The sequence below is a fragment of the Molossus molossus genome, unplaced genomic scaffold (assembly GCF_014108415.1).
Source record: "Molossus molossus isolate mMolMol1 unplaced genomic scaffold, mMolMol1.p scaffold_m16_p_51, whole genome shotgun sequence".
Taxonomy (NCBI): domain Eukaryota; kingdom Metazoa; phylum Chordata; class Mammalia; order Chiroptera; family Molossidae; genus Molossus; species Molossus molossus.
In genome coordinates, this window is record NW_023425390.1 from 19,046 (window position 1) to 91,134 (window position 72,089).

Sequence of the window (72,089 nt, forward strand, 5' to 3'; positions counted from 1 at the left end):
CACCGATGGCTGTTTCAGCTGCTCGTCTCTACCCAGCCCAGGCACGGGGAGACAAACAGCAGGGTGGGCGAGGCAAGAAATGGGGATCCCACGTTTAGACACAGTAAGTGTGGGGGCCTGTGAACACTGGCTGGAACTGACCTTTGGCAGCTGAGCTACCAGCCTGAACCTCAGTAGCAGTCAGGGCTGGAGGGAGGGGCATCAGCTCAAACTCTGGCTCTGCCACTTGGACAAATTAGGTTGCCCCCGTTTCCCTGCTTGTCAATTGAGGGTGAAGTATCCTCTCACTAGACCCGAGATGAAGTGAGATACTGATAAGGGGAGGCACAGCGCAGGCACAGGGGTGTGTTCCTCAAGCGGTTCCTGGGGCTATCGCGGGTCCAGGGGTGCACGTGGAGCCCAGACATGAACTGACAGGCTCCCCTTCTCAGCAGCAGGAGCCGGGAACCTCTCCCTGGACCTCGAGAAAAAGCTTGGGGCATGGAGCTGTCACGTCTCTGCAGGCCAGCTATGGTTGGCACCAGAAGTGTCCAAACATTTGACACCGACGCACGACCAGCTCACTGTTGGAACATGACCCTCCAGAAGCCGTGAGCTCCAGTGTCTGCCATCCACCTGCCACCCATCCCACAGCTTTCCTGTCTGCGGTGCGCACACCCGTCTGTCTCTCCCTGGAGGACAGAGGAAATGCCGTCTTTATTTTCTTTGTATCCTCACATCCTGCAGGTGTCCAGTACATAAAGGGGAGGGAAAGTGCTGGGTGGATTTTCCTTTTAAAGAGGAAAAGACAGTCCTCCTGAGCCTGGTTAGGACTCAATCTGGCCAGCAGAGGGCACAAGAGCCTTGGAGGATGCAGATGGGGTGAGGTATCTAATAAGCAAGATTTCCTGGAAACACTTTTAGCAAGTAACACATTTATAACAGCGATTTTTCTGTCATATTCTTTCCCTTTGCTTATTCCTTGCAAGAATTGTCACTTGGCAGCTGCAAGGCCTGCAGAGACTCAGAGCTTGGGAAACTCCCAGAAAATCAAGGCCATGGCCCCTGGTCCATCCACATCTCACAGCTGGAGAGGATTCAGATGGAATGGAGAGGGAAGGACTGGCCCAGAAGTCCACACATCCACAGCCACCTCGTCCCCTCCCCCCGGCTGGTAGCCAGGTCACTGGGCTATCAGCAGCCCTCAGAGTCTACTAGGGCTGCCTTTGAAGGGAGTGAGCACTCTGTCACCTGGGGTGTGCAAGGAACTGGAAACTGGGGTGAACCATCTCTACCCCAAAGAATACTGTGGAATTAAATGAGCTGATGACTATAAAGCATCCAGCCCAGTGTCCAGATATATTAGTATCAGGAAGATATTAAATAGTTGAGAATTCAGACATGGGAGTAGAAAATGTACCAGATGAGTCATGTTTCTAAGGCCCTAATACAGTGAAAAAAAATTTAATTCTAACATTTTTAGATAAGTTAACTCTTCTGATAAGGAAGTGCATACATTTATGCAATAAAATAAGTAAATCTGGACCAGGAGTTAGCCAACTATGGCCCACTGCCTGCACACTGAGAATGGTTTTTACATTTTTAAAAGGTTGTAATAATCAAAATAACAATGTTTCATGATGTGAAAATTACAGGAAATTTGTTATAGTCAACATAAGTGAAGTTTGATGGAAACACAGCCACACTCATCATTCACATGTTACCTACGGCCGCCTTCACCCCACCCGCAGAGTGGAGCTGCTGCAACAGAAAGGTGTGGCTGACAGAGCCTAAAATGTTTACTTATCTGTCCCTTTACAGAAAAAGTTTTATGGCCCCAATCCATTCTGTTAATATTGGGAAGGAAGAGTCATGCGGTCCACCTTCTGTTGTCCTTTCACGTAGGGAGACGGAGGCTTGGTGAGGGAATGGTTTGCTCAAGACGAATGGCACAAAAGAACCCGAAGTCAAATGTCCTGGGCTTAGTGTGGGGGTCCCCTGGGTGCTCTGCATAGCATCTGGCACTGGTGAGCCCGGTCTGAGCCAGCTCTGGCACCCGGGCACCAAGATCAAGTACTGAGGTGCCGAGAGCACAGGTGTTTGGGGAGCGGTGGCACAGGAAAGCCCAGGAACTCTGGGGGGAACACCAGGTTCATGGCTCATTCCTCTTGCTCAGACCAGCAGGAGGGGGGAGGGCTGGCCTGGAGCCCAGGAGCCAGAGGCTGGTCCCTGCCTGGCTGAGGGATAGGGCAGCTGTGTGGCCTCTCTCTGTTTCCTGTAGACCCTCCTCCCCCCAATTCTCAGTTGGAGAAGGAACTTCTGTGTCAGGGAGGAGAGGGCAGTGTGAGTCCCTGCTTGAACAGGCAATGCAATCTGGCCTCCCACCTGATTCTGGAAGACATCCTGGAGGAGGTGTGGCGGCCTCCCCCTTCACCTGGCTGGGAGGAAGTCCTGGTCCCAGTAAACAGATCTGCATCTGGGGGGGATGGTGACAGTGAGCATGAGGCCCAAGGCTCGCCCGTGTGGTATTAGGGGCCAGGCTGTGGCTTGGCCAACCTTCTGACAGAAGGAAACAGGGAAAGGGAGAGAAAGGGGAGCAGAGGGAAGAAGAGTGAGAGCAACAGAGGGCCCTGCAGGCAGGTAAAGCCAGTTAATAAAAGAAGCAGGAGAGGGGGACTTCTGGTCAAGATGGCGGCGTAGGGAAACACAGTATCGCGTCCTCCCACAACCACATCCAAGTTACAACAAAACTACAGAACAACCATCATCCAAAACTGCCTGAAATCAAGCTGAATGGAAGTCCTACAACTACGGAATTAAAAAAAAAAAAAAAAAAGCAGCTACATCCAGACCGGTAGGAGGGGCAGCAGCGCGAGGGGTGGCGGCGGGCTGGTCCCACACCCAAGTGTGGTGGATAAAAATCAGGAGGCTCCCGAGGCTGGGAAGGTCCTTCCTGAGGACTGAGGGGTCCCCGTCCCACACCAGGTGCCCCGCTCAGGGTTCCAGTGCCAGGAAGAGAATCCCCATAAATTCTGGCTGGAAAAACCAGCGGAAACTGAGGCTCAGGGAGGCTGAGGTGGCTGGAGCCCCAGGCAGCTCCTTAAAGGGCCCGCGCACGGACTTATCGGACTCTCTCCCTCTAAGCTCGGAGGGGAGGCAGCTCGAGGGGCACCAGAGACACACAGGGAAGAACTGAGCTGTTTGGCACTGAAGCGAGGGCTGGAGAGGGGGCTTCCTCGGGGACACACGTGCTGTAAGAGGCCTTTGTTCCTTTGGTGAGCCCTTCCCTGGGGCAGCCAACAGTCGCCATATCTGGGACTCCAGCAACCTGGCTCACACTGGTAGCCCCGCCCTGCTGACTCCCTGAGGCCCCGCCCCACCCCACCCAACTTTCAGGCCCACCCAAGCTGTTGCCAGTTGCTTAATCATAGGATTGGCCTGTCTTGGATCCTGCTTCAGGTTTTTCCTAAATTCTTTCAAACGAGCAGCATCGGGTCTCAGCGAGCCCTATACCTCTCATTAAGTAATACACAGAAACAAACACAGGGAGGCAGCCAAAATGAGAATACAAAGAAACAGGTCCCAAATGAAAGAACAGAACAAAACCCCAAGAAAAGAACTAAGCGAAATGGAGATAAGCAACCTAACAGATGCTGAGTTCAAAATACTGCTTATAAGGATGCTCAATGAACTCAGTGAGGGCCTCAAGAGCATAAAAAAGGACCAGTCAGAAATGATCGCTGCACAGTTAGAAACGAAGGAGGCTTTAACTGAAATAAAGAATAATTTACATAGCTTCAATAATAGAGTACGTAAATCCAAGGAGCAAACCATCGATTTGGAATATAAGGAAGCAAAAAACACCCAATCAGAACAGCAAGAAGAAAAAAGAATCCAAAAAAATGAGGATAGTGTAAGGAGCCTCTGGGGCAACTTCAAGCGTGCCAACATTCGCATCTTGGGTGTGCCGGAAGGAGAACAGAGTGAACAAGAAATCGAAAACCTGTTTGAAACAATAATGGCAGAAAAGTTTCCTAACTTGGTGAAGGAAACAGACATACAAGTCCAGGAAGCACAGAGAGTCCCAAACAAGATGAACCCCAAGAGGCACACACCAAGACACATCATCATTAAAATGCAAAAGGTTCAAGACAAAGAGAGAATCTTAAAAGCAGCAAGAGAAAGGCAGCTAGTTACCTATAAGGGAGTTCCCATTAGGCTGTCAGCTGATTTCTCAAAAGAAACTTTGCAGGCCAGAAGGGAGTGGCAAGAAATATTCAGAGTGATGAAAACCAAGAACCTACAACCAAAATTACTCTATCCTGCAAAGCTGTCATTTAGAATCGATGGACATATAAAAACTTTCCCAGACAAGAAAAAGTTAAAGGAGTTCATCACTACTAACCCGTAATTATATGAAATGATGAAGGGTCTTTTTAAAGAAAAAGATAAAATGTATGAACAAACAAAATGGCAATGAATACATATCGATCAACAATGGAATCTACAAACAAAATGAACAGGTAGAACAGAAACATTCTCATAGATACAGAGAACATTTTGTTGGTTGCCAGTTGGGAAGGGGGTTGGGGGAATGGGTGAAAAAGGTGAAGGGATTAAGCACAAATTCATTGCTAGACTGACAAACCTCAAAGGGAAAGGTGTTGGGGGTGGGGTGGGAAGAGATAAACCAAAGAACTTATATGCATAACCAATGGACACGGACAGTAGTTAGGGAAAAGGTGGGAGGGGGGCGGGAGTGGGGAGGAGGGGGTCAATGGGGGAAAAATGTGCAACATCTGTAATACATTTTACATCCAACAATAAAGATGTGAAAATAAAAAAGAAAAAGAAAAAAAAAGAAAAGGAAAAAAAAATCAGAAAAAAAAAAGAAGCAGGAGAGTTCACGGAGGGGGGTTGGGAGAGGGAGAGCAAAGAAGGAAGGAGAACAGGAGAGGAAAAGCTCCAGCCCTTTTAACACCCGTCTCGCCTTTCGGTCTGTAGAGACCCGGCCTGGGTCAAGGGTCTGTCCTCCGTGCACAGCGGAGGCAGCTCCGCATCTTCAGATTCGCATGGACCAGGGGCGAGCTGGCCATGGAGACCGGCACCTGCCTGGATGGAGTCGCCAACAGGATCCTGCTCTTCCGAGAAGGTCGAAGCGCTCAGAGGTCCAGGCGGGAGTCTGACCCAGCGTCCCAGCCTTGGCTCCCTCATGTCTGGCCCACAGCGCCCACAGCGCCCACAGCGCCCACAGCGCCCACAGCGCCCACAGCTCGCAGCTCGGGCGGCACATTCTGGAAGGGTCTGCGGGCCCTGAGGAGGAACCCACACTGAGCCGCCTGAGGCCACGATGTCCTTGACTTCCTTGTCCCCGGTGTGGGCTCCAGGACTCAGATCCAGTGTCGCAATGAGAGCAGAGGGGCCCCCTGAGGTGTGGGCTAGAAACAGAGGCGGAACCGCCCAGGGAGAGGCTGGGGGGGGGGGGGGGGGGGGCTGCGCTGCATCCAGCAGAATCGCCTTGGGTCCCCGGGACACCAAGAACCGGTTTCCTATGGGTCAAAGCAGTTATTGCCTCCCTATGATCTTTTAAAACGCACACTTCTAAATAAAATCACACATTTAAAGAGTAGTTACAAAAGGAAGTCACCAATTCCAAAGGAAAAAACTTGTAAATTACTTGAAGGGGGAAACTTTCAACCGGAAAAGGAGGACTGTGTCTTAAAACGCTGCCCCAAACGCGACTGGAGCCCCACGTTCACAGGGTTTGAAATGGTCCAAAGGGAAAGTCCACCCGTGACTGGAAAGGCTCACACAGGCGGCGTCGCAGAGACCGGCTTTCCCAGCAGGGAGGGTCCAGTGCGGTCGGGGAGCTGTGGCTGAGAACGTGAGGACCGGTCGGTCGTCTATAACCCCACAATTCCTGTTGGGAAGGCGGGACATGGGTCGCCCATCTCTGATCCGGGCACTGGAGCAAGAACGGGGTGCGCACCACGGGCTAGACGACTTTCTCCCGGCGGGTCCCGGTGTCCTCCGCCCCGCACTCTCAGGGAGACTGAGCTGCAGGGGCCCTGGAGCCGGCGCCACCGTGGCCTGCCCGGGGAAGGCCCCAGAACGAGGGTGACGGAAAGAAGGCGAAGGAGGACGAGCTCCACTCCGGGCGCAGGTGCCCTGCGGGGCGCGGGACCGCAGCGGAACCTGGCCCGCGGGGCGTTCAGGGCCCGGCTTCTCGGTTCATCCACTGGGGTTAAGGGCTCCCCGCGGTCAGCTGTGGGGCAGTTGCAACCCGAGGTGAGCCCACCAATCCAGAAGAGACCGCCCACCCCTTCCCGCCCCGGCCACCACTACGTTTTGCCGAGTAAAACACAAGCCTGCGGCAGCGGGGGGAGGAGACGCAGGAAACGGGCGAGGGTCTGGTGGGGACTGGAGGGAGCAGGGGCCTGAGACCGAGCAGAAGTCCCCAGACCCAGGCCCCCACCTTGCCTCTGCCTGCCCCTTTCTGGATTCAGGGTCCCCATCCCTACAGGGGCCCTGTCCCCCCCCCCCCCCATAGGCTACAGAACCCTGGCGGAGGCGCCGGTGAAGGAGGAGGGCTGCGCTGGAAGAGGGGGGTCTGGAACCTGCGCCCCTGACAGAGGGGTTCGATTAGGGAGGGAGGCTCCCCTTCTCCCGTGTCACTGTCTCCTCGAGGCTCTGGGCGCCAGAGGCTGAGAAGCGGGGGGAAGGGAGCCGGACGCCCTGCTGCCCCAGCCCCTTGTAGCCAGCGCGGGAGAGGGCGGCTGGCCTGGGGCGCTGAGGTCACCTTTTCCACTGCGCCCGCCGGGGCGGACGGTTTCCGGGATTTTTGCAGCGGCTGCGGGAGGCCCAGAGGGTCCCAGGCGTGGGGTGAGGTGGCTTCCTCTGTGGAATAGATCTGCTGGGCTGGGTTCGCATGGGGGTCCGGAGGCCACGCTGCCCAGGGTTTCCCTTCTCTAGACCTCCATTCCAGGCGGAATAGACCCCACTCTTTGGGAAAACCCTTCGCCTGCGCAACTCGGCTATTGTGAGCACTCTTTCCCTAAAAGGGGTTTCTCTGTGAGTAGCCTGCTCTGGGATGGCGCTGACGGGACACCGCTTCCAGAGGATCTGCCGCCCAGCGGAAATGTGTGTGGGGCGCACGGGTAGAGGCCGGGCTCTTCCAGCCCTTGGACCCGCCGAGGCCGGCTGGGCATTCCCTCACAGAACCTGGGGGCCTCGTTCCCAGCCCTGGCGCTCAAGCTCAGGGCTCTCCTGGCTACCAGGGAAAGTCCAGGCCAGAGTTCAAGGGGTGGGGTGGGGTGGTGGGGACACTCAGCAGTCTCAGGGCCTGTGAAATGGGGGTGGGGCTGGACTGCACTAGTCCTCTGACTCTCCCAAATCTAGAGGTGAGGCCTGGATTCTGAAAATGATCTCCTACCCCAGGGGCAAAATAGTTTTGGCTAGGGCTGATCAATATGATCCCCAAGTCCTCTGATCTGAGACCCAAGCTCCCTCTATGGGATCTGAGTCCCTGCATGGGCTCAGAGATGGTGAAAGCTGGAGGCCTCAGTCAGGGGCCCAAACAGGAGGTGAAGGGATGCAGTGGGGTGGCTGGGACTGACCCCCAATGAAGCTACTATCCTGGCTTTTCCTCTGGAAAATATGGGAGCAAGAAGAGGAGGAGACAGCAGGTGGGCCCTACTGGGGTAGGGGGGATTGAGAGAAAATGAGCCCCATACTATATTTACAGGGAGCAAGAGAAAACCAACCCTACTCACTGTGGTCCTTACTGTGGTCCTTGAGCCAGTGCCTTCCTCCTGCTGGGCCTCAGTTTCCCCATCGGAGAGAGTAGGTGGTTGTAGTAGGTGACACCCCAGAACTCATCTAGGGAGGGGTTCTCTGCACCTACATGTGTGGAGGGGTCCCAGCTGGGCTGCCTTGGACTCCAGGAGACACTGGCTTTTCTCTTGCCTGGTGGCTTCTGGGCCAACCAAGGAGGCAGGGCCCTACCGACTGTCTCTCCACCTCTCACTGGGAGGGAGGCCTGCCCTGTGTGGGATACCATCACTCTTAGTGGGTCCCACACCATCCCCTTTTGAAGAGCCCTGTGACTCTCAGAACCACCCAAGGGTGGAGCACCTGGAGGCCATCTTTCTGTCCCAATGATGGCTGTGAGGTTCAGGGAGGGGCAGCACCAGCAGAAGTCACTTAACCATCTGGGGACAGAGGCAGCTGGGCTCTTAGGGTCCTAGTCCTATCAGAGCCTCTGGTAAGACATTCTCTTGGTCCCTAAGGACAAGGAATCTTCACCATTCCCTAATTCACACAAAATCCCTGGCATGTGCTGGGGCCTCAAGGCCTCACTGCCAGCAGCTGGAGCTACAGAAACTGCACCACCTTGAGGCAGGGCAGGGCCCTGGGGATAGTAGGCTCTATTTCCTGAAGTGCCCACTGAGACCCCCGGGCAAGCTCACATAAGAAGGAGAAGTGGCCCAGGACCCCAGGTGGGGGACTCCTGAGGGGCAGCAGGCACCCTCCCTTAGCTTCTTGGGGACACCCATCCCCATCTACCTTCACCTGACCCCTCCTTGCCCTAATGCAAAAACTCTCCAACAGACCCTCTGGGGCCAGCGGGTGCAGGACCCCCATTCAGTCCTCACAGCCTGACAATAGCCAAGTGCTGGCATCTCCCTGGGACCAGTCAGGACACTGAGGCCCAGAATCGGGCAGTGCCTGATCTTGGAGTGGCAGAGGCAGAGAGAAGCTCAGAGGAGAGATGAGGTTTGGGATTGTTTCCCCCATGGCTAGAGTTTACATTCCTTCAATGGTGAGAAGAAGCTAGAGAGGACTAAGGCCTTCCTCAATCACACTGGGGACTTTCAGGCTCAGAGATGAGACACAGCAATTCAGAGTTTGTCCCCAAACTCAAATGGCATCCCACATCCCTCACCCAGCTCCGCCCAGTGCTGGTTTTTCCGAGGTTCCAAAGCTGGAAAAAGGAAAAGTGTAGCCTTTCCTCCTCCTCTCATCCATCCCTTCCTCTACCTAGGATATGACCCACCCACAGTTCCCTGGGATTGCCAAGGAGGCACCCACAGTTCCCTGGGGTTGCCAAGGAGGATGTGTCCACGTACCGCTTGGCAATAAAGTAGATTGCGGCTGGAACAAATTTTCCTCTCAGGGTAGTTTGGTGGGGAAACATGAGGCCATGCCTGGTAAACTGAGGCGGGAGTGCATGGGTGCAGCCTCTGCTCTAGGAGTCGCCTTCCTGCCCACTGCAGCACCGCTGCGGGGTGGCCACCATGCTTCCTGGCCGGGAGCTGCGCACCAACACCCCTTTCCCAGCCAAACCGCGTGGCCTTGGCCTCTCTTTCCGACCTCTCCCGGTCTCCTTAACTCGTACCCAGGCTGCTGCCCTTCCTAGCTGTCCCCTCTCTTTCTTTACTGCCTGACTCTGAGCCCGCCGGCACGTCACTGCCCCGTTGGCTCCCGCGCCTCTGTTGGTCTCTGTCTGCGCAGGGCTAGGGGTCCCTGGCACCTTCACCTCTCTGTCTGGCATCTTGGGTGGCCCTTGCTGTCTTGCTTTGGCCCCTCTCTCACCTCTCTGGATCCCTCTGCTCACTTCTCTGGGGGTCTCCTCTCCCGATCTCTCCAGTTCTCTCCTTCCTGGGCGTGCGCTCCTCTGGGTCTCCCTCGGTCTGGGTACGCCGGCCCTTCTCGAGGCCCCCCTCTCTCCCGCCTTCCTCCCTTCTTTGGCCCTCCCTCGGGCTCAGCCTGGGGTGGAGTGGGGGGCGGCCGGCGGCGCTGGGCGGGGCGGCCGGGCGGGGCGGCCGGGCGGGGCGGGGCGGTGACGCGGAGCCCGCCGTGCTAGAGGCGAGGCGGCGCGGGGCGGGGGCGCAGTCCCGGGTCCGACCGGCCGAGCCCCGCGCGCCCCGCCCGCGCCCTGCTCCTCCGCCCTGCCGGCCGGCGGGGGAGGGGGCCTGAGCCGGCGCCCGCGCGCCGCCGGGAGCTGCGGCCCGGCCTAGAGCCCCGCGCGGGCCCTGCGCCCAAGCCACCGCTGCCGCTGAGCTGTGGGCGCTGTGATGCAGCGGCAGGCGCGCTTCGGGCCGCCCGAAGGCTGCGTCGACCACAGGCCGCACCGCTACCGCAGCTTCATGATCGAGGAGATCCTCACTGAGCCGCCAGGGCCCAAGGGCGCCGCGCCCGCCGCCGCCGCTGCAGCCGCCGCGGGCGAGCTGCTCAAGTTCGGCGTGCAAGCGCTGCTGGCCGCGCGGCCCTTCACAGCCACCTGGGTACGTGCGGGGCTTGGGCGCCGGCGCCTAGGAGGGAGGGTGAGCCGCGCCGTCGCGGGCACGCAGCTCTCAGCGCTGGGCCTTGGTCCGTTCCTTCGCCCCGGCCTGGAAGTGGAGGGACAATCGCCTGGCAGTTCAGGAATCAGGCTCGTGCCCGGGGCCGGGCCGGTGCTGAGGGTGTTCGCTCTCTCCTTCACTGCTGCGCTTCGGCCTCCACCAGGAGACCGAACCCGTGTTCCTATTGCGGGCGCAGGTTCATACTGCTAACCTCAGGCTGCGGGTCAAAGCGACCTGAGTTTGCGGGCGCCTGGGCCTTCGCCGCAAAGGACCTGCCGAGGGTGGCCGGGACTGCCCTAGGCGGGGAAGCCGGGCCTTGGGGAAGACGCCTGCGGCTCCCGGTGCTGTGCCGGGGGCTGATGCAGGCCCAAGCCCTCCCGAAGCCTCCGGGAGCCCGTGGTCTCAGGCGGGCGACAAACTGGCCTCTGCTGCCGCATCGATACCCCCCAGCTTTGCCTGGGGACAAGAGGCCAGACTGTGAGCCACTGCACGATTGGCCCTTCCGCTTCCAGGTCTACTGCGCCTCCGTGGAACTTGAACTTCCCACTGGGCCTTTTCTGTCCCTCTGGGGTTTTTCCTTCCCTGGCAGGGCCTGCTTTGCCCAGCCACTGCCCTCTCCACCGCACCCCTTGTTCTTCTGGCTATTCCCCCGTTTTCTTCACCCAACGTTGGCATCTCTTGGATATTTTCGATCGGGTGGCCTGTCTTCCCTCTCCCACCTTCCCCCAAGTTTCCTTCTTTCTGGCCTTCTTCTCACACCCCAATCTTGGCCAGACCCCGCTCACTCCGTGGGACAGCACCTGCCCACAGTGAGATGCCTGTGGGGAAGGAAGGCCTCCCCCCATGTTCTAGTGGGACCCCAGCCCTGCCAGCGATCGCCCTGGGTCCTGGTGACCCTCCAGCCAGTGCTCTGTCCTCCCACGGGGCAGCTGGGCCAGTTAGTTCGTTTTAAGTCCAACTTCGATGCAGCCTCACCGCTGCGCATTGCCTCCGCCGCACTGTGGCTAATAGTTCGTTTGAAGCGGGCAAAAGAAATTATTTATGGCTAATGAAATGGAAACATCTTCACCGGGAAGAGTTTTAACAGAGAAAACAGGAAGAACAATTTCGGGATTTGTGGAGTGTTTTGAAACTTTCGGAAAGGGCTCAAACCTACCCCTGCTGCCAACCCACTGCCTGCAGCCTGGCTGTTGTGCCCACACAGAGGAGTAGACCTGCTCACTCCAATGATATTCTTTCCCCGCAACGCAGCAATGCCGATTTGGTTGGGCCAACGCTCAGCTTCCTGTCCCGCCTGCTATCTTTTCTTCTTGGTTTCTCCTTTCGATGACACACGCTCTGTGCACCTTGGGGCTTCGAACTAGTTTATTGAGAATCTCGAAATCTCAAAGGCGGCATAAGCCTAAGGAACACAAAGGCAGAGTTCAGGGTGAGGGGGGGGGGTTCCTATTCCCGGACTGGGGGACACTGGCGTTGGAGCAGGTCACCCCAGGTGTGGCTTAAATCTCGTGCTTCGCAGGGCAGGAGGATTTCGTGCTGGGTGGCACTGGCCAGGCGCTAGCCCTCCACCTGTGGCCCGGGATGTGGAGGGTGTCTCCCGGAGGAGCAGGGCCTGAGCTCATCAGACCCCCGTTTTCTTCCCGCAGCCGTTTTGAAGGCTGAGCAGGCGGCGGTGTTTAAGTTCCCGCTGGCGCCGCTGAGCTGTTCCGGGCTGGGCTCAGCGCTGTTGGCGGCAGGGCCTGGGCTGCCCAGCGTTACAGGCACCCCGCACCTGCCCCTGGAGCTGCAGCTCCGCGGGAAACTGGAGGCCCCCGGCAGCGGGGAGCCGGGCACCAAGGCCAAGAAGGGGCGTCGGAGCCGCACCGTGTTCACCGAGCTGCAGTTGATGGGTCTAGAGAAACGCTTGGAGAAGCAGAAGTACCTCTCCACGCCAGACAGGTAGCTGGGGGCCGGGCCTACTCAGCTGGCAGTTGGGAGGGGGAGGGGGGTTGTTTGCCCTGCTGAGGGTGCACTCCACTCTTTCCAGAATAGATCTCGCTGAGTCCCTGAGCCAGTTACAGGTGAAGACTTGCTACCAGAATCGGAGGATGAAGTGGAAGAAAATAGTGAGTGTGAGGTTGCTTCTGAGGCCTGGGTTGCTGCCAGGCCCCTGGGCTCCTCAGGAGCTTCTCCCCCACCTCCACCCCCTCACCCCCCGCCTAGGTGCCTGGTATCCAAAGGGACCCTTTCTGCTCTCTCTGGTGCCCTCGCCCAGCCCACATTTCTTCCTGCCCCGCTGCATCCTCTGGCTTCCTAGAAGCCTTGGACCACTGGCGGCCTCTGGTCGCTTTTCCGCAGGCGAGCTCACATTGCCGCCATTTCCCCGGGGCTAGGCTTGGCCTCAGATGGCCTGTTGGGCCCTTCTGGGCCTCCTGAGCACAGGGCATGGGGTACTCACTCCCAGCTCACCCAAACTTGCATTTGACTCCTCCCTCAAATGCAGAACCTGGAGTGAAGTCCCCAAGGCATCTTTAGCCCCCACCCCAGGCAGAGCCCAGGACCCCACACAGCTGCCTCCTTACCCCCACCCCCCCTGCAGTCTGACACCTGAAGGACTTTCTGTGGTTTCCATACCCAAGTTCTCTGATCTCAGAAGTGTGTTCTTTTTAGTCTGGGCCTCCTGGGCTGCCGTTTACATTCAAAATAAATCTTTTGTTTGCACCCAACTGTCCCCAGGTATGCTGACATAGAGAGGCTCTCTAAGTACATGGTTACTTGAAAAATTTCCTGGGGAAGGTAGGTAGGCAAGAGAGGAGGGTGCCATAAAGCATCCATTTATAAGAACCAGCAGAGAGGCATTGGTTCAGAGTGCACCAAACTCTACACCAGGATTCACCTCGAGAACTTCACGTTTCAGTGGGCAGTTTCCAGGACATGGAAGACCACATCTGGGGCACAACACATGCTGTATTCACTCAGAAGACATTAGAAAGAGTTTTTTGTTTTGTTTTGTTTTGTTTTGTTTTTCCTGGTGATGCTACTTAGGTGTAATTACCTAGATTCTTAATTAATGGCAGAAAAAAGTATTACCTGGGTTCCTCCACTCAGGTATTATTCCCAAGCATCTCACTAGATAGCAGCAAAGAAGAGCTTTTCTGGTGTTATTTGCAAAATGCACTCTAACTAGATGGCAACAGAGAGGTCCTTTTCCCCCTGATCTTTACTCATGTTATTACTAAGATGCACAATAGATGGCAGCAGGGGGAAGCACTTTTTGGAACCTTCACTCATGATTTTTCAGAGGAGCGCACACTAGAAATAGCAGAAGTGATTCCTCTTGACTTCCACTTACGTGTTATTTCCAAGATGAACTACATGACAGTAGACAGGAGTGTGTCTGTACCTTAAGGGCTCTAATCACACAAAATTAAAAGGTAATGAGAATCCAGACCCCAGTACTAAGCTCACATTGAGATACATCCAGCTTTAGGCCCTTCATGTCTTGTTCTACCTCCTGTTCTCATTAGCCGGTGAGGCAGGGACAATTGTCTCCATTTTACAGGTATTTAAATGGAACAGTGATGCTAACACAGTTCTGAGTCCTGTACTCAGGCCTAGATGGTCCAAGATGAGCCAGAAGCCCACGCACAGAGCTCCGGACATAGAGCTGTGCAGATAGTCCCTGCAGCTTTGGGCTGAATCTTGGTCCTTCTGTTTGAATAAAATCTGCATGTAACCAAATGTTTAGCTTGCCATGCACTCACCCAAGCTCTTTTGGGGGCTAAGACTTGGGGTTGGGGAGAGGTGGGGAGGGAGGAGCTAGCCTCGCCTTTTAAAGGTGTAGGACCAGTATCAGACACCTGTAACACTAACTTCTACCTTCCACACCTTCACTGTTCCCAGCCTTTTACACTCTGTTCTCCTTCATTCAAGAGCACTAAGAGAGGGGATATTGGTAATCAAATAGTAAAAATCTACTGCATCAAACGAGAAACCTAGAGGAAACAGGTAATATCTTAGTAAAAATAAACATTCATAAAATGAACCTTAAAATGAAGAAAATACAGACAAACTAATTAGCTATCCGAACACCTCTTTTCACCCCTTGCTGTCCTCTCATTGTTCTGGGATTTTCCTGTCGCTGAAGAGGAAAAAAAGTAGGGATGAAGCTGTTCAACATCTTCCCTAATATCTGACCTCACCCAGTGTCTTCATTTCCCCCAGCTGTGACCCATCCAGTGAGGGCACCTTGGAGATTGTTTCAGGGGAATTGATTTTGATGTGTTGGCCAGGACTCTTCAATTGCAATGTACTTGACACACTTACTGAGGTAAAATAAATTAAAAATTTTAAAGTAGAAACAAATGAATACTTGCAAGAGGCGAGCTTAAGAGTGGGCTTGGACCTGGCTTATCCAGGAGCACATACTCTCGCAGTGGGACCCAGTCCCTCTCGTGTCCTCCATCCTACTAAGTGCTTTTGGGTGGCCCCATTCACAGGCACAGTCTCTCTTACTTCAGTTGCCTCCAGCAATCCCAGACTGATAGCTCTCACCACCCAACCAGGAAGGGTTTCACCTTCCACTGGGTTCTATTAAAAGTCACAGCTTTAAATGCTCTTGTCCTAACTTTGGTACATTCTCAAAGTTGAACCCAGCAGAACATCCAGAAGATGAGCCCTGGAGGACCGGTTGGCAGTGGGAACAGCCCTCTTCCACTGTTTGCATTGGAAGCAGATGAGGAGCAGTTCCCAAAGGAGAGCTGAGGTGCGGGTCTTCAGCATCAGAACAGAAAAAATGCAGATTCCATGTCACTAAAGGCCCCTGCTCAGGGGTGGAAGCTGAAGCCCAGAAAGGCAGGACTTTCCTTTGATGGAGGGGCTGCAGACACCCGCCCAGTGCTCTTGCTGGTCTCCTGCATATGCAACAGGCAATTCCACAGGCTGAAGAAAAGAGTTGATATTGGGGGTCAAATGTCTTCTTCCTTGAACGTGGGGTCCTTGCAGCAAAGAGACTGGGCCAGATTCACTCATGTGCCCTTAGATGGCACACAGACCTCATCTGTGTCCCTGGAAGGTGGGAGCCAAGAGTCACATCTGCCCCTGGTCTCCTTAGTCAGCCATCTCCAAAGAACAAAGTGAGTAATTTTTCTGTCTCTTTCTCTTCTTTACAAAGAGCAGAGACCACAAGTGAGGGGGGTAAGAACGTTTTTGCCTGAGGAAGTAGTGGGGGGCTCAAGGGTGATTCCATAGCACAGAATCCACACTTGGCCCACGTCCTGAGACTGAAGGGGTTGGACCATGGACAGATGTGGCTCTGAGTCCATGCGGCCTCAGTGAGAAACAGCCTGTCGGGAGATGCAGTCGCTCCCATAGCTTCGATTCTCAATGAGCAAAAATGGCAAAGGCTTGTTCCAATGGGAAGGCCCAGGGATTGCAGGGCCAGTCTGCTGAATGGTTATGGGTGCAGGGCTATTGCCTTTTGGCAGGTTAAGAGGCTGTGAGAGAGGTGGTTCTTGTTTCATCCACATGGATGTTGAAAACTGAGAAATGAGTAGGCTGTCGACAGTGCTCAGGCAGTGGTTCAATTGCCCGGCAGCATGGTCAGCTCAGTTACTGGCCAGGGGGGTTGACTGGTCCAGGCTGGCCTGAACAGAAGGACCGCAGATGCCTGCCTAGAGGGTAGGAGCCAAGGGCTGTCCTGTATGAACCCTGACTGTGTACTGCTGCCCTCTGGGATGGGACAAAGGATCCTGCCATTCCCAGCAAGGCCCTTTAACCCATAGAAAGTGCACCGGGGACATGGCAGGTCATTGTGCTGTGTCCTGAACAAATCCACAGCGTCTCCTGAGTGCCTGGCGTGTCAGGGCTGTTGGAATCCGGGCTGCCCAGACGCACTGGGGCTAACACCACCTTTCCCAGGTGGGAGGACAGGAGAAAACCCTGTATGATCTCTGAGGTCTTCCACACCCTTCACTGTGCTGGAGTTGCATTTGAAAGGAGGACCAGAGTCAAAATTTTATTCTTTTTTATCCTTACCTGAGGACATTTTTCCATTTTTTGTTCAGATAGAGTGGGAGGGAGAGAGAGAAACATTGACATGAAAGGGCCATATTGAGTGGTTGCCACCCGCACGACCCAACCAGGGCTGGGGACAAACGGCAACTGAGGTACGTGCCCTTAGTGGGAACCGAACCCGGGTCTCTCTGGACCACAGGTCGGCGCTCTAACCGCTGAGCCAAATTGACCAGGGCCAAAATTTTATTTTTTACTATCGAAGTCTGGACTGAGCCACAGACAACCAATAGTCCAGCTCTACCTCTGACTCACATTTGACCCTGGGGAAACCCTGTCCATCCGAAAGGCCTCAGATAGATGGAGAAGGAGAGGGGAAGTGTGTCAGTGAGGTGACTCCAAGACCCTCAACACTGACCCCTAAGCTCTAAACACTGCCCCTCACCCTGACCACAGCACTCATTCTTACCCCAACACCAAGCCCCTAACCATGGCCTTGCCCTCACTGTACCCTAACACTGACCCCAGCTCTGACCCTCACCCTAATCAAAAGAAAGAGAAGACTGACTGATATGTGACCATTGCTGCAAATGTGGTCCCTTCTGGATGTCTGCCAGAGCAGCTTTGAGAAGCAGACGCCCGAAGGCGCAGTAAGTAGTTGCCCCTGCGCTGCGCCACCAGGCACAGGGGTCACTCCACGTCGCTGGACGCAGCACTGCTTCTCAGGAGCGCCACAGCCCGCGGTGGAAATCCTTCGGCACGCTTGTTTCCCACGGTCCTCATTAGCCCTGGAACCTGACATGTCTCTTTCTTGTTGGAGGTTTTGTCTTCCCTGTCTTTCCTCTAGCAAACCCTAATCCTGGAAGGCTGTGCCATGTCAGGAAAAGCAGGGGATGTCAGGCATCGGGATCATACTCAGCTCCGGGATGCACAGAGTAGGTCTCCCTGGCAGAGGCCAGCCTGCTGTGTTGTGACACGTGCAGTCCTCAGATAGAGGGGGATCACTCTAACCTGCCGAGCAATTCATCCGATCTCGCCCTTCCAGGTGTTTCCAGCGGACCAGGTTCAAAACACCCAGTGGTATCCCTTTAGCTCTTGATCATGGAGTGGGTGCCCGGGGTGAGCTCAGAGCAGAGTTGATTTCCAGCCAGGCTGGGAGCATTTTTGTGTTAACAGTAGGTAAGACTGGATCCATGCATGCCCTGGATCATCTGTTTGGTGGCATTCCACTGAGGGGCATCCCTGCACTGCCCTCTCATGTCTCCCATCAAAGCTGTTAATGGGACGACACAGCCCCCGTGACATAACCACAACATGACTGTGGAAAAAAACACAGCCACACCAGGGGACTAGAAACTCTGTGGGCTCGGGCCCCACTACCAGTTTAGGACCTGTCAGTAACAACATGCATGAGTGTGTAAACTGGTGATGATCTGAGACCATCTCGGCAGCACACGGCCCAGAATTTACCTTCACCAGCAGGGCGTTTTTCTTGGCCAAGAGTATGGATGCATCCTGTCAAATGAGAACTGATCCCTGATCAATCAGGTCCCAGCAAGGAGGAGTGGCCACGATGTACCTTGAGGCCTCTAGGCACTTTCTGCCTTGAGGAGAATGGTACAAGGAAGGGCAGGGCAGCTGACTCTCCCAGTGCACGGGTATCACAGGTGTTTATGGAACGAGAGCAAGCTGTAGCCCTCAGAGCTGCCTCACAGATTGGTTCCGTGGATGAGAAACATGCAGGAAAAGGAATTGGGAGGTCATGGACAAGTATCTCAGGGGACTTAAATTTAGGTAAAAGGTGAACATGGAGACCCTAGACCAGTGGTTCTCAACCTTCCTAATGCCGCGACCCTTTAATACAGTTCATGTTGTGGTGACCCCCAACCATAAAATTAGTTTTGTTGCTACTTCATACCTGTAATTTTGCTACTGTTATGTCTTAGGTGATGCCTGTGAAAGGGTCGTTTGACCCCCAAAGGGGTCGCGACCCACAAGTTGATCACCGCTGCCTTAGATGGTGTTTCAGGATAAAAAGTCCTGCCTCCCAATGGGCCGTATGTAATTTTCTCCCCTTTCTTTGTCTCTTCCACATGCACAGTGGGGTCACTATACATGTTTTCCTGACTTTGTGCTGAAATAATTCTAGAGAACAAACGAAAACTTCAAGTTCCTATTATTTGGTCAAAAGAAACTTGGCAAGAAATGCAGAAAATGTTTTCTTTTCCTCAAACATTAGAAAAGTAGCCACTGTCATGGTGTAGAAAGTATCTTTTTATTCTTAAATTGCTGGAATTAAACTTGACATTCAATACTATATTAGTTTCAGGTGCACAGCATAGTGATTAGACATTTATATAGTTTACATAGTGATCCTCTTGATAGTTCTCATACCCACCTGACACCCTAAAAGTTGTTACAATAGTGTTGACTGTGTTGCATAGACAGGACTGGACATCCCCATGGCTGTTTTGTAACATCCAGGTTGTATTTTTAAACCCTCCTCCTTCCTCAGCCAGCCCTGCACCCTCCTCTCCACCTGGAAACCATCTGTTTGTTCTGTTTCTATAAGTTTGTTTCAGTTTTGTTTGTTCATTTATTTTGTTTTTCATATGCCACTTGTAACTGAAATAATATATAGTATTTGTCTTTCTGTGTCTGACCTATTTCACTTAGCATAGTACCCTCTATGTCAGCAATTTCCAACCTGTGTGAAGCAAGATGCTGTGATGCAAGAATTTTTAAAACATGCAGTACCTTACTATTGAGTCAGGGGCACTGACCTCTCTTCTCTTAGGATGTCAAATAAAAAATGGCAAAAGCCTACACAACAATAGCCATCTGGTGTGCATGAACCAAATTAAACCTATTTTTTTATCCAGTTGGCACAAAAATATAACATTTTTTGGTGTGTTGCCAAATTTTAGTAGTTTATATGTTCCATGTGATGAGAAATGTTGAAATCAAGGATCTAGATTCATTTTTGTTTCTGCAAATGGTTTGATTTCATCTTTTTATGACCAGGTTATATTTCATTGTATATATAGACCACATCTCCTTTATCCAATTTTGTAATGATGGACACGCTTGTTTCCCACGGTCCTCATTAGCCCTGGAACCTGACATGTCTCTTTCTTGTTGGAGGTATTGTCTTCCCTGTCTTTCCTCTAGCAAACCCTAATCCTGGAAGGCTGTGCCATGTCAGGAAAAGCAGGGGATGTCAGGCATCGGGATCATACTTAGCTTGCTTCCATATCTTGACAATTGGAAAAAAAAAAAAAAAAAGGTTGCAATAAGTATAGAAATATATTATCATTTAGGAGCAGTGTTTTATATATTTTTAAAATAATAAATATCCAGAAATGGGATTTCTGGGTCATATAGCAGTTTTATTTTTATTTTTGAGGAAGTTTAATAGTGTGTTCATTAGTGGATGCACCAATTTTCAATACCACTAACAGAGCAACATGGTTTATATTTCTGCACATTGTAGCTAACACTTGTTAATTTATTGATGATAGCAATTCTGACAGGTATAAAGTGAATTCTTATTATGGTTTTCATTTGCATTTTTCTGATGGTGACTGACATTGAGCATCTTTTCATAGGTCTGTTGGATATCTTTAGTCCTATTTGGAGAAATGTCTATTCAGGTATTTTGCCTATAAAATTTTTTTTTTCTTTATTGATTCTAGAAAGACAGGGAGAGATAAAAACATCGATGAGAAAGAACACTGATTGGCCACCTCCTGCATGCCCCCTACTGTGGATCGGGCCCACAACCTAAGCATGTGTCCAGACCAGGAATCAAACTCGAGATCTCTTGGTGCATGGGCCGATGCTCAACCACTGAGCCACACAGGCCAGACCTTTTGCCCATTTTGTTGGGGTTTTTTTTAGTTAATTAATTTATTTTTGTTACAGATGTTTCTCCTATTTCCCCCACTGATTCCCCTCTCTCCCTCCCTCCCCAACCTGTCCCCACCTTTGTTGCCCATGTCCATTGTTTATACATACATGCATATAAGTTCTGTTGTTTATCTCTCGTCCCCCAACCCCTCTTCAGGGGATTGTCAGTCTGTACCCGACTTCCACGTCTCTGGGACTACCCCGGTCCTCAGATTGTTATGATCATTATATTCCACAAATAAGTGAGATCTATGATATTTGTCTTTCTCTGCTTGGCTTGTTTCGCTTAGGATAATACTTTCCAGGTCCCTCCATGTCATCTCAAAGGATAAGAGATTTTTTTTCTTACAGCTGCATAGTTCTCCATTGTGAATATATACCACAGCTTGTTTATCCATTCGTCTACTGATGGACACTTGGGTTATTTCCAGATCTTAGCTATTGTAAATAGTGCTGCTATGAACATGGGGGTACAAATATTCTTTTTGATTGGTGTTTCAGGCTTCTTAGGGTATATTCCTAGAAGTGGGATCACTGGATCAAATGGCAGTTCAATTTTTAATTTTTTGAGGTAACACCGTATTGTTTTTCATAGTGGCTGCACCAGTCTGCATTCCCACCATCAGTGTCCTAGAGTCCCCTTTTCTCCACACCCTTGCCAACACTGTTGTTTGATGATTTGTTGATGGTAGCCATTCTGACAGGTGTCATGAAGTGATACCTCATTGTTGTTTTAATTTGCATCTCTCTGATGATTAGTGATGTTGAGCATTTCTTCATATGTCTCGTAGCCATTTGTACATTCTGTTTGGAGAGGTGTCTATTTAGTTCCTTTGCCCATTTTTAATTGGGTTCTTTGTCTCTCTTTTGTTGAGTTGTATGAGTACTCTATATATATTGGAAATTAACCCCCTTATCTGATATATCATTGGCAATTATGCTCTCCCATACAGTGGGTTGCCTTTCCATTTTGCTGATTGTATCTTTTGCTGTGCAGAAACTTTTGAGTTTGATGTAGTCCCATGTGTTCATTTTCTCTTTTGTTTCTATTGCCTTAGGTGATGTATCAGTGAAAATTCTGCTGCATGTAATGTCTGAAATTTTGTTGCCTACATTTTCTTCTAGGATTTTTATGGACTAATGAGTCACCTTTAAGTCTTTTATCCATTTTGAGTTTTTTTTGTGTATGGTGTAAGTTGATGGTCTAGTTTCATTTTTTTGCATGTAGCTGTCCAATTTTCCCAACAGCATTTATTAAAGAGGCTGTCTATACTCCACTGTATGCTCTTGCCAACTTGTCAAATATTAATTGAGCATATTGCCTTGGGTCCATTTCCGGGTTCTCTGTTCTGTTCCACTGGTCTATATGTCTGTTCTTGTGCCAGTACCAGGCTGTTTTGATTACAGTGGCTTTGTAGTATAACCTGAAATCTGGTAATGTGATCCCTCCTACTTTGTTCTTCTTTTTCAAGATTGCTGTGGCTATTTGAGGTCTTTTTTGGTTCCATATGAACTTTTGAAGTATTTGTTCAAGTTCTGTGATGTATGTCATTGGTATTTTGATGGGGATTGCACTGAATCTATAGATTGCTTTGGGTAATATGGACATTTTAATGATGTTAATTCTTCCAATCCATGAACAAGGTATGTGCTTCCACTTTTTATATCTTCCTCCATTTCTCTTTTCAATGACCTGTAGTTTTCTGTGAATAGGTCCTTTATTTCTTTGGTTAAGTTTATTCCTAGGTATCTTAATTTTTTTTTTGCTGCAATGGTAAATGGGATTGTGCTTTTAGTTTCTCTTTTTGTGAGTTCATCATTGGTGTTTAAGAATGCCATCGATTTCTTGACATTCATTTTGTATTCTGCTACTTTACCAAAAATATTTATTAAGTCTAGTAAATTTTTGATGGAGTCTTTGGGGTTTTCTACATATAGTATCATGTCATCTGCGAATAATGACAGTTTCACTTCCTTCTTTTCCATTTGGATCCCTTTTATTTTTTCCTCCTGTGTGATTGCTGTGGCTAAGACTTCCAATATTATGTTAAATAAGAGTGGTGAAAGTGGGCATCCTTGCCTTGTTCCTGTTTTAAAGGGAAATGCTTTGAATTTTTGCCCATTGAGTATGATGTTGGCTGTAGGTCTTTCATATATGGCCTTTATTATGTCGAGATATGATCCCTCTATTTCCAGATTGCTGAGCATTTTTATCAGAAATGTGTGCTGGATTTTGTCGAATGCTTTTTCAGCATCTATTGATATGATCATATGATTTTCATCTTTCATTTTGTTTATGTGGTGTATCACATTTATTTATTTGCAAATATTGTACCAACCTTGCATCCCTGGAATGAATCCCACTTGGTCATTGTGATTTGTTTTTTTGATGTATTGCTGGATCTGATTTCTAGTGTTCAGGATTTTGGCATCTATGTTCATCAGGGATATTGGTCTGTAGTTTTCTCTCTTTGTAGTGTCTTTTTCTGGTTTTGGAATTAGAATTAGGCTGGCTTCATGTAACAAGTTTGGAAGTCTTCCTTCTTCTCGAATTTTTTGAAATAGTTTAAGGAGAATGGGTATTAGTTCTTCTTTGAATGTTCAGTAAAATTTTCTCATGAAGACATCTGGGCCTGGGCTTTTGTTTGCTGGGAGAGTCTTGATTACATCTTCAATTTCTTTAGTTGTTATTGGTCTGTTCACGTTTTCTATCTCTTTCCAGTTCAGTTTTGGGAGACTATGTGTTTCTAGAAATTGGTCCATTTTGCTTAGATTGTCAAATTTGTTGCTGTATAATTGTTCATAATATTTGTTAACGATCTTTTGTATTTCTGTGGTGTCAGTTGTTATCTCTCCTCTTTCATTTCTGATTTTGTGTATTTGGTTTCTCTCTCTTTGTTTCTTGGTGAGTCTAGCTAAGGGTCCATCAATCTTGTTTATCTTTTCAAAGAACCTGCTCTTTGTTTCATTGATCCTTTGAATTGTTTTTTGTTTGTTTGTTTGTTTGTTTGGTCTCCATGTCATTTATTTCTGCTCTGATCTTTACTATTTCCTTCCTTCTACTTGCTCTGGGGTTTTATTTTTGTTTGCTTTTTAGTTCTTTAAGTTGAGAGGTTAGATATTCTGTTAGACATTTTTCTTGCTTTTTGAGGTAGGCCTGTAGTGCTATGAACTTCTCTCTCAGAACTGCTTTCGCTGCATCCCATAGCTTTGTGTTGTTGTGTCTTCATTGTAATTGTTTCCAGGAAGATTTTAATTTCTTCCTTGATCTCCATGGTAACCCATTCATTGTTTAATAACATGCTATTTAGCCTGCATGTTTTCAAATGTCTTTGCATGTTCTTGTTGCAATTGATTTTTAGTTGCATGCCATTGTGATCTGACAAGATGCTTGATATGACTTTAATTTTCTTGAACTTGTAGAGACTTAGTTTGTGTCCTAACATGTAGTCTATCTTTGAGAATGTCCCATGTGCACTTGAGAAGAATGTGAATTCTGCAGTTTGGGGGTGTAATTCTCTGAAGACATCTATTAAATCCATTTGATCTAGCACTTCATTTAGAGTCTGTGTTTCCTTGTTAATTTTTTGTCTAGAAGATCTATCCAGTGAATTCAGTGGGGTGTTGAAGTCCCCTGCTCTGATTATATTGCTGTTGATTTCTCCTTTGAAGTCCTCCAAAAGATTTTTAATATATGTTGGTGCTCCTATATTGGGTGCCTATATGTTTACCAAGGTTACATCTTCCTGATGGATAGATCCTTTCAATATTATGTAGTGGCCTTCTTTATCTCTAATTACGGTCTTCATTTTGAAATCTACTTTATCAGATATGAGTATTGCTACCCCAGCTTTTTTTGCTTTCCATTTGATTGAAAGATTTTATTCCATCTCTTTACTTTCCACCTATGTGAGTCTTTTGTTGTGAGGTGGGTCTCTTGTAAACAACATATATGTGAGTCATGTTTTCTTATTCAGTCAGCTACTCTGTGTCCTTTTATCAGAGCATTCAAACCATTCACATTTAAGGTGATAATTGATATGTACTTATTTATTGCCATTTTTGTTTAGTGTGTTTCTATTTTTCTTCCTGTTTCTTCTACTAATTACTGCAGTTCTTTTAGCATATCTTGCAGTGCTGGTTTGGTGTTAATATATTCCCTTAACCTTTTTTTTTTTTTTGGTCTGGAAAGCTCTTTATTTGACCTTCAATTTTGAATGATAGCCTTGCTGGATAGAGTAGTCTTGGATTCAGATCCTTGTTTTTCATGACCTTGATTACTTCATGCCACTCCCTTCTGGCCTGTAGTGTTTCTGTTGAGAAGTCAGCTGAGAGCCTTATAGGGTTTCCTTTTTAGGTAACATGTTTCTTATTTCTTTGTGCCTTTAGGATTCTCTCTTTGTCTTTAATTTTTGGCATTTTAATTACTATGTGTCTTGGTGTGGGCCTGTTTGGATTCTTCTTACTTGGGGCTCTCTGTGCTTTTTGAACTTCAATGTTTTCTTCCTTCACCGAATTAGGAAAGTTTTCTTTCATTATTTCTTCAAATATATTCTCTAACCCTTGCCCATTTTATTTCTCTTCGGGGACTCTTATGATGAGAATGTTATTACATTTCCAGTTGTCCCACAGTTCTCTTAAGCTATCTTTCTGCTTTTTGATAGTTTTTTCATTTTGGTTTTCTGATTGGTTGATTTTTTTTACCCTGTCTTCTAATTCGCTAATCCAGTCCTCAGCTTCCTCTACTTTGCTGTTTAGTCCTTCCAATGTGTTCTTACATTCTGCTATGTCATTCTTTATTTCCACTTGGTTGGTTTTCAGTGTTTCTATATCTTTACTCATGGTACTGATGTCCTTACTTATGCTGTTGAGCTTCCTCAAGATCATGGCTCTGAACTCTACCTCTGACAATTTGCTTAGCTGCATTTCATTGATCTCATCTTTGATGAAGTTCTCTTGTTCTTTCATTTGGGATTTGTTTCTTTGTTTTACCATTTTGGCTATCTCAGTGGGTTTTGGAGCCTGCCAAATTTTCCCTGTGGGTGTTGGTGTTCTGCTGTTTGTGACTTCCTCTACTGGGTTTGGATGAGCCTGGGTGGGCCCACGTTGATCACCACTGTCAAGTCTTACTTTTCTGGGTAGATTTGCAAGCCCAGGAAAGGTTCAGTTTTCCTCTAGCTTTTCTTTGGTGGCTAGTAGTCTCAGTTACTCAGTGCCTAGGAATGTAGCCCTGGTGTTCTGCCTAAGAGGATTTCCAGAGAGTGGGATAAATGCTTGTTGTCAATGAGCCTCAATTTTTATTTCTTTTCCTCACCGGGGAAAGGCTGAATCTCGGAGTGGGAGGGTTGCTGCTTTTTTCCACAGCTCGGGGAAGGAGTACACTGGCCACTGTCCTTTGTGGCCACAACTCAGCAAGAACTCTGAGTGCCTTCCACATCCTAGGTATCCCCACAGAGTTCCAGCCCAGTTTGTCCTCCCTCTGCCATAGCCCCCAGGTGAGTGGCTGTGGCTATTTTAGTGCTCTGTCCTGGCTCTCAGGGCTGTGGAGCGGGCTTGCTCTTTATTCCCCAAGGGCGTTGCTCACAGCTACGATTGCTGCTATCTGTGGGTTCCCAGCCCACCACCCTCTCGCACCTCTGCAGATCCTACCAGTGTCCCTGGTTATATGGTCCTGTCCTGCTGCTTTTCTGTTTCTGTTTTCTGAGGATTTTTTTTTTTTTTTTTTTTTTTAATCCTCATCCGAGGACATTTTTCCATTTTTTGTACAGACAGAGTAGGAGGGAGAGAGAGGAAGAGAGAGAGAGGGAAACATCGATGTGAAAGGGACACATCGAGTGGCTGCCACCCGCACGACCAACCAGGGCCGGGGACAAACTGCAACCGAGGTACGTGCCCTTAGCGGGAACCGAACCCGGGTCTTTACGGACCGCAGGCTGACGCTCTAACCGCTGAGCCAAACCGGCCAGGGCTGAGGATTTGTTTTTATTTTAGTTGTAATTCCCATTTGGTTTTGGGAGATCATCTGTGTGGCTTCTATTTAGTCCACTTCCTTTTTCACATCCTCTAAGCCTATCCTGTGCACAGCTGGGTCGCACAGGTCTTTCCGGTGTCCCTGCACCATGTAGATCCCACGGGTAACTGGATTGCACAATTTCTCTGGGGACCCAGCTCTATGCCTATGTTATGGGCTGCTGGGTCGCACAGTCCTCCTTGGTGCTTCAGCACCCCACAGGTCCCACGTGTAAGTCTGTGGCACAGTCCCTGCTGAGTTGCAGGGACCTCTCTGGTTTTTCAGCACCCCGCAGGACCAATGGGTAAATGGATCTCACAGTCCCTGCTGGGTCGCACAGTCCTCTCTGGTGCTTCAGCACCCCACAGGCCCCATGGGTAACTAGATAGCACAGTCCCTGCTGGGTCCCACAGTCCTCTCTGGTGCTTCAGCACCACACAGGCCCTGTGGGTAACTAGATCTCGCAGTCCTTGCTGGGTCACACGGGCGTCTCTGTTGCTTCAGCACCCCACAGGTCCCGCTGGTAACTGGATTGCACAGTCCCTGCTGGGTGGCACAGACCTCTCTGGTGCCCCTGCACCCTCCAGTTTCCACGGGTGGGCAGCTGGGTCACACCAGTCTCTCTGAGCTCTGCTTTCCACTGCTGTAGTGGGCTACTGGACTGCACAGGCCTCTGTGGAGCCCCAGGTCCCGCAGCTGTCGGCTGGGGAGTTCTGCTGCCCCGTAGGGCTCAACTCCTGCTCAGGTTTTGCTGTAGATTTTGGGGATGAGTCTCATCTGCTGGTCTGTGCTTCTGTTGCCTGGGGATGGATATCTGCTCTTCAGCCTCTGTTCCTGGGGGTATATCTGGACTCTGATCAGGCTGCTACTATGGGGGATGGTGCTGGGCTCTGGGCTGTTTGTGGCTTCCACGACCGGCACCTTGGGAGCTCCACTACTGTGCATCGCTCTGTATTGTCACAGAGTGTCCACTGGTCTGATGGTGCCTGGTGCACTGGTAGGCTCAGGTTGCTGGGCCCTAGCTGCTCCCACTGCCTCCTCCCAGGGAAGACCTGGGATCTTCCAAAATGGTGGGACCGCATTGTGGCACAGGGAGAATTGCCCTGAAGGGCCACTTACCTTGGTAGCCGGCTGTTTTTGCCCACAGCACAGGAACTTTCTGGTCTGTGTCTCTGCACTGCAGGGGTTTGGTTGTCCACCTTTGCATCTACTCACACTCTCTCACACACTCACTCACTCTCTCACACACTCACCATCCCTCCAATCCTGCCCACCAGCACCTTCCAACCATTTTGCCCATTTTGTAACTCAACTTTCTTTTTGGTGTTAAGTTGTATGACTTTATACATTTTAGATATTAACCTTTTATCATAAATATCATTGGCAAATATCTTCTTCTATTCACTAGATTGTATTTTCATTTTGTTGATGGTTTTTGTGTGTGTGTGTGTGCAAAAAACTTTTGGTTTAACGTAGTCTCATTTAAAAAAATTTTTTTCTTTTGTTTTCTGTGCCCAAGTACACACATCCAAGGAAATATTACAAAGAGCAATGCCAGAGTTTATAGCCTATGTTTTCTTATAGGAGTCTTACATTTAAGTATTCAATCCATTTTGAGTTTACTCTTCTATATGGTGTAGAAAAGCTGTCTAGTTTCATTTTTTTTTAAATGGGTTCTTCATGTCTCCTTTGTCATGTATTAATTTACCTTATTAGGCATGGGTTGATTTTTGAGATCTTCTATCTGTTCCATTGATCTCTGTATCTGTTTTTTTTTTTTCTAATTTGTCTTCATTACTGAAAGTATTACCGATGTTCCTTTTTCCCTCCCATTGACATTGTCCTCCCCACTCCTGCCAGCCCCTGCCTTCATCACACTGTCTGTTTCCATTGATTATGCATATGTGCACATCAGTTCTTTGGTTTATCCCTCCCCCCCAACTCCCTTCGCTCTGAGGTTTATCAGTCTGTGCCCTACTTCCATGTCTCTGAATCTATTTTGTTCATCAGTTTACTTTGTTTATTATATTCCACAAAAAAGTGAGATACTGTGATACTTGTCTCTCTCTGACTAGCTTATGTTGCCTAGCATCATACTCTCCAGATGCCTCTCTGTGTCATCGCAAAGGGTAAGAGATCTTTCTTTCTAACAGCTGCATAGTATTCCATTGTGTTTCACAGCTTTTTTTATCCACTCCTCTATAGACAGACACTTGGGCTGTTTCCAGATCTTAGCTATTGTAAATAGCACTTCTATGAACACAGGGGTACATAAATTCTTTCTGATTGGTGTTTCAGGTTTCTTAAGATATATTACTAGAAGTGGGATCACTGGATCAAATGTCAATTCATTTTTTAATTTTTTTAAGGAATCAGCATACTGTTTTCCATAGTGATTGTACCAGTCTGCATTCCCAATAGCAGTGTTTAGAGTCTCCTTTTCTTCACATTCTTGCCAGCACTTATTGTTTGATGTTTGTTGATGGTAGCAATTCTAGGAAGTGTGAGATGATACCTCGTTGTTGTTTTAATTTGAATCTTCCTGATGATTAGCTACGTCGAACATTTTTTTCATATGTTTCTTGGTCATTAATATGTGTTGTTTGGGGAAGTGTCTATTCAGGTCCTTTTCCCATTTTTCAATTGCATTGTTTCTCTTCCTTTTGTTGAGTTGTTTGAGTACTCTATATATTTTTGAAATTAACCCTTTATTTCATATCTCATTGTCATAAATGTTTTTCCAATCAATGGGTTCTCTTTTCATTTTGATACTGGTTTCTTTTGCTATGTAGAAGCTTCTTAGTTTGATGTAGGTCCATTTTCCTTTGCTTCTCTTGCCTTAAGCACTGTTTTCGGTGAAAATTCTGCTGCATGTGATGTCTGCAAATTTTTTACCAAAATTTTCTTCTAAGAATTTTATGGATTCACGACTTATATTTAAGTCATTATTTCATTTTTTTAATTGATATTTTAGAGATATAGGAAAGGAGAGAAATGCAGAAACATTAATATGAGAGATAAACATCGATCAGATGCCTCCTGCATACTCCTCACAGGCAATAGAGCCTGAAACCTGGGCATGTGCTCTGACCTGGAATTGAACTGGGACCTCTCAGTCCATGGGATGATGCTCAATCCATTGAGCCAAATGGACCAGGCTCATTTATGTTTTGACTTTTCTTGTGTCTGGTGCAAGTTGGCGATCTAGTTTCATTTTTTTCCATGTACTTGTTCAATATTTTCAACACCATTTATTGAAGAGACTATCCTACACCACTGTATGTTCTTGGCCCTTTTGTCATATATTCACACGTTGTTGACCTGGAATTTTATGCAGAAGTTATCTCATGTCACCAGATATTTTTTTGTAATTGCATATGAAAGTGAAACAATCTAAATTAACTTCAGTATACTTTATTTATACATAATAAATTTAAAGAAAAGTTTGTACATATCTGTTATATATTGTATTTTACACATATATAATTTTTTTGGTGTGGTATACTGTATAGCAATCACCACTTGAAACACACACTTTACAAGTTCTAGTTGGATTTTTTTTTATACCAGTGATTATTTTTTCTAAAATGTGGTCTTTTAGTTGCCCTGAAAGCCTAAAAGGTGAATCAATGTAAGGAGCTCTTTTAGAAGTACCAGAAGAAATGTTAGGTTCTGTGCTGCACTCATTTGAACCAGCAGGTATCCATTCCCTAGCTACTTCAAGTAGAAATTTTTTGTATCTTATTTAAAATATTTTTGTCTATTGTAATTACAGTAAATTTTAAATGTATTGAATAAAGCACCACCCTGAGCTTCAAAAATTGAAATAGCTAATGCAAGTGTAAATGCGAGTTAACTCCTGAGCGGTCAGCAACGTTTGGGCATGAAATAACGAGTTAAGGACTTCCGGTCAAGATGGTGGCATAGGTAAACGAGGTATCGCGTCCTCCCACAACCATATCAAAGTTACAACTAAACTACAGAACAACCATCATTCAAAACCGCCTGAAATCAAGCTGAATGGAAGTCCTACAACTACGGAATTAAAGCAGCAGCCACATCCAGACTGGTAGGAGGGGCTGCGGCGGCGGCGGCGGGACGGGCTGGTCCCACACCCGCGTGTGGTGGATAAAAATCAGGAGGCTCCCGTGGCTGGGAAGGTCCTTCCTGAGGACTGAGGGGTCCCCGTCCCACACCAGGTGCCCCGCTCAGGGTTCCAGTGCCAGGAAGAGAAGTCCCCATAACTTCTGGCTGTAAAACCAGCGGGAAGTAAGGCTCAGGGAAGCTGAGGCGGCTGGAGCCCCAGGCAGCTCCCTAAAGGGCCTGCGCACAGATTTATGGGACTCTCTCCCTCTAAGCTTGGAGGAGAGGCAGCTCGAGGGGCACCAGAGACATACAGGGAAGAACTGAGCTGTTTGGCACTGGAGCAAGGGCTGGAGAGGGGGCTTTCTCGGGGACAAACGTGCTGTAAGAGGCCTTTGTTCCTTTGGTGAGCCCTTCCCGGGGCGGCAGACAGTTGACATATCTGGGACTCCAGCAACCTGGCTCACACTGGTAGCCCCGCCCTGGTGACTCCCTGAGGCCCTGCCCCGCCCTACCCAACTTTCAAGCCCACCCAAGCTGTTGCCACTTGCTTAACCATAGGATTGGCCTGTCTTGGATCCTGCTTCAGGTTTTTCCTAAATTCTTTCAAACGAGTAGCATCTGGTGTCAGCGAGCCCCATACCTCTCATTAAGTCCAAACAAGATGAACCCCAAGAGGACCACACCAAGACACATCATCATCAAAATGCAAAAGGTTCAAGACAAAGAGAGAATCTTAAAAGCAGCAAGAGAAAGGCAGCTAGTTACCTATAAGGGAGTTCCCATTAGGCTGTCAGCTGATTTCTCAAAAGAAACTTTGCAGGCCAGAAGGGAGTGGCAAGAAATAGTTAGTGATGAAAAGCAAGAACCTACAACCAAAATTACTCTATCCTGCAAAGCTGTCATTTAGAATCGATGGACATATAAAAACTTTCCCAGACAAGAAAAAGTTAAAGGAGTTCATCACTACCAAACCATTATTATATGAAATGATGAAGGGTCTTTTTGAAGAAAAAGATAAAATGTATGAACAAACAAATAGACAATGAATACATATCTATCAACAATGGAATCTACAAACAAAATGAACAGTAAAAACAGAAACATTCTCATAGATACAGAGAACATTTTGTTGGTTGCCAGTTGGGAGGGGGGTTGGGGGAATGGGTGAAAAAGGTGAAGGGATTAAGAAGCACAAATTCATTGCTAGACTGACAAACCTCAAAGGGAAAGGGGTTGGGGGGGTGGGAAGAAATAAACCAAAGAACTTATATGCATAACCAACGGACACAGACAATAGTGTGGGAAAAGGTGGGAGGGGGGCGGGAGTGGGGAGGAGGGGGTCAATGGGGGAAAAATGTGGAACATCTGTAATACATTTTACATCCAACAATAAAGATTTGAAGAAAAAAAAAAAAAGAAATAACGAGTTAACTCGTGAGCAATCAACATATTAGAGCATAATGGCTTGGGTAGATTTCTGGTTTCTCTGTTCTGTTCCACTGATCTATATGCCTGTTCTTGTGCTGGCATCAAGCTGTTTTGATTACAGTGTATTTGTAGTATAACCTGATATCTGGTATTGTGATCCCTCAAACTTTGTTCTTTTTCAAGATTCCTGTGGCTATTCGGGGTCTTTTTTGGTTCCATATAAACTTTTGGATTTTTTTTTCTAGCTCTGTGAAGTATGCTGCTGGTATTTTAGTAAGGACTGCATTGAATCTATAGATTGATTTGGGTGTATGGACATTTTAATGATGTTGAGTCTTCCAAGCCATGAACGTGGTATATACGTCCATTTTTTATGTCTTTCTCTGTTTCTTTTTTCAGTGTTCTGTAGTTTTCTGAGAACAATTGAAGTTTATTACTCAGTATCTTAATTTTTTTGGTGCAATGGTAAATGGGATTTTATTTTTAGTTTTGTTTTCTGATAAGTTATTATTGGTTAATAAAAATGTCATCAATTTCTGGATGTTAATTTTGTATACTGCTATGTTGCCAAATCCATTGATTAAATCTAGTAAGTTTTTGGTGAAGTCTTCAGAGTTTCTATGTACAATATAATCAGTGAATAATGACAGATTCACTTTCTCATTTCTAATTTGCATGTACTTTATTTTTCTTCTTGTCTGTTTACTGTGGCTAAGACTTCCAGTACTAAGTTGAATCAGAGTGGTAAAAATGGACATCCCTATCTCGTTACTGTTCTTAGGGGAAATGCTTTTAGTTTTTGTCTATTGAGTATGATATTGGCTGTGGGTTTTACATATATGGCCTTTATTATGTTCAAGTATAATACCTCTACCCACTTTGCTGAGAGTTTTTATCAAGACTGGGTGCTGGATTTTTTCCAGTGTTTTTTCAGCATTCATGGATATGGTCATACAATATTTACCTTTTATTTTGTTAATGTGGTGTATCACATTTATTGATCTGTAAATATTGTACCAGTTGGATTCCTGAAATAAATCCCAATTGGTCATGGTGAATAATTATTTTTTTAATTAGACAACCTAGGCAAAATGGAAATTCTGGATACAATTTGCTAATATTTTGTTGAGGATTTTGGTGTTTACGTTAATCAGGAATATTGGCCTGTAAGGTTCTTTCTTTGTAGTGTTTTTCTCTGGTTTTGGAATTAGGATTATGCTAGCCTCATAAAAAGAGGTTGGAAAGCATCCTTTCTCTTTGAATTTTTTAAAACAGTGTGAGAATAATGAGTGTTATTTTTTCTTTTGGTGTTCAGTAAAAGTCCCCCATGAAGCTGTCTGGACTTGGGGTTTTATTTGCTTGGAGTTTATATTGATTACTGCTTCAATTTCTTAGGTTGTCATTAAACTGTTCAGGTTTTCTGGCTCATCTCTGTTGAGTTTTGGAAGATTGTATGATTCTAACATTTTTTTTTTTCATTTTGCCTAGGTTATCTAATTTATTGGCATATAATTTTTCACTGTATTTTCTTACTATCTTTTGTATTTCTATGGTGTTAGTTATTACTTCACTTCTTTTATTTCTGATTTTATTTGGTTTCTCTGTTTCTTGGTGAGTCTGGCTAAGGATCCATCAATCTTGTTTATCTTTTCAAAGAACCAGCTCTTTGTTAGATTGATCTTTTGGAAAAAAAAAAAAATTAAGTCTCTATGTCATTTATTTCTGACCTGACCTTTAACTATTTCTTTCCTTCTACTTGTCGGGGTGTTTCTTTTTGTTACCTTCTAGTTAAGTTGTGAGCTCAGCTCAGATAGTTAATTAGACAATTTTCTTGTTTCTTAAGGTAGGCCTATAGTACTATGAACTTCTCTTGCAGGGCTGCTTTCGCTGTGCCCCATAGATGTTGTGTTGTTTTGTGTTCATTTTTATTGGTTTCCAGGGAGGTTGTTTTTGTTTTTTGTTTTTTTTAGTGATTGTAAATAGTACTGCTATGAACATAGGGGTACATATATTCTTTTTGATTGGTGTTTCAGGCTTGAGGGGAGGGTTGGTCCAGGGTGGGCTTGAGATCTGTCAACAATAAAAAAAGAAAGCATTCAGAACCTGTACAAGGAGAAATCTTCTTTAAATAGCCCAACATCTCACAAATCTACATGTGACAGCATTCTGTACCTTTACAATTTATTAAGAAAAGACAATGACAAAAAATTGTTCTACAGTAAGTAGTTCTTTTAAAATAATTGGTATTTCTTAAATGCAAATGCTATATTCCTATGAGGAAAAGAAATACATAAAATAACGCATATTATTTTACTCATTCCATCAACAATATTTGGTGTATGATCAAATTATAGACCTTCTGATTAACTTACAAGATCCCCAACTCCTCCTAATATTGCTGGCTCTAAACTTTAGTGTTTTTATGCCTTTGTTCCTCAAGAGACTGTTAACTCCTGCAAAGTGACCTGACTCGTTCATCTTTATATCTAGCATCACAGAATATGCAGGGCAGACAGTGGAAGATTCGTCTAGAGATGTAGACAAATTGCTCTGGAAACAATGAAGAAGGAGTATGATCCTGCTGGGGAGATGGGAGCAGGGATCATGGTGAAAGTGGCTTTGGTAAAGTGTTAAAACAAACAAACTAAGCACTCTGAGAAGAACCTGCAGGAGCAGACATGGTGTGGTGGCGAAGAAAGGGGAGGATGGACTCAAGAGCAAGATGTAGACACACAGCTGGAACCATGGGGACGGCCTGGCGTAGGAGGAGAGGATCCAGAGAGGGATATTGGGGCCAGCAAAGTTTCCAAACCAGTCTCTCCTTTACCTCCAGCCTTACTGCAGGGTTGAGCCCTGGCACCCTGGCATGGTTAGGAGACAGGGAAACCTGCTCTGAGGGAACCACAGCCATGCCCCGAGGAAGCCTCAGGGATCTGCGGAAGGGGAGTGGCCCTAGGGAGGACAAAGACTCATAGACTGAGAATTGATGTATAGCTTTGGGAAAGCTTAGTCTTCCTTTTGGTAACTGAACTCATCATGACAAGCATACAGTACCCTCAAACACAGCAGCTCAATGCAGATAAGGCTGAGATGTTAAGGCTTCCAACCTAAAGAAGTCCACATTGTCATCACTACCCTTGTGTCTACCCACACCCTCACCCCAGGCCATGCTCATGTCAGGGAGATTCTAGAATGACTCATGCCTAGAAGGGATCAGGACTCAGCCACCCAGAATTCACACCCAGGTCTGTGTCCAGAATCCTCAACCACTCATAGGCCTGAGGATAATGCAGAGAAAACGACCCTATCTAGAGGGGAATCTGAGCTCTGGACTGCGGCCCGGCTTCCTTGGGCTCCTCTACTTTCATTTCGGTCCTCACTAGACTATCTGACTGAAGACTTGGTGCGGTCATGGTCTGGGCCTGGACATGGACAACTTCGCTGGCGCTTTTGGTAGCCAGGGCTGATGCCCCTTCATCAAGACATTGTAGGTGGAGCTCAATGAGTAGGGCCCACGACAACAGGCAGAAGTCAGTATTAACCCCTTACCCTTTCGCTGAACTGTACTTCCTGGAGCCTTCTGAGGTAATGACTGTGCCCTACAATGATGTCATCTCTAATTTTATGCACCCCAGGAGCTGAGAAAACAGTTAAAATTATTGTCTTTGTATACTTTTTTTCCGTCTTAGTGAGTTTAGCAGTGCTCACCCAAGGTGTTGGAAACCAAGGATTTCCTGAAGGCCCTTCAGCCCGAGGCCAGCAGTTTGCTTTTCCCTTATCAAGAAGAACTCCTGTACTCAGTCTATAATGTGAAAATTCCACGAGCCTTTTGTAGGGGAGTGTCATCCCAGCAAAGCTTCCCAAGAAGCCTAGTGTTCAGCTCCTCCCGCAAATGCAGTACCTGGGATTATTTTGAAAGGATCTTCAGTTCCCACCCAAGGCCAGAGCCCAGGACCCCCTCACACTCTGCCTCCTTAGCTGTCTCTGCAGGCTACCATCTGAAACCTGAGGGCCTTTCTGTGGTTTTCCATACCCAACTTCTCTGCTATCAGATGTGGCGTTTGTTTTGTTTTTGTTTTTTCTGTCTGGTTCTTTTGGGCTGCATTTTACATTCAAAATAAATCTTTGGTTTGCACCCAACTCTCCCCAGATGTGGTGACATACAGAGGCTCTCTAAGCACACTGTTCCTTGAGAAATTCCCTGGGGAAGGTAGGTAGGGAAGAGAGGAGGGTGCATAAAGCATACATTTATAAGAATCAGGAGAGAAGGCATTGGTTCAAACTGCACCAAATTATACAGCAGGATTCAGCTCGAGAACTCCATGTTTCCGTGGGCTGTTTCCAGGGCACAGAAGACCTTATTTGGGGTACAACATGTTCTTTATTCAAACAGAAGTCATTTGAGAGTATTTTTTCTGGTGATGCTACTTAGGTGTTATTCCCAAGATGCTCACTAGATGGCAGAGGAGAACATAACCTGGGTTCCTCCACTCAGGTATTATTCCCAAGCCACTCACTAGACAGCAGCAAAGAAGAGCTTTACTGGTGACCAGCACACAGGTGTAATTTGCAGGATGCACACTAACTAAATGGCAACAGAGAGGTCCTTTTCCTGCTGATCTTTTCTCAGATGTTACTCTTAAGATGCACAATAGATGGAAGCAGGGAGAAGCATTTTTTTGTAATTTTCACTTCTGCTTTCTCAGAGGAGCGCACACTAGAAATAGCAGAAGTGATTCCTCTTGACTTCCACTTACGTGTTATTTCCACACAATGACAGTAGACAGGAGTGTGTCTGTACCTTAAGGGCTCTAATCACACAAAATTAAAAGGTAATGAGAATCCAGACCCCAGTACTAAGCTCACATTGAGATCCATCCAGTTTTAGGCCCTTAATGTCCTGTCTCACCTACTGTTCTCATTAGCCAATGAGGTAAAAACAATTATTGTCTCCATTTTACAGGAAATTAAACTGAACACTGCCCTGGCTGGTTTGGCTCAGCAGTTAGAGCGTCGGCCCGCAGACTGGAGAGTCCCGTGTTCGGTTCCCAGTGAAGGCGCGTATCTTGGTTGCAGTTTGTCCCCGCCCTAGTGGGGATCATGTGAGAGGCAATCACTCAATGTGTCTCTCTTGAATCAATGTTTCTCTCTCTCCATTCCTCCCACTATATCTGAGGATAAATGCAAGAATGTCCTCGGATGAAGATAAATAAATAAACAAACAAACAAACAAATGAACTTTGATTCTAATGCAGTTCTGAATCCTGTACTGAGACCAGTATGGGCCAAGATGGGCCAGAAGCTCATGAACACATGAACAAGTACTGGCGAGGGTGTGGAGAAAAGGACACTCTAGTACACTGCTGGTGGGAATGCAGACTGGTGCAGCCACTATGGAAACACTATGGTATTTCCTCAAAGAATTAAAAATTGAATTTCCATTTAACCCAGTGATCCCACTTCTAGGAATATACTCTAAGAAGCCTGAACACCAATCAGAAAGAATATATGTACCCCATGTTCATAGCGGCACTATTTACAATCACTAAGATCTGGAAATAGCCCAAGTGTCCATCAGTCGACGAATGGATAAAAAAGCTGTGGTACATATACACAATGGAGTACTACGCAGCTGTAAGAAAGAAAGATCTCTTAACCTTTGAGACGACATGGAGGGACCTGGAAAGTATTATCCTAAGTGAAACAAGCCAAACAGAGAAAGGCAAGTATCATATGATCTCATTTAATTGTGGAATATAATGAACATAACAGTCTGAAGAACAGGGTAGACTCAAGGTGGAAGTAGGGTACAGACTAATAATCCCCACAAGAGGGGGTGTGGGGGAAGAGATAAACCACAGAACTTATGTGTATGTATGCATGACAAAAAGACATGGACAACAAAGCTGGGGAAAGGGAGGGGGAGGAAGGTGTCAATGGGTGAAAAAGGAGAAATGTCTGTAACAAAAATAAATAATAAATAATTAAAACAGATGCACAGATCAATGTAACCAAAGAAAAATTTCAGAATTAAACTCATGCCTTATATTGGTCAATAAATACATGGAAATGGAGGCAAGAATATTCAATAGAGACCCGGGAAACCCAGAAATGATTGCTGTGGACTTCCGGTCAAGATGGCGGGTAGGTAAACGCGGTATCGCGTCCTCCCACAACCACATCAAAGTTACAACTAAACTACAGAACAACCATCATTCAAAACCGCCTGAAATCAAGCTGAATGGAAGTCGTACAACTACGGAATTAAAAAAAAAAAGCAGCCACATCCAGACTGGTAGGACGGGCGGCGCGACGGGCTGGTCCCACACCCACGTGTGGCGGATAAAAATCAGGAGGCTCCCGCGGCTGGGAAGGTCCTTCCTGAGGACTGAGGGGTCCCCGTCCCACACCAGGTGCCCCGTTCAGGTTTCCAGTGCCAGAAAGAGAAGTCCCCATAACTTCTGGCTGGAAAAACTAGCAGAAACTGAGGCTCAGGGAAGCTGAAGCGGCTGGAGCCCCAGGCAGCTCCTTAAAGGGCCCGCACACGGACTTACCGACTCTCTCCCTCTAAGCTCGGAGGGGAGGCAGCTCGAGGGGCGCCAGAGACATACAGGGAAGAACTGAGCTGTTTGGCACTGGAGCAAGGGCTGGAGAGGGGGCTTCCTCGGGGACAAACGTGCTGTCATAGGCCTTTGTTCCTTTGGTGAGCCATTCCCGGGGGCGGCAGACAGAAGCCATAACTGGGACCCCAGCAACCTGGCTCACACTGGTAGCCCCGCCCTGCTGACTCCCTGAGGCCCCGCCCCGCCCCACCCAACTTTCAAGCCCACCCAAGCTGTTGCCACTTGCTTAACCATAGGATTGGCCGGTCTTGGATCCTGCTTCAGGTTTTTCCTAAATTCTTTCAAACGAGCAGCATCGGGTCTCAGCGAGCCCCATACCTCTCATTAAGTAATACACAGAAACAAACACAGGGAGGCAGCCAAAATGAGGATACAAAGAAACAGGTCCCAAATGAAAGAACAGAACAGAACCCCAATAAAAGAACTAAGCAAAAGGGAGATAAGCAACCTAACAGATACTGAGTTCAAAATACTGCTTATAAGGATGCTCAATGAACTTAGTGAGAACCTCAGTGAACTTAGGGAGGGCCTCAAGAGCATAAAAAAGGACCAGTTAGAAATCCTGGATACACAGTTAGAATTGAAGGAGGCATTAACTGAAATAAAGAATAATTTACACAGCTTCAATAATAGAGTATGTAAATCCAAGGAGCAAACCATCGATTTGGAATATAAGGAAGCAAAAAATCCCCAATCAGAACAGCAAAAAGAAAAAAGAATCCAAAAAAAATGAGGATAGTGTAAGGAGCCTCTGGGACAACTTCAAGTGTGCCAACATTCGCATCTTGGGGGTGCCCGAAGGAGAAGAGAGAGAACAAGAAATCGAAAACCTGTTTGAAACAATAATGGCAGAAAAGTTTCCTAACTTGGTGAAGGAAACAGACATACAAGTCCAGGAAGCAGAGAGAGTCCCAAACAAGATGAACCCCAAGAGGCACACACCAAGACACATCATCATCAAAATGCAAAAGGTTTAAGACAAAGAGAGAATCTTAAAAGCATCAAGACAAAGGCAGCTAGTTACCTACAAGGGAGTTCCCATTAGGCTGTCAGCTGATTTCTCAAAAGAAACTTTGCAGGCCAGAAGGGAGTGGCAAGAAATATTCAGAGTGATGAAAACCCAGAACCTACAACCAAGATTATTCTATCCTGCAAAGCTGTCATTTAGAATTGATGGACATATAAAAACTTTCCCAGACAAGAAAAAGTTAAAGGAGTTCATCACTACCAAACCGTTATTATATGAAATGATGAAGGGTCTTTTTGAGGAAAAAGATAAAATGTATGAACAAACAAAATGGCAATGAATACATATCTATCAACAATGGAATCTACAAACAAAATGAACAGGAAGAACAGAAACATTCTCATAGATACAGAGAACATTTTGTTGGTTGCCAGTTGGGAAGGGGGTTGGGGGAATGGGTGAAAAAGGTGAAGGGATTAAGAAGCACAAATTCATTGCTAGACTGACAAACCTCAAAGGGAAAGGGGTTGGGGCAGTGGGAAGAAATAAACCAAAGAACTCATGTGCATAACCAATGGACACAGACAATAGTGTGGGAAAAGGTGGGAGGGGGGCGGGAGTGGGGAGGAGGGGGTCAATGGGGGAAAAATGTGGAACATCTGTAATACATATTATATCCAACAATAAAGATTTGAGAAAAAAAAAAAGAATATTCAATAGGTTAAAGACAGTCTGGTTAATGAATGGTGTTAGGAATACTTGACCGATATATAAAAAGATAAACTCAGAATGGATTAAAAACTTATATGTAAGACCCATAACCATGACACTTGTAGAAGAAAACATAGGTCCTAAACGCTCTGATATTATTCTTAGTAATATTTTTTGCATATGTGTATTTGGGCAAGAGAAAAAAATATAAAGTAAACAAATGAGACTACATTAAACTAAAAGGTTTTTGTTGTTGTTGTTGTTGTTGTTTTTATGATCCTCACCCGAGGACATTTTTCCATTTTTTATTCAGGTAGAGTGGGAGGGAGAAAGAGGAACAGAGAGAGAGAGAAACATCGATGTGAAAGAGACACATCGAGTGGTCGCCACCTGCACAACCAACCAGGGTCGGGGACAAACTGCAACCGAGGTACATGCCCTTAGCAGGAACCGAACCCGGGTCTCCCTGGACCGCAGGCCGATGCTCTAACCACTGAGCCAAACTGGCCAGGGCTAAACTAAAAGGTTTTTGCACAGAAAAGAAAACCATCAACAAAATGAAAAGACACCTACTGAATGGGAGAAGATATTTGCCAATGTTATATCTGATAAGAAGTTAATATCCAAAATATATAAGGAAGTCATACAACTTAGCACAAAGAAGACAGACCAAATAAAAAATAGGCAGAAGACCTGAATAGACATTTCTCCACAGAAGACATTGAGATGGACAACAGACATATAAAAAGATGCTCCATGTCACTCACCATTAGAGAAATGCAAATGAAAACAACGAGATATCAGTTCACACTGGTCAGAATGGCTAAATTAAGAACGTGCAGAGACCCATTTCCTGTACTGTTACTGGGGTTGCAAACTGGTGCGTCCACTATGGAAAACATTATGGAAGATCCTCAAAAAAATAGAACTAGAACTACCATAGTACCCAGCAATCCTACTTCTGGTTGTTTACCCAGAAAAACCAAAACAATAATTCTAAAAGATATATGTATTCCTATGTCCCCAGAGTCCTGATGGGGAAGCTCTTTCCTGCTTTCTCCTGTGAGTGCACTGCCATCAGTGGGGGTGTGTGTCCTGCACCCCTTATCTGGGAAGCCTCAGCAGTGGAGAGGATCATGCCTGCCTCGGCTTTTGGAAACACCCAGGCAGGCAAGAAAGGCTGGTGTCCCGGCCTTCCTCCTCCAGCTCCACCAGCAGCTGCCCAGCTGGCTCCCATCATCCCCCCAGTGAATGCTGGGCCATAGCCGCATAGGCCTTCCAGGGAGGGTGGCCTGGCCACGTCCCAGCCCAAGGCCTCGCCGGATGATTCCTGTAACCCCAAGATTCTGTATGAGGACTTCCGACGTTGGCAGCTCTTCAAGGCCCTGGCCCGGGGGCACCTTCCCCAGAGTCCGGATGCGGAAGCTCTTTCCTGCTTTCTCCTGTGAGTGCACTGGGCAGGGCACGGGGCCCCCCTGGAGCTTCCCATCCAAGAGGAACGTGGGAGGGACATGCAGGCTGGCTGATCCTGGGGTCCTGGCAGGAGGGCTGAGGCTGATGTCCAGCTCTAGGGTGCAAGTGGACAGTCTGCCTCCAGTCCAGGTTCATGTCTGGTGTGAATGTGAGGCAGTAACAGCAGGAGCTGGGAAGGTTGTCTATGCGCAGACACCTCCTCCCCACTGTCGGTGCTCAGTGATGCTGGGTGGGGTGGGAACATGTGCTCTTCAGAGCCGGGTGGTCAGGAGGGTGGAGTGCAGGCTGTAGCCTGTGACTGACCCTGAGGAATTACAGGCAAGTGCTCCGGTCCCTGTCCCGCCTGAAGCCCACCATGACGTTGGAGGAGGGAATTGGGCAGGCCGTGCAGGAATGGCAGCGCACAAGCAACTTTGACCGGATGACCTACTACGACATGGCAGCAAAGTGAGTCAGGGTGCTTGGTCCCCACAGCTTTGGGTTGGTTGCTGAACGCAGTCAGGGTTAAGGGGGTGATCGCAGCAGGGTTGAGGGGTGCTGAGTGCAGGGCAGGGTCCAGCTGTGGTGGTGCTCAGCAGAGAGGATGTAGGGAAGAGGGCTGTTGGTCAGCACAGGTTCCCCACAGGCCAGAGGCTCTTCCCTTCTCTGGAAGCCTTTCCTCACCTTCAGATCTGGTTCCTCTGCCCTACATCCCCTGGGAGCTCCACCCTCCTCTCATCTTGACCCATCCATGGTTGGACATGACGGCTCAGGACAGGTGGGGGTGAACGTGCCAAGCCCAGTGGGGTCAGACTGCAGCCAGAGAGGCTGTGCTGGGAATGTTCCCACCAGGCAGCCTCCTGCCTGCTCGCTGCCTTGGCCCTGACAGCCCCAAGGCCCTTGCTCTCCCACCCCCCACCCCCCATTACTGCTGCCTTTGCTGGGCTCTGGGTGCCTCCTTCTCAGCACAGCTTGTGTCTCCCTCTCCCCCAGGTTCATGGAGTTTCAGGCGGAGGAGGACCTGCAGACTCAGAAGTTGCAGTTGATGAAGGGGGCACAGGGTCAGCCTCCTCCAGCCCCACCGAGACCTGATCCTCAGGGTTCCCCACGCCAGTGGTGAGCCCACAGCCAGGTACGCCAGGACGTTCCCACAGGAGCCCAGGGAGAAAGACAAGAGGGACCCAGGTCAGGTCACTGTCCCCACCCTATTGGTCCTTTTCCTTCAAGGATGCTTTGGTCTTTCAACTGAAACACCATGAAAGCTGGGGCCTCAGCTGCCCTTTGTCGCCATGGGGTCTGGACCTGGTCACCTCTCATAACCCCTCTCCTATCTCCCTGCCAAAGGCCCCAACATACAGTGTGCTGAGAAGTGGGCTGAAGGGGGACCCTTGGAGAATCGGTGGCTAGACATGTCCTCACACGTGACTGTCTTGCATGCTCCCTCCGTCCTCTCCCCTCACAGGGTCCCAGGGCTTCAGGTGGTCCTGACCTGGCTGCACCCATGTGAATGCCCCCCAAACACTGCCCTCCCCTTCACATGCTCGGGAGGTGGAAGCGTTATCCCCTCACGCTCCTTCCTCTTCCCTCTCTGCCCAGCGAACACTCCCAGCACCCAGTGTGCCCACCCACTGCAGCAGCCAGGGGAGACCGAGTCACCCAATGGCATCCCCCCTGAGGCCGTGCAAGAGTACATGGACACCATGGACTATTTGGAGGGGCTGGCGCACTCAGCCTCGGGGGAGCCAGGAGGAGAACGGAACGAGGACACAAAAAAGTTGCATCAGAGACCGTCATAGGCATCATCTAACAGATGCTCACCTGTCGAAACTTATTGCTTTGGCTGTGTCTTTAGGAGTTCAGAGCACCCACCACCCCGGGCTCAATGTTCCCCTTGACTCCACAGGGTCACGGGAGCACCTATTCTGGACTCAATCCCAGGGAGGCCTCCATTCCCAGAGAGCCCCCTCTTGTTAGGGAGCCTCGCAGGCCAGTGGACAGGTCCAGGGAGGATGAGGGGGACCTCCCCAGCCTGGCCTTCCTCTCGGCCTCTCCTAAGAGCCTGCTGCCCTGTGTGCTGTCCCTGAGTCCTGTCCCTGCCTCGGGCCGTGTCTGCCCTGGAGCTCGGGGGCCCCGGGGAGCTGCCCAGTCCCGGTTCTTTCGGACACTAGGCCTCAGCCAGGCTCCACCCTCAGCTTCCAAGTCCAGGAAGCGAGCTCTGGGTGGAGGCCTGGTCCATGCTGAGAAGACCCCCCTCCCAGGGGCAGAGCTCGGGGTCTCTGGGAGGCCAGCATTGGCTCTGGGGCTGGGTAGCTCCTCACAGCCTCAGAAGAGAAAGAGTGACCAGTCTGTCCCTGGGGGTTGGGCGAAGCGGCACTGCAGCCAGGATGTAGCTGCGGGGTGTTCCTCCCGCTGCCAGGCCCCCGGGGGGCCCAGACTAGACGTGACCTGGCTGTCCCCCAGAGGAGCCAAGAGCTCCTTCTCATCCCAGGGCTGATCCTGGCTGTTCTCCTGACATGGAGGGTGGCGGCAGGGAGGGGGGCAGGATTGTTAGGGTGGGGGTGGGTCTGGGGGAGGGGTAGGAGCAGCACCTTGGGGACATTGTGTCAATTTTGAATAAAGATGGTTTTGGCTGAAAATGCTCTGGGGGCTGCTGTCTCCTCACTCGGATCTACGATGCTCCTTAGAGAGGGGACCCGAGAGGGGGAAGGATGCGGGGTGTCAGGGGTGCTGTGCATCCACAGGTGACCCTTCAGTCCCTGCTTCCAGACTGACAGGGATTCTGCCCACTGCTCCTGGGAGCACACAGCTCTCCACTCCCAAGCACCCTTCCCATCTCTTCTGCTCCCCACTGGGTCAGGGACCCCTGAAGTGGTCAGACAATGGGGTGAGGGATTCTCAGCTCATCCAGGGTGTCCTGTGTGGGTGGCCTGACTGGAGAGGACAAGGCTTGGCCTCAGGGGACAGGGTGTCTGCCTCTGGGCCTCCTGGCAGGAGAAGCATCCTCTAGACTCAGTGGAATGATTGAAAATGCAGGGTGGTGGAGGGGTGAGGCGAGAACACGGGGTTATACAAGAGAAAAACAGTGACAGCCTGGTAATGGTGGGTACAAAGGAAATGACAGTGGGTGGGGCAGATCCCAAGTCCAGTGCCGAATTCTGTGTAGGAGCATCTTGTCCAACTGAGCGGAGGACCCATCTGCTGTGGCTGAGGGACGGGACTCAGGGACAGTGGTCTTCAAGGACACCCACAGCTACTGTCCCTTTCCTCCTACCATGGCTGCACTCAGTGTGAGGAGATGCTGCGCAGATGTACACTCACGTGGAAACAGTTCCTACTCACGGACTGTCACCAAGTGTCACAGCTCAGCCAGCAGGGGCTCAGGGGCCCAGGTGTGTGTGGCCCCAGGGCTGGTGGGAGCTGGAGATCCAGGCTGAGGGAGGGTCCCCAGTCACCCTGCTGTGGGCACTGGGACAAACTCACAGTCTAAACAGTGGACCCGAACCCCAGCTGTAAGAGTGAGATGAGCCAGCAGTGAGGGACAGGAGCTGAGCCCAGGACACCCGTCTGCAGAACTGCCTGGTCCCAGCTCTGCTCCCACGGGGCCACGCCCTGGCCCTCACCCCTTTCCCCCTGCCCGGTGCCTGCTCTCCAGGACTGCAGTTCTGATTCCTTCCCTGGGCCAGGTGGTGTCAGGACGGCTGAGCCTCACTGAGCATGGCCCTGACTCCCCCCAGCACGCAAAGCTGTGGCCCAGGACTGTGGTCCAGCAGCAGCGACGGGAAGGGGCTGAAGCCGTCCAGTTCCACAGGTGGCCTGGGCCCCACGAGGAATCTGGGTGAGAATGGTCTCATGTCAGGGCCCCACCCCTTCCACAGATTGAAGATCAGCCCACAGGCCCTCGTTGCTGCCCTCCCTCCGGCTGGACTGGAGGGCAGCACTCATGTCTCCCCACCCACCTGGGCACTTTGTGAAGGACAAGTCTCATCTTGGTCACACTTTCCCCAGCTGCTGCCCCCTCCCTGTCCACCTGGGCCTCAACGCAGAGAAAAGGGCTCAGAGGTTGTGTAGACTTGGTGAGTCTTGTGGGGCTGGTCCAGGAGCTGCAACTCTTTGTGAGTGAGCATCCACCCCACATGCCCACCCGAAGTGACCCTGCCTAGGGTGGCAGGCTCTGGATGCAGAATTAGTGGGTGATAGACAGAACCTGGGTTCTCCATTTACTAGTGGGAATTAGTCCTGTGACTTCTTGTTTTCAGGGTCTTCGTGGTGAAACAGGGTAATGCACCCCCCTCTCAGGGTTGTTAGAGATACCGAGTGAGTCGTGTTTGAGGGGAACTTACTTGATCCACCCCTGTGTGTGCTGGGTCCTCAGTCACCAGCATCAGGTTCACACCAAGCCTTTGGGTGTCTCTGCCCCTGTCCTCACTCACTTGGTCCTTTCTGTTTGGATGAACAGTTCCCTGGGGGAGGCAGGACCCGGGCTGTCTACAGTTCCAACCCTTTAAACCCACTGGTGATGAAAACCACAATGAAATATTACCTCACACCTGCCAAAATGACTATCATCAGTCAATCATCAAAGATCAAGTGTTGGCAGGTGGTGGACAAAAGGGTACCCTCATGCCCTTTAGTAGGAATGAAGATTGGTACAGCCACTGTGGGAAACTGTATGGTGTTACCTCCAAAAATAAAAATGGAACTGCATTATGATGCAGTGATTCCATTTCTGAGGACATAGCTAAAGAAAACTGAAACAATAATTCAAAAAAATATGTGCACGGCTATGTTTATTGCAGCATTATTTACAGTAGCTATTATTCGGAATCAGCCCATCTGTCCATAAACTGTGGTATATTTACACTGTGGAATACTACATGGCCATAAGAAAGAAGGAAGTCTTACCTTTTGCAACAGTATGGATGAACCTAGAGATTATTATGCTAAGATAAATTAAATAAACCATTCAGACAATGACAAATACAATACGGTCTTATTTATATGGGAATAATGAACAAAATAAACTGACAAATGAAATAGAAAAAAGAGGAATCGATGCATGGAGGATTGTCAGTTTTCAGACTGGAGGGGCCAGTGTAGACTGGATGAAAGAAGGTTAAGGAATTAGCCAAAGAACACATATGCATAACCCACAGGCACAGAAAACATTGTGATGATAGCTAAAGTGAAGAGGGGGAGGTAGGGGCTAGGTGGAGGTGGGCAAAGGGGGGGACGGGTGATAGGGACTTCTACAGTAGTGTGAACAATAAAAATTTTCAAAATAATAAAATAAAATATTTAAGTACCATAAAAAACTTTCTAAGTGCTATGTGCAAAACTTATAAAATTAAATTTTAAAAAATAACCCTTTTGCAAGGAATCTAAGTTGTTGGATAAATAAGTGGACGTTGCATCCATGTATTCCAAGGACCAAAGTGGAATTACAAATAAAATACTGAACAATCAACTTGAATAACCAACTGGGAAATAGCTGAACAAAAGTCTAATTGTAACTGAACCCAGGATCAGCTGCCTGCCTCAACAAAGATCAAACTTATGAGACAGGAGCTAGTGAGAAGGAAAGAGGTTTATTCAAGTGCTGGCTATCTAAAAAGATTGGGAACTCTCATTGCAAAGCCTGTGTTAACATCTCAGTGTAGGCAGAGGCTTTAAAAGAGAGGGAAAAAAATAGAGCAAAGGGATAGGGAGGAAGGCCTGTGGACATACAAGCAGTGTTGTTGTTTGTCCCAATAGGGAGTTTTACAGCCAATGTCTTGAGTGGGCCATCTGTTTTTTTTTTGTTTGTTTTTTTTTCCAATTGAATTCCTGTTTCCAGGAAATTGGCATTAGCTGGTGCCTTAAGGTCAGGCTGCTCCTTAGGGTCACACAGGAACTGAAACTGCTGAACTGTAAAGTATACTAAAAAATCTTTCAACATGCAAGCTCCAGTATTGAGTGAAAAAAACAAGTTAGAGTAAAAAGCTGTGTTTAATATTTACTAAGATTAATATAGGTAGTGTTCTATAAGTATAGTGTATTCACTCCCCATTACACTATAGCAAAGAATTTATGGAGAAAGACACCGTGATGGATAGGAAGTAAGAAGACATGAAAAGGGCTGGGCACACTCACATGCAGAGGCTGGAATCCACAGGGATACCTCAACTGAGAAAGTCATCCCTGGGGAACATGGGGTCTCAATTGCATGCTGGGCTTCACAGCCCAGAGCACCAGAGCTAGGAAGACAATCCCACATAAAATCTTCCTGTGAAGATCAACAAGGATTCTGTCAGCCAGGGATAGATGGGATTCTGCTAGAAAACCAGGTGTCCAGTTAAAGGACCAATACAAAATTCTCATTTGTAGCTGGAGGTTGGGGGTTTGGTGGATGCACAAAATGTAAGCTTGAGGTATGCATTCTTGAAACCTGGCCAGCCAAAAATCAAAGTATACATGTGAATACATAAGGTATGCATGTTGGGCTGAAAAGCCACCCTGATAACGCTTATTGCCCAAGGGTGAACGTATTTGTTATGTATCTCCACTGAAAACAAGAAGAGACAGCTGGAACAGGAAGTATGCTGGGCTTGGCTGTAATGTCAGCAGAGACAGGATCTCAAGGACTTCATTACCTAAGGCACCATATAACCTAGGGAACCACTTTAAAATGAATTGGGCTGCAACCAGAAATCTGAAGCATTTTCTAACTTGCGATGCTCCCCCTCACTCCAAGAAGGGTCTACTTGTAGTTGATTGTGTTGCAATGACACCCAGCAACCTGAGAGAGTCTACAGTAGCCACTCCCCATAAACTCTGATATAGGGAGGGCTGCTCAGACTGAACTAGTATTGTGGTAGGATAGACTGGGTTCTGTGGCTCTATGGAGAGAGCTAAAGGGACAACTGCCAGGGTCCCTGTGCTGAGTCTCTCTTCCACACTGCTCACAAGACACCATCTTTTTGGTGGAAAGCACACTTTTTTTGTAATCATTATTTTTTTCCTTTGTTGATTTTAAAGAGAGGAAGGGAGAGGAAGAGAGAGGTAGAAACATAAATGAGAGAGAACCTTGACTGGCTGCCTCCTGTATGCTCCCCACTGGGGACTGCGATGGCCCAAAACCTGGGCATGTGTCCTGGCCAAGAATCACACTGGTGACCTCTTGGTGAATGTATCAATGCTCAACCACAGAGTTACACTGGCCAGATGCCAGCACACTCTTGTATATGTAATCAGTATGGGAAAATGTAATAGCCCCATTCTACTGACTCCCTATTGGCTGCCCCACCAAGCTCATGTCCTGCAGTGGTCAGCTGCCTGGGCGCTTGGTGTAAATGGTGTAGAGGTCTTGGTGAATTCAGGGTATGTTAGAGATTAAGTTGTGAGAAACTTGGGGGGTGACCATCATTCCTACCGGTAGGCCAGATTTTACTGACCCCAGGAGATCCTCTAGCCCCCTCCCCTTTATCACCAAATCACATGGGCCATTTCCTGTGACATAGGCTCTTTGGAAGGTCCAGCCAGAATTGGGGACAGAGTGAGTGGTGTTCTAGGAAGAGCCATTTTTTCCTCACACATTTGACCTGCCCCACCATTCTTTATTAAAACCCTCCTTTCACAAACCAAAATCTTGGTCTGTTTGGGCCTTATGACTGCTGGCCTCACCCTGACAACTCCCTGAGACCCTGGCCCACCAGAAAGTCTGCAGGCACCTGCTGAATGGGGCTGGCCGTGGTGTACCCTGGAACTTTGGCTCAGTGACCTCAGACCCACTGAGTTTGAATCTGTATTAGTTTGGTGAATGCCACGCTGCCCTACCTGGTGACTCACAAGAACCTACCTCATGCAACTCATGGACCATTAGAGGCTCTTTTAGTGACAGAGCCTAACCGGCAGCAAGCAGGTAGAGCCAGCTGAAGGCCGATCTTGAGGTGCCTTCCTGATCTGCCCTAAGGCTAGGTGCTAGTGGAAGCCAGTGTGGGTGCACACTATGGACCCTCCCACACATACCCAGGCCCAGCAATGTAAGCCACATAGTGTGAATCACTTTGTAGTTTCCAACAGGTAGCCCAGGGCTAGTTACATTCGGCATCTGCCATTAACCGGCACCAGAGTCCATCCCAAAAGGCTCAGGAAACAATATTCGTGGTGATGAACTTCAGACCACATCAGAGCAAAACACAATTAGCGACATAAGTGGCACATCAAAAGGGAGATTCCGGCAGACACAAGATGCTGATGTGGTGAATTTCACTTCATATGGTTAGCACCGGCCCAGCAGTGTGCACTCTCTGGTTGTTGGTCTTCCCAGTTAGCTAGCCTGAGAGTAGAGCCCACGCACAGATAGTCCAACAGCAATCAAGACTCAACTACAACAGGAAGGTTCACATAACCCACTCAAGGAACATTCTTGGAGCACCTTGATCAGATGATACCGGGGACTGCCACTGAGCCCCACAGGACACCTGCCACATACCAAACCGGTGACATAATACACATGAAAAAAAAATAAAAAGAGGCAGTTAAAAGAAGGTGACAAAGAAACAGGTCCTAAATAAAAGAACAGGAGAAATCTTCATAAAAAATAACGAAATGAAATAAGGGCAAACAATCTACCAGATACAAAGTTTAGAGTAACTGTAATAACAATTCTCAAGGAACTTAAAATAAGATGGATGAACTCAGTGGGAATAGCCCCACATCCACAACCATACAGCAGACTGGCCCTGCAATCCTGGGCCTTCCCATTGGAACAAGCCTTTGCCATTTTTGCTTATTGAGAATCAAACTATGGGGGAGACTGCATCTCCTGACAGGCACTTTCAACTGAGGCCTCATGGACTCAGAGCCACATCTGTCCATGGTCCAACCCCTTCAGTCTCAGGATGTGGGCCAAGAACAAATGAGCCACTTTGTTCTTTGGAGATGGTTGATTAAGGTCGCCAGGGGGAGATGTGACTCTTGGCTCCCACCTTCCAGGGACACTGATGAGGTCTGTGTGCCATCTAAGGGCCCATGAGCGATTCTGGGCCAGTCCCTTTGCTGCAAGGACCCGATGTCCAAGGAAGAAGACATTTGACCCCCAGCAGCACCTCTGTTTTTTCAGCCAGTGGAATTGTCTGTTGCATCTGCCAGAGACCAGCAAGAGCACTGGGTGGGTGTCTGCAGCCCCTCCTCCAAAGGAAAGTCCTGCCTTTCTGGGCTTCAGCTTCCACCCCTGTGCACAGGCCTTTAGTGACATGGAATCTGCAGTTTTCCTGTTCTGATGCTCAAGTCCCTCACCTCAGCTCTCCTTTGGGAACTGCTCCTCATCTGCTTCCAATGCAAACAGTGGAAGAGGGCTGGTCCCACAGTCAACCGGTCCTCCAGGTTTCATCTTCTGGGTGCTCTGCTGGGTTCAACATTGAGAATGTACCAAAGTTAGGACAAGAGCATTTAAAGCTGTGACTTTTAAGAGAACCAAGAGGAAGGTGAAACTGTTTCTGGTTGGGTGGTGAGAGCTATCAGTCTTGGATTGCTGGAGAAAACTGAAGAGAGACTGTGCCTGTGAGTGGGGCCACCCAAAGGCACTTAGCAGGATGGAGGGCACGAGAGGAACCGGGTTTCACTGTGAGAGTAGGAGCCCCTGGATATGCCTGGTCCAAGCCCACGCTTAAGCTCACCTCCTGCTAGTATTAATTTGTTTCTACCATTTAAAAGTTATTAATTTATTTTACCTCAGTGAGTGTGTCTAGTCCATTGCATCCCAAGAGTTCTGGTCAACACATCAAAATCAGTATGTCTGAAACACTTTCCAGAGTGACTTCCCTGGATGGGTCACAGCTGGGGGAGATGAAGACACTGGGTGAGGTCAGATATCAGGGGAGATGCCGAACAGCTCTGTAGGTATTTTTTTCCTCTTCAGTGAGAGGAAAACCCCAGAACAATGAAAAAACAGCAAGGGGTGGAAAGAGGTGCTTGGGTAGCTGATTAGTTTGTTTGTATTTTCTTCATTTTAAGGTTCATTTTATGAATGTTTAGTTTTACTAAGAAATTACCTGTTTTCTCTAGGTTTCCAGTTTAATGCACTAGATTTCTAATATTTGACTTCTAATTTCCACTCTCTTAGTGCTCTTGACTGAAGGAGAACAGATTGTAAAAGGCTGGGGACAGGCAAGCTGTAGAAGGTGGAAGTTAGTGTTACAGGTATTGGATACTGGTCCTAAACCTTTGAAGGGCTAGGCTACCTCCTCCCTCCCCACCTCTCCCCACCCCCAAGTCTTAGCCCCCAAAAGAGGTTGGGTGAGTGCATGGAAGGCTAAACATTTGGTTACGTGCAGATTTTGTTCAAACAGAAGGACCAAGATTCAGCCCAAAGCTGCAGGGACTATCTGCACAGCTCTATGTCCAGAGCTCTGTGCATGGGCTTCCGACTCATCTTGGACCATCTAGGCCTCAGTACAGGACTCAGAACTGTGTTAGCATCACTGTTCCGTTTAAATACCTGCAACATGGAGACAACTGTCCCTGCCTCACCGGCTAATGAGAACAGGAGTTGAGACAAGACATGAAGGGCCTAAAGCTGGATGTATCTCAACGTGAGCTTAGTACTGGGGTCTGGATTCTCATTAAATTTTAATTTTGTGGGGTCAGAGCCCTTACGGCAGAGACTCTCCTGTCCGCTGTCAAGTAGTTCTTCTTGAAAATGACACGTAAGTGGAAGTCACCAGGAATCACTTCTGCTATTTCTAGTGTGTGCTCTTCTGAAAAATCATGAGTGGAGGTTCCAAAAAGTGCTTCTTTCTGCTCCCATCTATTGTGCATCTGACGAATAGCATGAGTAAAGATGAGCAGGAAAAGGACCTCTGTGTTGCCATCTAGTTAGTGTGCATCTTGCAAATAACACCTGTGTGCTGGTCACCAGAAAAGCTCTTCTTTGCCGCTGTCTAGTGAGATGCTTGGGAATAACACCTGAGTGGAGGAACCCAGGTAATGCTCTTTTCTGCCATTAACTAAGCATCTAGGGAATTACATTTAAGTAGCATCACCAGAAAACAAAACAAAACAAACAAACAAAAAAATCTCTTTCTAATGTCTTCTGAGTGAATACAGCATGTGTTGTGCCCCAGATGTGGTCTTCCGTGCCCTGGAAACTGCCCACTGAAACGTGTTCTTATGGTGAATCCTGGTGTGCAGTTTGGTGCACTCTGAACCAACGCCTCTCTCCTGGTTCTTATAAATGCATGCTTTATGGCACCCTCCTCTCTTGCCTACCTACCTTCCCCAGGGAATTTCTGAAGTAACCATGTACTTAGAGAGCCTCTCTATGTCACCACATCTGGGGACAGTTGGGTGCACACCAAAGATTAATTTTGAATGTAAATGGGAGCCCAGGAGGCCCAGACTAAAAGGAACACACATCTGACAGCAGAGAACTTGGGTCTGGAAACCACAGAAAGTCCTTCAGGTGTCAGACTGCAACCAGCAGAAAGAGCTAAGGAGGCAGCTGGGAGGGGTCCTGGGCTCTGGCTGGGGTGGGGGCTAAGGATGCCTTGGGGACTTCACTCCAGGTACTGCATTTGCAGGAGGAGCTGAACGCAAGGCTTCTTGGGAAGCTTTGCTGGGATGACACTCCCCTACAAAGGGCTCATGGAGGTTTCGCATTATACACTGAGTACAGGGTTTCTTCTTGATGAGGGACAAGGAAACCACCAGTCCCGGGCTGAAAGCCCCTGCAGGAAAACTTTGGTTACCAACACCTTGAGTGGGGACTGCAAAAATCACTAAGAGAAAGAAGAAAATCATACAAAGACAATAATTTTAACTGTTTCCTCAGTTCCTGAGGGGCATGAAATTAGAGATGACACCGTTTTAGGGCACAGTCATTTCCTCAGAAGGCTCCAGGAAGTACAGTTCAGGTGGGGGTAAGGGGTTAATACTGAATTCTGCCTGTTGTCCTTGTTCCTACTCATTTAGCTCAAGCTACAATGTCTTGATGAGGGGGCATCAGCCTCGGCTACCAAAATCACCAGCAAATTTGTCCATGTCCAGCACCTTGACCATGACCCCACCAAGTCTTCTGTCAGATAGTCTAGTGAGGACAGAAATGCGGGTAGAGGAGCCCAGGGAAGCCGGGCCAGACCAGCTCCAGAGCTCAGATTCCTCATCTAGACAGGGCCCTTTTCTCTCCATCATCCTCAGGCCTGAGAGTGGTTGAGGCTTCTGGACACAGCCCTGGGTGTGCAGTCTGGGTGTCTGAGTTTTGATCCCTTCTAGGCACGGGTCGTTCTAGAATAATCCCTGTCCTGACACAAGCATGCCTGGGGTGTGGGTGTGGGTGTGGGTGTGGGTGGACACAAGAGTAGTGATGATAACGTGGACTTCCTTAGGGTGGAAGCCTTAACATCTCAGACTTATCTACATTGAGCTGCAGTGTTTGGGGTACCGTCTGCTTGTCATGATGAGTTCAGTTACCAAAAGGAAGACTAAGCTTTCCCAAAGCTATACATCAATTCTCAGTCTTTGAATCTTTGGCCCCCTACGGCCTCTCCCTTTCCGCAGATCTCTGAGGCTCCCTCGTGGCATGGCTGTGGTTCCCTCAGAGTAGGTTTCCTGTCTCCTAACCATGCCAGGGTGCCAGGGCTCACCCCTGCAGTAAGGCTGGAGGTAAAGGAGAGGCTGGTTTGGATAAAACCCTTGCTGGACCCAATTTCCCTCTCCAGATCCTCTCCTCCTACGCCAGGCCTTCCCCAGAGTTCCAGGTGTGTGGTCTACATCTTGTTCTCCGAGTCCATCTTCCCCTTTCTCCCCACCATGCCAGGTCTGCTCCTGCAGGTTCTTCTGAGTGCCCAGTTTCTCTACTTTAACACTTTATCAAGGCCACTTTCACCATGATTCCTGCTCTCACCTCCCCCAGCGGGGATCACAGTCCTTCATGTTCCCAGAGCACTTTGTCTGTACCTCTCAAAGAATCTGCCACTGTCTGCCCAACACATTATTTGATGCGAGATATACAAATGGACAAATTCAGGTCACTCTGCAGGAGTTAAAAGTCTCTTGAGGGGCAGAAGCATAAAAACACTAAAGTTTAGAGCCATCAATACTGGGAAGATCTGGGGGTCCTGTAAGTTAATCAAAAGGACTATAATTTAATCATGCACAAAATACTGTCAATGGAATGAGTAAAATGATATGCCTCATTTTATGTATTCTTTTTCTTTATAGGACTAGAATTTGTATTTAATAAATACCAATTATTTTAAGAGAGCTACTCACTGTAGAACAATTATTTGTCACTGTCTTTTGTTAGTAAATTTTAAAAGTACAAAATGCCGTCATGTGAAGATTTATAAAATGTTGGGCTGTTTTTTGTAAATTTTTGATTTATTAATTTGTTTTTGTTACAGATGTTTCTCATTTTTCCCCCATTCACACCCTCCTTCCCTTCCCCGACACTCCATCACCAACTTTGTTGTCTATGTTCATTGGTCATGCATACATGCATGTAAGTTCTGTGGTTTATCTCTTCCCCCACCAACCACCCCCCTCCACTGAGGCTTGTCAGCCTGTACCCCACCTCCAAGTCTCCAGGTTATTTTGGTTCAGCAGTCTGTTTAGCTCATTATATTCCACAAATATGTGAGGTCATGTGATATTTGTCTTTCTCTGTTTCGCTTAGCATAATACACTCCAGGTCCTTCCATGCCATCTCAAAGGATAAGAGATCTTTCTTTCTTACAGCTGCATAGTACTCCATTGTGTACATGTACCACAGCCTTTTTACCCACTCATCTACTGATGGACACTTGGGTTGTTTCCAGATCTTAGCTATCGTAAATAGTGCTACTATGAACATAGGGGTACATATATTCTTTCTGATTGATGTTTCAGGTTTCTTAGAGTATATTCCTAGAAGTGGGATCACTGGGTCAAATGGCAGTTCATTTTTTAATTTTTTGAGGTAACACCATACTGTTTTCCACAGTGGCTGCACCAGTCTTCATTCTCACCAGCAGTGTACCAGAGTTCCCTTTTCTCCATACCTTCTCCAACACTTGCTTGATGATTTGTTGATGGCAGCCATTCTGACAGGTGTGAGGTGATACCTCATAGTTATTTTAATTTGCATCTCTCTGATGATTAGTGATGTTGAGTATTTCTTTATATGTCTCTTGGCCATTTGTATATCCTTTTTGGAGAGGTGTTTATTTGGGTCCTCTGCCCATTTTTTAATTGGGTTCTTTGTCTTCCTTTTGTTGAGCTGTATGAGCACTCTATATATTTTGGAAATTAACCCCTTATCTGATGCATCATTGGTGATTATGGTGTCCCATATAGTGGGATCCCTTTCTGTTTTGATGGTTGTTTCTTTTGCTGTGAAGAAGCTTTTTAGTTTGATGTAGTCCCATGTGTTCATTTTTTCCTTTGTTTCTGTTGCCTTAGGTGTTGTATCAGTGAAAATTCTGCTACATATTATGTCTGAATTTGTTGCCTACATTTTCTTCTCAAATTTTTATGGATTCATGAGTTACATTTAAGTTTTTTATCCATTTTGAGTTTATTCTCGTGTACGGTGTAAGTTGGTGTTCTAGCTTCACTTTTTTTTGCAGGTAGCTGTCCAATTTTCCAAACACCATTTATTGAAGAGACTGTCTTGACTCCACTGTATGTTCTTGCCAACTTTGTCAAGCATTAATTGAGTATATAGTCTTGGGTCAATTTCTCGGTTTTCTATTCTGTTCCATTGATCTATCTGCCTGTTCTTGTGCCAGTACCGGGCTGTTGTGAGTGCAGTGGCTTTGTAGTACAACCTGAAATCCGGTAAAGTTATCCCTCCTACTTTGTTTTTTTTTTAAAGATTGCTGTGGCTATTCGGGGTCTTTTTTGGTTCCATATAAACTTTTGGAGTGTTTGTTCTAGTTCTGTGAAGTATGTCCTTGTTATTTTGACTGGGATTGCATTAAATCTATAGATTGCTTTGGGTAGTATGGACATTTTAATGATGTTAATTCTTCCAATCCATGAACAAGGCATATGGTTCAAATTTTTTATATCTTTCTCTATTTCTTTTTTCAATGACCCGTAGTTTTCTGCAAATAGGTCTTTTATTTCTGTGGTTAAGTTTATTCCTAGGTATCTTAATTTTTTTTTTTCTGCAAAGGTAAATAGGATTTTTTTTTTTTTTTTTTTACTTTCTCTTTCTGAGTTCATCATTGGTGTATAAGAATGCCATCGATTTCTTGACATTAATTTTGTATCCTGCTACTTTGCCAAATTCACTTATTAAGTCTAGTAGATTTTTGATGAAGTCTTTAAGGTTTTCTATGTACAATATCATGTCATCTGCAAATAATGACAGTTTCACTTCCTCCTTTCCAATTTAAATCCCTTTGATTTTTTTCTTCATGTCTAATTGCTATGGCTAAGACTTCCAGTATTGTGTTAAATAAGAGTGGCGAAAGTAGGCATCCCTGTCTTGTTCCCGTTCTTAATGGGAATGCTTTTAGTTTTTCCCATTGAGTATGATGTTGGCTGTAAGTTTTTCATACATGGCCTTTATTATATTGAGATATGATCCCTCTATTCCCACATTGCTGAGCGTTATCATAATAAATGGATGCTGGATTTTGTCGAATGCTTTTTCAGCATCTATTGATATGATTATATGGTTTTTATCTTTCCTTTTGTTTATGTGGTGTATCACATTTTTTGATTTGTGAATATTGTACCATCCTTGCATGCCACTTGGTCATGGTGAATAATTTTTTTTGATGTATTGCTGGATCTGATTTGCTAATATTTTGTTAAGAATTTTGGCATCTGTGTTCATCAGGGATATTGGCCTGTAGTTTTCTTTCTTTGTAGTGTCTTTATCCAATTTTGGAATTAAGACTATGCTGGCCTCATAAAATGAGTTTAAAAGTGTTCCGTCTTCTTGGATTTTTTAAAATACTTTGAGGAGAATGGGTGTTAGATTTTTTAAAAAATGTTTGATAAAACTCCCCCGTGAAGCCATCTGGGCCTGGGCTTTTGTTTCCTGGGAGTTTCTTGATTACATCTTCAATTTCCTTTGCTGTTATTGGTCTGTTCAAGTTTTCTATCTCTTCCTGGTTCAGTTTTGGGAGACTGTGTGTTTCTAGAAATGTGTCCGTTTTTCCTAGATTGTTTAATTTGTTGGCGTATAACTGTTCATAGTATGTTTCGATGATCCTTTGTATTGCTGTGGTATCAGTTGTTACTTCTCTGTCATTTCTGATTTTGTTTATTTGTTTTCTCTCTTTTTGTTTCTTGGCAAGTCTGGCTAAAGGTCCATTGATCTTGTTTATCTTTTCAAAGAACCAGCTTTTTGTTTAATTGATGTTTTGAATTGTTTCTTTAGTCTTTATGTCATTTATTTCTTCTCTGACCTTTACTGTTTTCTTCCTCCTACTAGGTCTGGGTTTTTCTTTATCTTTACCTTCTAGTTCTTCTAGTTGTAGGGTTAGGACATCAATTAGAAATTTTTCTTGTTTCTTGAGGTAGGCCTGTAGTGCTATGAACTTTCCTCTTAGGACTGCTTTCACTGTGTTCGATAGATTTTGTGTTGTTGTGTGTTCGTTTTCATTGGTTTCCAGGAAGTTTTAAATTTCTTCCTTGATCTCATTAGTAATCCCTTCATTGTTTAAGAAGATGCTATTTAGTCTCCAAGTGTTTGAATGTTTTTGTGTGTTTTTATTGTAATTGAGTTCTAGTTTTATGCCACTGTGATCTGAGAAGATGCTTGATATGATTTGAATGTTTTTTGAATTTGTAGAGACTTGCTTTGTGTCCTAACATGTGGTCTATCTTTGAGAATGACCCATGTGCACTTGAAAAAAAAATATATTGTGCAGCTTTGAGAACATTTGAATGTTCTGTAAATATCAATTAAGTCCAACTAATCTAGTTTGTCTTGTAAGGACTCTATGTCCTTGTTAATTTTTTGTCTGGAAGATCTATCCAGTGGTGTCAGTGGTGTGTTAAAGTCATCCACTATGATTGTGTTGCTATTGATCTCTCCCTTGAAGTCCTCCAGAAGTTATGTATGTATACTTTGATGCTCCCGTATTTGGTGCATATATGTTTACCAAAGCTATATCCTCTTGTTGGATTGCTCCTTTTAATATGATGTAGTGACCTTCTCTGTCTCTTATTATGGCCCTTGTTTTGAAGTCTATCTTGTCAGATATGAGTATTGCTACACCAGCTTTTTTTCATTTCCATTTTCTTGGAAAAATTTTTTTCCATCCCTTCACTTTCATCCTGTGTGAGTCTATTGTTGTAAGGTGGGTCTCTTTTAAACAGCATATATATAGGTTGTGTTTTCTTATTCAATCAGCTACCCTATGTCTTTTGATTGGAGCATTTAAGCCATTTACATTTAAGGTAATTATTGATAGTTATTAGTTGCCATTTTAATATTATGTCTGTCTGTCTGTCTGTCTGTCTGTCTCTCTCCCTTACTTCTTCTTCTTCCAACAGTCCCTTCAGCATTTCTTGCAGTGCTGGTTTGGTGGTGTTAAATTCCTTTAGCTTTTTTAAAAATCCATGAAGCTCTTTATTTCTCCTTCAATTTTGAATGGCAGCCTTGCTGTATAGAGTAGTCTTGGATTCAGACCCTTGCCTTGCATTACTTTGTACACTTCATGTCACTCCCTTCTGGCCTGCAGCATTTCTATTGAGAAATCAGCTGACAGCCTAATGGGAGCTCCCTTGTAGGTAACTTTCTGTCTCTCTCTTGCTTCCTTTAAGATTCTTTCTTTGTCTTTAATGTTTGCCATTTTTTATTATGATGTGTCTAGCTGTGAGTCTTCTGGGTTCATCTTGCTTGGGACTCTCTGTGTTTCCTGGACTTGTGTGACTTTTTCCTTCACCAGTTTAGGGAAGTTTGCTGTCATTATTTCTTCAAACAGGTTCTCTCTTCTTTTCTCTGATTCTTCTCCTTCTGGTATCCCTATAATGCGAATTTGTTATGTTTTGTATTGTCCCACAGTTCCCTTAAACTTTCCTCCTGCTTTAAAAATTTTTGTTTTCCATTTGCTGCTCTATTTGAGTGTGTTTCTCTACCTCGTCTTCTAAGTCACTGATTCGGTCTTCAGCTCCTTCTAATCTACTATTAAACCCTTCTAAGGTATTTTTCATAACAGCTATGTCATTCTTTATTTCCTCTTGATTTTTATGCATAGCTTCTACCTCTTTCTTCAAGCTGAAGTATTTCCCAGTGAGCTCTTCATAATTTTTATTAAGTTGCTTGCAGTTCTCACAAAATTGTTTGAGCACCCTTAAAACCATTGCTTTGAATTTTTTATCTGACAAGTTGCTGTCTTCCATTTCCTGTAGTTCCTTTTCTGGTGATTCCTTTTTCTTTCCTTTTGGTGTTGTTTCTTTGTCTCCCCATTTTAGCCATATGGTAGCTCTATACCCACTGAGGGATATTTGAATGTGTATGCAGCTCAACATATATCAAATCAGGCTACTGTGCCTCCCAGACTGTTGTGTTGCATGTCGCCTCTTGCCTGCTGTGGATCCTGGAGGATTGACTACTGGTGGCTGGTATTGGTGTGTCCTGGTAGGTGTTGCTACTGGATCACGTGGGCCCCTCTGGAGCTGTGTTCCCAGCTGGTATCTGGTACCACCTTTAGCGGTATAACTCAGGCCCTGTTGAAGCCACACTCCCTGCCCATACCGTGTGCAGCTGGATCACACAGTCCCTTTGGTGGCCCAGCTCTATGCTTATCTTGTGGGTATCTGGGTCACACAGGCCTCTCTGGTGCCTTAGTACCTCACAGGTCTCGTGGGTAACTGGATTGCACAGTCCCTTTGGAGACCTGGCTCTATGCCTAACTTGTGGGCTGCTGGGTCGCACAGGGCTCTCTGATGCCCCCACACCCTCAGGACCCACGGGCGGGCAGCTGGATCTTACCAGTCCCTCTCATCTCTGGCTTCCTACCACTCTTGTGGGCTGCTGAGTCACACAGGCCTCTGTGGAGCCCCAGGCCCCACACTGGTGCTGGGGAGTGCTGCTGCCCCATGGAACTCAGGTCCTGCTCAGCCTTTGCCATAGTTTTCCTGAGCAAGTCGAGGTCAGAAGTCCAGGTCATTCCACCATAGCTGATACACAGAGATGTGGGCTCCCCCAAAATTGAGTCATTTTATTTTAGGTTTCTTTTGTTGTTCTTAGCTATTAAAATATAGACTGGGCTTATAAAATGAGTCCAGCCTTCTCAATGAAGAAGACTTGAACAGAAAATCCCAGCCTACCCCAGTCTAAAACCGAACCTGCCTTTTCCAGAAGCTTGGCTGGCTGTGCAATGTAAGGTGGCATTGTTCTGTTACGAGAGACTCTCCCTCAGATGTTATCAACCTGGAAAGGCTCCTACCTCTGAAAGCACTTTCTAGAGGTCAATCCACAAGTGGAAACCAAAGTTCACCCATTGTCTTAAAGGAAATGGGTGTGTTTGTGTGTGAAGGAAGTAGGTGCCATTTTGGGTGGAAACTCAAGCTCAAAGAGGGCCATCCAGTTATTTACTGGTTTGTTTAATGTTATTACATTGTTTTGCTATGTCTAATACCAGCAAAAATGCTACACAAAACATGCAGTCCAACCCTTTTGCCTCCTTCATGTCACTTCTCATGAATGTAGCTCATGATGAACTTACTGCTGATGGGTCATCAGAACAGCCACTGATATATCTGAAATTGATGTAACTTGAGTGCAAATGTGCAGAAGGTTTTAAGATCACTTTAAGTTGTTATTAGTTGTAAAGCAGGAGGGGTTATTTTACATTAATCACATTGCAGGAAAAATATTCTGAAGGCATACTTCTTGTGGTATTTCTTTTTATAAACTACCAATAATATTGTTTATTGCCCATAGATTGATTATGACCTTACAATGACTTTATTACATTTTACTATATCATATGTTATTTTATTCTATTTTAAGCATCATAGCAGCTTAAACGATTTTTTTTCCTTTATTGATTTTAGAGAGAGAGGAAGTGCGAGGGAGAGATAGAAACATTGATGAGAGAGAACATTGTTTGGCTGCCTCCTGCATGCCCCCCTCTGGGGATCGGGCCCACAACCTGGGCATGTGCTCTGACTGGGAATCAAACCAGTGACCTCTTGGTGCATGGATCAATGCTCAACCCCTGAGCCACACTAGCTGGACTCATTCGTTATTTTTTATTTTTTTATTTTTTTATCCTCACCCGAGGATATTTTTCCATTTTTTGTACAGATAGAGTGGGAGGGAGAGACAGGAAGGGAGAGAGAGTGAGAAACATCGACGTGAAGGGACACATCGAGTGGTTGCCACCCGCATGACCAACCAGGGCTGGGGACAAACTGCAACCGAAGTACGTGCCCTTAGCGGGAACCGAACCCGGGTCTCTCCGGACCGCAGGCCGACGCTCTAACCGCTGAGCCAAACTGGCCAGGGCTCATTCTTTATTTTAAAAGGTGAGATTCAGAATGTACCATTTGCTCTGTGAATAAAATTGTCCACAATCACAAGACTAAACTTATTTTCAGTTGTTAGAATATAAAAATTTATAACTTAGCTAGCCTGTGGTGATACATAAATATTTACAATAATCTTAAATAGAGCTATATGACTGCATAAGCACTTTGTACCACTACTACATGATTTTAACTCTTAAAACAAGCCAGTGAGTTAAAACATATAACAATCCTCAATTTTACAAATCCCATAGAGTACTTCATTGCCTTTTTAAAATTATTAATTTTTGTTATGGATGTTTCTTCTTTTTCCCCCATTGACATATCCTCCCCACTCCCGTGCCCCCCACCACTCCAAGTTCACAGCATTGTTGTTTGTATCCATTGGTTATGCATGCATATATGCCTATAAGTTCTTTGGTTTATTCTATTCGCCCTCAAAGCCCCCTCCTCTGGGGTCTGTCAGTCTGATCCTTAATTTCATGTCTCTGGATTTATTTTGTTCATCAGCTTATTTTCTTCATTATACTCCACAAATAAGTGAGATTCTGTGATATTTGTCTTTCTCTGATGGGCTTATTTTGCTTAGCATAATACTCTCCAGGTCCCTCCATGTTGTCTCAAAGGATAAGAGATCTTTCTTTCTTACAGCTGCATAGTATTCCATTGTGTATATGTACCACAGCTTTTTAATCCATTCATCTACTGATGGACACTTGGGCTGTTTCCAAATCTTAGCTTTTGTAAATAGCGCTGCTATGAACATAGAGGTGTATATATTCTTTCTGATTGGTGTTTCAGGCTTCTTAAGATATATTCCTAGATGTGGAATCACTGGGTCAAATGGCAATTCAGTTTTTAATTTTTTGAGGAAACTGCATATTGTTTTCCACAGTGGCTGCACCAGTCTGCATTCCCACCAGCAGTGTACTAGAGTCCCCTTTTCTCCATACCCTCTCCAGCACTTGTTGCTTGATGATTTGCTGATGGTGGCCATTCTGGCAGGTATGAGAGGATACCTCATAGTTGTTTTAATTTGCATCTCTCTATGATTAGTGATGTTAAGCATTTTTTCATATGTCGCTTGGCTATTTATATGTCCTGTTTGAAGAGGTGTGTATTCAGGTCTTCTGCTTCCATTTTTCTTGTTGGATTCTTTGTCTTCCTTTTGTTGAGTTTGCAAGTACTGTATATATTTTGGAAATTAACCCCTTATCTGATGTATCATTGGTGATTATGTTCTCCCAGAGAATGGGTTCCCTTTCCATTCTGATGATTTTTCTTTTGATGTGCAGAAGCTTTTTTGTTTGATGTAGTCCCATGTATTAAATTTTTCTTTTGTATCTCTTGCCCTAGGCATTGTATCAGTAAAAATTCTGCTACATGTGATGCCTACACATTCTTCTGGGATATTTATAGTTTCGTGAATGACATTTAAGATTTTTATCCATTTTGAGGTTATTCATGTGCATGATGTAAGTTGGTTGTCTAGCTTCATTTTTTTTTTTTTTTTGCATGTAGCTGTACAATTTTCCCAGCACTATTTATTAAAGAGACTGTCTTTACTCCATTGTATGCTCTTGCCACCTTTGTCAAATATTAGTTGAGCATAGTGTCCCCATTGCTTTTTAAAATTGAATTTATTGAGTGACATTGGTTAATAAAATTATGTAGGTTTCAGTTGTACAGTTCTATAATACATAATCTATATATTATGTTGTGTGTTAACCACCTCAAGTCAAGTATCCTTTCATCACCATTTATCCACCCTTACCCTTTCTACCTTTTCCCACCCCCATTTCTTTCTGGTAATCACCATAGTGTTGTCTGTTTCTATGAGGATTTTTCCTGCTTAATCCCTTCACTTTTTTCACTTAGCCCCCAAATCACCAACCCCTCTGACAGCTGTCATTCTGTTCTTTGTATCTATGAGTTTGTTTCCATTTTGTTATGCAGTTTATTTCGTTCATTACATTTTATATATAAGCGAGGTCATAATGGCATTTGTCTTTCTCTGACTGGCTTATTTTCCTTAGAATGATACTCTCCAGGTCCATCCACGCTGTTTCAATGGGTAAGGCTTCTTTCTTTTGATGGCTACGTAGTATTGCATTGTGGAAATGTAATGCAGATTTTTTATCCACTCATCTACTTGTAGACACTTGGGCTGCTTCCAAATCATGTCTATTATAAATAACACTGCAATAAACATAGGGGTGCATATATTTTTTCGAATTAGTGTTTCAGGTTTCTTTGAATATATTCTCAGAAGTGAAAGCACCGAGTTATAATACAGTTCCATCTTTAAAGTTTGAGGGAATCCCGTACTGTTTTGCACAGTGGCTGACATTGACCAGAGCAGACTTCCCAGGCGCTGTCACAAAGAAATTGCTCTCTGCAGGGATGGTTCAGTCTGAGTGTTCCTGTCACTAATCTCCACCACCCACTGCTACAAAGGCTCCCCTTCCCTTCTCCCTTGCTGTGGATTGGGGATCCCCATATGAGGGTGAGACTCATCTCCCAGGGGGAGATGACTTTGCCAGCACACTTTTCCTCCAGCTTCCCAGCCAAGTTTGCTCACCTTCTCCATGTCTCCTCTGCTCCCTTCTCTGCATTCCTTCCTCACAGCATTTCACGTCAGCTACACTTCAACTGTGTTGTAAGCAAAATGCTCTTCAGGGAGCTGCAAGTCTGGTCTGGTGCTGGGAGCAAGTGGCCAGGCTTCTAGCTAATCTGCAGTCCTCTTGGAATCTTTGCTTATTTTCATCTTTAATTCAAAAGCTTTTCAATTAAAAGCCTGGGGTCATGCACTGGCCAGGAGTCTCAGTTGATTGGAACATTGTCCTATGTACCCAAAGGTTGTGGGTTCAATTCCTAGTCAGGGCACATACCTAGGTTGCAAGTTCAATCCCCAATCAGGGTGCATACAGAAAAGATCCAACCAATGTTTCTCTCTCACCTCTCTATCTCACTACCTTTTTTTTCCTAAGAAAACTAATAAAATTATATCCTCAGGTGAGGATTAAAAAAAAAAAGCCTACAGTTTTGAATTTGTCATACTGCATAGACTACAAATTTAATTTGAAATAAGCATGCTTAGTACCAAGATGTACATGCATTTTGCAAGTCTCTTTCCCTCAACTTTCTGAATGACAAATATTTTTAAACTGCCATTAAAGTAGTACCCACTTATCCACAGTGGTTTAGTTACCTACAGTCAACCACAGTACAAAGATATTAGATAGAAAATTCCAGAAATAAACTATTCATGCGTTTTACATTGCATGCCATTCTGAGCAGTGTGATAAAATTTCATGCCTGCCCATTCTCTTCCACCTGAGACATGATTCTTCCCTTTGTTCAGTATATCCATGCTGCATACACTACTCATTTGTTAGTCACTTATACCTGTATCGGTTATATCTACTGTGGCAGTATTGCAACGTTTCTGTTCAAGTCACTCTTATTTTACTTAATGAAGGCCCCAAAGTGCAAGTGTGGTGGTGTTGGCCATTCAAATATGCTGAAGAGAAGCCATAAGGTATATGTATGTATAGGAAAAAACATAGTATATGTAGGTTTGTTACTATCCGGCATCTACTGAAGGTCCTGGAATGGATCATCTGTGAATAAGGAATAAGGGGGAATACTACTTCACCAGTATGTGTTCAGTGGGTGCTCCTCAGGGATGTGTTCTACATTTGTACCCTGCGGTTATGTTTAGAAGATGGACAAGGCTGATTGTGTTGGAAATAATTTATATTTGCTGTGAAAAAATGGAAAAGTATAATAAAAATGTTATTTAAAGTTATATTGCAACAATGCATTGCTGTCTGAGGCTTAATTTACAGTACTTGTAATATGTGGTATGGACAATTTCTTTTTATATTTCTTCTTTCATTATTTCTGATGTCTAATGTACAGCTAAGCTTGTGGCTATTAAGAACACCTAACATATCTAATACAGATGTAACTGCACTAGCTACTCTTAATCAATAAAACCACAGAACACTATAATGGGGATGGGTGTCCCTGTTAAACTTTTATGCCTCTCTAATATCTTCTTTCACGTCTTCCTTTCTTTACATTCCTCTTCATCAAAAAGACTTGACTTTGCTGATGTTTATGTTTAAAATTCTTCATTCTCCCTGCTCCTTCCACCCCTTACATGCTAACAAAAGCCTCCTCTTTCTTGGTATTTCAGCTTAGGAGACAGTATAGGGGCACGTATTCTTAGCCCATCATATATGTCTCCTTTATCTTTTTCCTTTTTCATCAGAATGGGCGTCTTCATTTGATGATCTGATCTAAAAAAATTGAAAGAACTTTTGCTGGACTAACAAAAAAAATGTATTGAAATAAAATTATAAAGAAGAGACATTAAATCACATATCACAGAAATAGAAAGTACCATGAGAGACTGCTAGAAACAATCACAGGCCAATACATTGGACAACCCTGAAGAAATGGATATTCTTATAAATGCACAACCTACCCAAACTGAATCATGAACTAATAGGAAATCAGAGGACACCAATAACAAATGAGGGGATTGAATCAGTAATCAAAAATCTCCCAACAAAGAAAAGCTCAGGACCAAATTATTTCAATGGTGAATACTGCCAAACATTATAAATATAATTAATGCCCATCATTCTCGATCTTTACCAGAAAATTAAAGAGGAGGGAACACTCCCAAAATTCTTTATGAGGCCAACGTTACCCTCATACCAAAGCCAGATAAGGGCATAGCAAAGATAGACAACAAAAATAAAACTGCAACCAAGATCCACGGTAAATATAGATGTAAAATTCTCAACAAACCAAGATACAGAATTTAACAACACATTAAAGGCATCATACACCATAATCAAGTAGGATTCATCTCTGGGATTCAGGAATTTTTAACATATGCAAATCAATAAATATGATACATCACATTAATAGAATAGAAGATAAATTCATATAATCACTTAAATAGATCCAGAAAAATATTTCACAAAATTTAACATGCTGTCATGATAAAAACTCAATAAATTGAGTATAAAATACATATACCTCAGAAGCATTATTCTCAGTTATTGAAGATCTTGCTTCTAGGTATATTCTCTGGTTGACACAAATAAGCTCTTATAAAAATACTAAAAAATGGAACACACTACCATATAATACTGGTCACATATGACAAGCCCACACTAACATTATATCCTATAGTGAATGGTCAAAAGCTTTTTCTCTAATATCAGAAAGAAGACATGGGTTCCCACACTCACCATTTCCATTCATTGTAGCTGAGGGAGTCCTAGTCAGAGCAGTTAAGCAAGTAAAATTGCAAATCACACATCAGACAAAGAGTAAATGTCCAAAATATGTAAGAATCCCATGCATTTCAATAGTAAAGAAACCCAAATAATCTAATTAAAAATGGACAAACAACCTGAATATACATTTTTTCCAAAGAAGATATTAAAATCGAAAACAGGTTCTTAAAAAGGTGCTCAGTATTACTAAGTATCCATTAAATGCAATTAAAACCATGATGGGATATCTCACACCTCTTAGAATGGCTATCATAGAGAAATCAATAGATAGGGGGCTGGAGGTTGAATCCATCATGAATGACCAATAATATAATTAATCATTGCTGTGTGATGAAGACTTCATATAGACACAGGGGATAGGCTTTTGAGAGCTTCCAAGTGAGTGAACATGTGGAAATGGGTGAGTGGGGTGCTCAGAGATTGCAAGGAAGCTCTGCATTTATTCCCACAGGCCTTGCCTTCTTCATCAGACTGTTCATCTTTATCCTTTATAATACTCTTTGAAAAGATAAACAAGATTGATGGATCCTTAGCCAGACTCATCAAGAAACAAAGAGAGAGTGCCCAAATAAATAAAATCAGAAATAAAAGAGGTACAATAATAACTAACACCACAGATAGTAAGATAATACAGTGAACAATTATATGTCAATATGTTGGACAACCTAGGCAAAATGAAAAAAATTCTAGAATCATACAATCTTCTGAAACTCAACAAGGATGAGCCAGAAAACCTAAACAGTTTAATGACAACCTAGGAAACTGAAGCAGTAATCAATATAAACTCCAAGCAAACAAAAGCCCAGGTCCATATGGCTTCACAGGGGAATTTTATTAAACACTAAAAGAATAACACCCATTCTCCTCACACTGTTCCAAAAAATTCAAGAGGAAGGAAGCTTTCTAAGCTCTTTTTATTAGACCAACATAATCCTAATTCCAAAAGCAGATAAAAACACTACAAAGAAAGAAACTTACAGGCCAATATTCCTGATTAACATAAACACCAAAATCCTCAACAAAGTATTAGCAAATTGTATCCAGAATTTCTCCATTTTGCCTAGGTTGTCCAATTTAAAAAATTATTCACCATGACCAAGTGAAATTTATCCCAAGGATCCAAATCTGGTACTATATTCACAAATCAATAAATGTGATATACCACATAAAATAAAAGATAAATATTGTATGACCATATCAATAGATGCTGAAAAAGCACTGGACAAAATCTAGCACCCAGTCTTGATAAAAACTCTCAACAAAGTGGGTAGAGGTATCATACCCTCCACATAATAAAGGCCATATATGAAAAGCCTACAGCCAATATCACAGTCAATGGGCAAAAACTAAAAACATTTTCCTTAAGAACAGTAACAAGATAGGACTGTCCACTTTTATCACTCTAATTCAACACAGTACTAACAGTCTTAGCGACAGTGACCAGACAAGAAGAAAAAAATAAAGAACATCCAAATTGGAAATGAGAAAGTCGTTATTCACTGATGACATATTGTACATAGAAATCCTAAAGACTCCACCAAAAACTTACTAGATTTAATTGATGAATTTGGCAACATAGCAGTATACAAAATTAACATCCAGAAATTAATGACATTTTATGTACCGATAATGAATTATCAGAAAGCAAAACTAAAAATAAAATCCCACTTACCATTGCAACAAAAAAAATTAAGATACCTAGTAAAAAACTTAAACTGTTCTTGGAAAACTACAGAACAGTGGAAAAAAAAAAGGAAGACATAAAAAATGGAAGTATATACCACGTTCATGGATTGGAAGACTCGACATCATTAAAATGTCCATACTACCCAAAGCAATCTATAGATTCAATGCAGTTCCTATTAAAATACCAACAGCATACCTCACAGAGCTAGAACAAAAAATACAAAGTTCAGGAACTAAAAAGAACCCAAATAGCCACAGGAATCTTGAAAAAGAAGAACAAAGCTGGAGGGATCACAATACCAGATATCAGGTTATACTACAAATACACTGTAATCAAAACAGCCTGATACCAGCACAAGAACAGGCATATAGATCAGTGGAATGGAACAGAGAACCTAGAAATCTACCGAAGCCATTATGCTCTATTAATATAGGACAAAGGGGCCAAAAGCATACAGTGGAATAGGACAGTCTCTTCAATCCATTGGTGTTGCAAATATTGGACAGGTACATGCAAAAAAATAAAACTAGACCACCAATTTACACCATACACAAGAAAACTCAAAACATGTAAATGAGCCTGGTCCATTTGGCTCAGTGCATTGAGCATCAACCCATGCACTGAGAGGTCCTGGCTCGATTCCAGGTCAGAGCATGTACCCAGGTTTCAGGCTTGATACCCCATGAGGGGTGTGCAGGAGGCAGCTGATCGATGTTTCTGTCTCATATTGGTGTTTCTACATCTCTCCCCCTTCCTTTCTCTCTGAAATATCAATTCAATAAAATGTATAAAGGACTTAAATTATAAGTCATGAAACCATAAAATCCTAGAAGAAAATATAGGCAGAAAAATTGCAGACATCACATGCAGTAGAATTTTCACTGAAACATTGCTTAAGGCAAAGGAAAAAAGGAAAAAATTAATAAAGAAACCTACATCAAACTAAAAAGCTTCCACATAGCCAAAGAAATTAGTATCAAAATGAAAAGAAAACCCATTGGATGGAATAACATTTATGCCAATGATACAGTAGATAAAGGGTTAATTTAAAAAATATATAGAGTACTCATACAACTCAACAAAAGGAAGAGGAACAATGCAGTTGGAAAATGGGAAGAGGACCTGAAGTGACACTTCCCCAAACAAGACATATTAATGACCAAAAAACATATGAAAAAATGATCAATGTAGCTAATCATCAGGGAGGTTTAAATGAAAATGACTATGAAGTATCACCTTACAACTCCTAGAATGACTACTATCAACAAATCATCAAACAACTAGTGCTGGTAAGGATGTGGAGAAAAGGGGACTCTAGTATACTGCTGGTGGGAATGCAGACTGGTGCAACCACTATAAAAAACAGTATAGTGATTCCTCAAAAAATTAAAAAATGAACTGACATTTGACCCAGTGACCCCACTTCTAGGAATATATCTTAAGAAGCCTGAAACACCAATCAGGAAGAATTTATGTACCATTATGTTCAAAGAAGCGTTATTTACAATAGCTAAGATCTGGAAATAGCCCCAAGTATCTATCTGTAGATGAGTGGATAAATAAGCTGTGAAACAAAATGGAATACTGTGCAGCTGTTAGAAAAAAAAGACCTCTTACCCTTTGAGATAATGCAGAGGGACCTGGAGAGTATTACGCTAAGCAAAATATGGTAGTCAAAGAGAGACAAGTATCACATGATCTCACTTATTTCTGGAATATAATAAACAAAATAAACTGATGAATAAAATAGATTCAGAAACATGGAAGTAGGGCACACACTGATAAACCTCAGAGGGAAGGGAGTTGGGGGAGAGGGATAAACCAAAGAACTGATGTGCACATATGCATAATCAATGGAAACAGACAACAGTGTGGTGAAGGCAGGGGCTAGCAGGAGTGAGGAGGATAATATCAATGGGGGGGGGAGAGGAACATCTGTAATACTTTCAGTAATGAAGACAAATTAGAAAGAAAAACAGACACAGATCAATGGAACAGAGGAGAGTTCTCAAAAATCAAACCGTGCCTAATACGGTAAATTAATATATGACAAAAGAGACAAGAATATACAATAGGTTAAAGAAGTCTAGTCAATAAATGGTGTTTGGAGAACTTGAAAGACACACAAGAGAGAAAAAAAATGAAACTAGACAGCTTTCCGGCACCATATAGAAGAGAAAACTCAAAATAAATTAAATACTTAAATGTAAGACTCTTTTAAGAAAACATAGACTGTAAACTCTGACATTGCTCTTTGTAATATTTCTTTGAATGTGTGTACTTGGGCAATGAAAACAAAAGAAAAACGTTAACAAATGAGACTACCCTGAACTATAAGATTTTTGCACAAAAAAGAAAACCATCAACAAAATGAAAATAAAATCTACTGAACAGAAGAAGATATTTGTCAATGATATGTGTGATAAGGGGTTATTATCCAAAATGTATAAAGAAGTCATACAAATGAACACCAAAAAGAAAGTTCAATTAAAAAATGGGCAAAATGTCTGGCTGGTGTGGCTAAGTGGTTGAGCATCAACCCATGTACCAACAGATCCCAGGTCGATTCCTGGTCAGTACACATGCCTAGGTTGTGGGCCGGATTCCCAGTGGGGCATGCAGGAGGCAGCCAATCAGTGTTCTCTCTCATTGATGTGTCTATCTTTTTCTCCCTCTCCCTTCCTCTCTCTTTAAAATCAATAAAGGAAAAAAAAAAATTATGGGCAAAATACCTGAATAGACATTTCTTTAAACAGGACATAAAGATAGCCAACAAAAATATGAAAATATACTCAGTGTCAGTCACCATCAGAAAAATGTGAAGACAAGATAGCTAAAGACCCAATATAAACAAATGAATAAAACTTGAATGATACAATAACTGAAATAAAGATAACATTAAAGTGAATCAACAGAAGGTTAGATAAAGAACAGCATAAAATCAGCAATCTGGAAGACAAGAGAGCTGAAGACCCAATAAGAACAGCAACAACAACAACAAAAAAAACACTTTTTAAAATGCTGGTTGTTTAAGAGACTTCTGGGACAACATCAAGCAAAACAACATTCACATCACAGTGGTACCAGAAGAAGAAGAGACAGCACAATTATTAAAAACCTATTTGCAG

At 45.5% G+C, this 72,089-nt stretch overlaps 1 protein-coding gene across 1 annotated transcript; it reads left to right on the forward strand.

Annotated features, from left to right (window-relative positions):
• Positions 1 to 10,055: 10,055 nt before the first annotated feature.
• LOC118618077 (homeobox protein BarH-like 1) lies at positions 10,056 to 43,295 on the forward strand. Its single transcript, XM_036243979.1, is given in 8 exon segments — positions 10,056 to 10,248; positions 10,251 to 10,265; positions 11,969 to 12,260; positions 12,349 to 12,427; positions 41,355 to 41,491; positions 41,839 to 41,967; positions 42,493 to 42,560; positions 43,096 to 43,295. Coding segments are annotated over 8 exon segments (1,113 nt in total).
• The last annotated feature ends 28,794 nt before the right edge of the window (positions 43,296 to 72,089 follow it).